The sequence below is a fragment of the Haliotis rubra genome, unplaced genomic scaffold, assembly GCF_003918875.1.
Source record: "Haliotis rubra isolate DU_JTF1 unplaced genomic scaffold, ASM391887v1 Scf41, whole genome shotgun sequence".
Lineage (NCBI taxonomy): Eukaryota > Metazoa > Mollusca > Gastropoda > Lepetellida > Haliotidae > Haliotis > Haliotis rubra.
The window spans coordinates 3,151,065-3,223,153 of NW_025767091.1; the positions used below are offsets into that span (position 1 = coordinate 3,151,065).

Genomic DNA, 72,089 nt, shown 5'->3' on the forward strand with positions numbered 1-72,089 from the left:
ATCGTGATATTGCTGGAATATTGCTAAAAGCGGCGTAAAACCATCCTCACTCATTCACTCGCTCACTATACATTATTTAATGAGACGGTAGTGATATAATTAAATAAGTCTGAGATGAGTAGACAGAACCCAGCGCCTCCACTAACTGGTAGGGCAGCTGCATGTCAATATTTCAACTTTATATTCTGTTTTACACCACACACGTCAGTATTCCGGTTACATCAACGACATTACGAAAATGAGTCTTGACGAGATAAACTAGTGACTGATATTATGAAGGTCGGGGTACAATAATACCCAAACCCGCAAATATCTCCAGTAGACCATTCTTATTGTAAGAGGCGACTAAAGGGACCCTGCGTGATCAGGCTCGTTGACGGAGTTGCTGCATGTCATGGTATCCAAATCGCGTAGATCGATACTTAGGATGTTAATCACTGCTTTGTCAATCACCAGATTCAGTTAGGTTTAGACCACAGTCATATGGCTGGAACACTGCGTCGGCGGCGTTACGCAAGGACCAAGGAATCCTGCACAGTAAAGCAAGTTAAGGGAGTCTCACCAGCGGATGTATTTAGGCACCTCTGACTAACCACAAATCTTCACAGGTTTCAAGTTTAGCCGCCTTTGGGATGAGTGAGTGAGTTTAGTTTTACGCCGCACTCTGCAATATTCCAGCTACATAGCGGCGGTCTGTAAATAATCGAGTCAGCATTTTGCATTTTGAAATTTAAGGTATATTTGCACCGACCTGCGTTTTTTTTCTAAAACCATTTCTTTTTAATGGGTTTCTGCGGACTAGATCTGTTACAATACTTACAGTAAATAGTTATACTTAGATCCTATTGTATTATCATCAGCTGTTCATTAGTAAATCTAGATTGTCCATCGGTGGTGTGAAATCAATCTATTTAGCATTTACACCGTGTCCCAATTGCAAGCACATTGTGATTATAAGAGTGGGTGAGTAGATTCGATGCTACTTTTAGCAATACATTGTATTCCAGCAATATCACGGCAGGGGACACCAGAAATGGGCTTCACACATTGTACCCAGGTGGGGAATCGAACCCGTGACAAGCGATATTAATAATATTAATATTTTAAAACGGATAACTTTCCTTATTTCAGTTATTCCATACTGACGTGCATCGTTTTGAAGTCTACCAATTGCCTGTTATAAATAATTTCTCTGAAAATATTGTCTGTGTTCACCCTTCACATGGGCTTATTATTGTTCTGTACACATTTTGTCCGTCCGTTGAGATTAAATGACAAACTTTCGTAGCTTCCGTAGCTTTTATAATCTGTTTAGCGACCACGTGTCGTGTCAAAAGTAGCCCCCGCCATAACATTTCCAAACAAAGGTGTTTTCTTTTTCCAAAATTTCAAAATTCAGACAAACATGCAAAGAACACCGATTAATACAGCACAGGAATTTCAGTCCTTCTGACAGTCATTGATGATTTTAAGGCCTCTTTATCTATCTTCCTGAAACATCGTTGCTGAAAACTATATCAAACCTTGTAACAAGTTCAGATAATGATTAGGTATATAATTCATCATAATAAATGTGTAGTTTGTACGATATTAAGATTACCAGTTGTCCCAATTTAGATATACAGATCTATAATTTGTCATGAATCAGACCTCAGATTGCAGTGTGGCGTCTTCATTACCTTCACGGACTATTGCTTTGCTTGAAGCAGACGGATTCTGGCGACGTGTTGTTCACGGGGTCGACCACTACGTGGACTGTCACCAGTGCTGTTGGTGGCGTTGTTTCGCTGTCTAAAACGTTCTATCGTTCGTACGCTAACATTAAAGTCAGCAGCAATGGCTCGAGCACGTTGACCAGCGTCTAGACGTCCAATGGATTGTTGTAGTTGATCTCTCGTTAACCTAGCCATAGCTGCTGTGTTCAGAAAACAAATGAACGATTGCCATTCAAGCCGGCAATTTATGCCTGAATGCATGCATGATGTACATGCATCTCGATTTTACTGTTATGTTTGTGCGAACTCTTCCCTTTCCACAAACAAAAACATTTCAAACCTCAGTCTCAAACAATACTTTATTGGGTAAAACACGCTGTACGATCATGATTAATATTTTCCACAAAATGGACCTCCGGTGTATAATTAAAAAGAAGTTCAAATACTCCATTAATACTTAAATGTCATTTCCAATATTACGACGTTTCCTTTGCTTTCAGTATAGGTTAATAGCGTGAACATATCCATCGAGGCCGCAGCTACACAGTTAAAAATCCCTTAATGATTCATTACTGACTGAATGCTATAATTTGCAATTTCGACAGAGGGTGAAGATGGGAGGGATCATACCACAGGGACACATTATACTGACTCCAAGCACAACCGCCAGGCACGGTAACAACAAGTAACATGTGATGATGTGTACTGGTATGACACGGCCACGGAATCGAACCACTGACCTTTCGCCCTCCGTGCTAACGTTTTATCCACTATACTACTAAATTTGATTGGATTAAGATGTACAGGTTTACCTTATCGCGATCTGTATACGTCAAAACTTCTTGCAAGGATATACTTTATAATTTGCAGACTCCTTGCTGCATAACCCTCACTACCTAATTGATTAACGTTTACCATTTAAATAGTTTGTATGCTTTTATATTGAACATAATGCCCTGAGCTTGTGTTTCATATAGACTTTAATCTTGATTTACAAAAATCATTTTCTATACTCATGCCAATAATGGTTGTCACCTCCCAACCCCAACCCCAACACACCTCACATCCCCACCCCACCCACCCTCTGAATTAAAAATTATTGAAGGGGTGACAACCATTATTGGCATGAGTATATTTAAGGTCTTTTTAAATATTTCTTTCTCTAGTCTTGGTTGTTCAATAGACTCTGACTTTAACTGAGAATTCTGACGATTATGCAAAAGGGTTTTGGCTTTACATTTAAATTTGCTGTTAGCTCTGATAATACATGTTTAACGTGGCAAGTAACGACCAACTTGGTGCATATTCAATGGCCCACCAACCCCAGCGACAAGGTCCGACTTTCTTTCTATCCGAAACAAATATTTGTTTCTATTGCATGTACAATGTATGACCTGAATAACAGCGCAATAAGTACAATCGTATATACTAATTACATCTCGTCGATGAGGGCGCGATCAATTATGCACTTAATAGTGTTCTGACTGACGCTTGTGTTGGCACTCACCTTGTTAATGTAATCATGATGATTAAAACATCCTCTAACGGCTGCATACACGGACCAGGCACAATGAATAATTAACTTAAATAGCAATAAACTGCTCAATGTCAACCAAGGACATAAATGTGAATTTTAAAAAAAGACTCACACCCCTTTTACGTTCGTGCAGTTGACAGCAAAGTGGCAGGCATCTACCTCATAAACCCGTGAAGATCCAGGTTAGAATTGATCTTCAGCAACCCATGCTTGTAGTAAGAAGTGACTGACGGAGCCTGGTGGTCAAGCTCGCTGACTGGGTTGACACATGTCGTCGTATCCCAATTGCGTAGATCGATGTTCGTGCTGTTGATCCCTGGATTGTCTCGTCCAGACCCGAATATTTACAGACCGCCGCCATATAGCTGGACTATTGCTGAGTGCGGCGTAAAACCAAACTTACTCATTCACTCATCTACCTCATAAACATGTAAATCTACCACCAGTTGTGAAATCCCGCGTTCAAAACGATGTGTCCACAAATATTTACGATTACCCAATTACACTGAGTTAAATAGTACTAAAAAATTATGTTTATGTTTAAAAAATCAAAATGAAATTGCGTTGATGTTCTCCTTCTTGATGTTTCTTAAATGCTGTGTTATGTTATTCTCAACAAACTCCAAGTCAGACCTCCATTCAGTAACGCAGTCAAAGCCAGACCGTCATCTCGATCCGCAAGTTCTACTAACACAGTCAATGTATATTGAATTGACATCGTTATGCACTGAGCAGGATAAACTGCCAAACCTAATGCGTTGAATGAGTTTTATAACAGGCTATAATGTATATGGCCTTTTCCAGTCTTTAAAGAATTAGTCATGATACAGGCTATAAATTACGGCAAAATCATTTACAGGTCAGACTGTGACATAATAACAGCGAGCAGTATATGATAGTTTAGCTGGTACTGTGTCCATGAGTTCACAAGTGTCCATGACTTCACACATTAAACTGCCCCTCTATTTCAAGGCACACAAACAAACCATAATTACGTTTCCCCAATGCATAGATATCCGTGTTTCAATGCAACTTGGCTCTAAGCAGCCCCGATGCTGAATATCTGAGCAAGCGAACAAAGCAGACATTCTTGTTAAACATGAAGCTGATCAAATCAGTGTTTAATTGAGTTTCCAAAACTTTTCATTTGCTGAAGAACCCCTACAAACGTAATTAAAAGTGTATCATTTATCACCGTTCCGTAAATATCGCTCTTGCACAGAAAACATTAGGCTATCAATTTGGAAACGTAATTACATTCTCCATGGACGTTTTACATTTGGTGACCCTCTGTTGTTGGCGGGATTCTCGCGGGTATGATGGTGGTCCTTGTACATTCAACACAGATTACTTCCGCTCACCCCTGACACCCGCATTCCCGTCAGCCTCGAACAGTTTCTATCAGCATATCAAATGTTAAACGACCTCTAAACTCTAGATCCGTAGCAAGGGATAGCAGGAGCAACAACAAAAAATCTCAATCGTTGATCCCTCAACAAATACAGATCACAAGAAATATCATTAAAACATCAAGAGACAATTACTAAATTATTCCCCGTTAAAGCAACATCAGTCGACACATTGCCACACCTAAATGTGTATATTATACATTGATATCTCCTCGCAATATTTCCCTCTCTGAGAAGGAAACAAATGATTATTCGGCGTTAATTTGACTGACACAAAGGCATGCCCACGTCGAATGGTAAGAAGCCAGTGTGCGCACAGCGAGGTTCTAAACAAATTTGATTGGATAAATTTCAGAAACTAACGCCTTGAAGCCGCAAAAGTTTTCGTAATGGGGAATATTAAATCAAGTTCTCGCGATCCGATCAACACAATGAGGCGAGCGTTGTAAATTACATTTGGAGCGTTCTTAAAACCACCAAGAAACACAGATGGATAGCTATTTCCAGTCTCGACTCGTAGACGATGAGGACCCCACCCTCGGACCAGACCGACGCTATTACCACCCGGGGACGCCCATGACTGACTTCGGCGTGCGCCCGACCCCTGGGCCCTACTCAGTCAATGGTCTCCTTGCCCCGTCCCAGCCTGCCAACAATCACCACCCCAACACTCCACCCAGGGAAAACACCATCCACCCAAGCCATCCGACTAATGGTTTCGACGACAGATACTTAGGTAAGTTGGTGGCCTGTGTATGACTGCTTCCATTTAATCATCTCTGTCTGTACATAACAGTAAAGGATACCATTACCTTTATGCATCAGCTTTAAATGTACGTTGTAATGTGGCTAAAATGATCATATCTGAATAAGGACAAATTATATGTTGTTACTGTGGTAAGATTTTCACCAAATCCTAAATTTTGGATCCAGTATATAATACGAACCAATAAGGGTTGCGGCTTTGCATGTTATGTAAAGCGTTGAAGGCCGGGGTTCAGTTCACCACGTGGGGACAATGTGAGGAGTTCTGGTGCCCCTGCCATAATAAAGGTCGAATAATGATCATATGCGTTAGATAAGACACTTCTCTTAGATAAGGCGGATGTAACAATTATCATATCCAGTTGGTATGATCATATAACATTGGAAAGTATTTTCTTTTACGCACAACAAGATTTAAAGGTGCAATAAGTTCACTACATGTGGATGTCGAGATTTCCTTTCAGCCTGTTTTTTTCTGTTAAATTGTCGTATTCAAAGTAGGAGATTTGTACTGTATCTGTAATCATATACATGTTTTTATAATCACTATACAATAATCATAACAGATTCGGTCAGAATGGTGTCACAAACACATGCAAGGGCATGTCAGTTATTCGTTGTGCTTCATTTGTTTCACGGATTCTTTGCATGTCAAAATGTCTATCAAATGTAAACATTGAGACCTTGATGTTTTAACACCGATCACTACACCTCTCCTAGCCGTACTAGTCACGTCGCTTAAAAAAGAGTGAGTGATTGAGTTGGGATTTACGCCGGTTTTAGCAATATTCCAGCACTATCACGGCGGGGGACACCAGAATTTGGGCTTCACACATTTTACCCATGTGGGGAATCGAACCGGGGAATTCGGCGTGACGAGCGAACGCTTTAACCACTGGGCTACCCCGTAAAGCGTTTGACGCCGCCGTTAAATAATGTGTGAAGACATTCTGATGCTCGTGAAGCAACATCCGTAGTCCACTCTCACACTCCTTCATCATTTTGTAACTGTTAGCTCATTTTATTTGTCTATGGCTTCAATGTTATCGTCCTGTTGACATAACTGTGTTAAGATTTTAGGGTTTACTCTCATTCTGCTTACGTCTCATTCTGCCTACAGACATGATAAAAGTGTAGGCAGAATGAGATAAATAGCTTCCCAATGGTTAGAGGAAAGTAAGGTAAAATATATGGATAGGCGGATCCAGAGGGTCGGGGTGGGGTGCAGGGGTGTGCACCCCTCCTTTTGACCTGAAAGTTTGTTCAATGACCATTGAAACTCGGGTGAAAATTAAGTGTGCACCCCGCCTTTTCTCAATAGTGTGCAACACCACCCAACCCCCACCACCACCCTAACCCCCTTTTTCAAAAAGCTGCATCCGCCCCTGATATGATTACATCGACAGTATTTCTGCCACATATTTTACCTAAAAATGTTATGCATTAAAGATTATATACTAACATATGATAGCATTACAATGTATATTATATTATATTATATTATATTATATTATATTATATTATATTATATTATATTATATTATATTATATTATATTATATTATATTATATTATATATTATATTATAAACACAAGATAAAAATAGGTTGTAGATCGCAAGCATCGAAAATCTGTCCACATAGCAGGCACGTGTAGTATAACAAATATATTTGGCAGATCGTTGTACCTTCACGTAATATATGTCTCTTCTCATATATCGCCAAATATACGTCTATGTTGCACAAAGCGATCTTAGCAAATGACATACAACTCTCATATATATTTCTTGTGCCCTATGATATAGTGTTATGTGCTGACACCAAGTCATATTTGATAGTAGTGTTAATAGTTAATGACGAAAGGGACAGGTTTCATATCGTTTGGATTACAAGCATTGCAATTTGATAATAAACTGAACATACTATTAAAAGAATAATCTACAATTAATTGCTTGTGATCTCTTGCCTGAATCTGTATTGTATTGTCAAATCACAGTTATGGCATTTTAATGTCAATGAAATCCGTGATAATGTAGTCATTGTACAGTCTATTGTTACAATGTTATAATTAATAATTTCTAACATTTTCCAGAGACGATAACTGTACCATATTGTCCATATGACAACTACATTCAACTCATTTACCATTATACTATGATGGCGCACAAGTATCTTATACTGTAGAAATGATCTGTAATTATCAGCACTAGTAACAATAATCATTACTGTAAATGTCGTCTCCCATACGTATGCAAACATGACTAAATTGTTTTCTAATATAATTTCATTTTTGTAATATCGATGTAAAGATCACCCCATGGTGTTAACTTAGATTGAGATTCGAGGGATTATGCAGAAGCCATAATCATAACAGGCGTGCTAATGAAATTCGGAGACTAGACCAAAATACAATCTTCCGGGAGACATGTACAAAAGTTGGTATCTCGCCGAACACACCGCCACTCTGTCTCAAGAAGATGGCAATGGCTTCTTTGTCAGCAGGCTTGACGTATAATCAGCGATCAGCCAAATATCCTCCCAACTTAATACTGTGAAGCCAAAATGGTTTCGACAGCTGAAATACACCATAAGGGTGAGCAGGGATGTCTTGATTGTAATCATACGATATATCGAGACTCGGTGTCGTCCAGGAAATTGACTACGGTGATAGAATTGTAACAGAGGGTAGCTGCAAACTTTCGAGTTCAAGATAGTTTTCTTTCAGTAGTTTTGCTGGGTTTCACTGACATTTGAAATCATTTTGAATGGGCTATGAATTCGGCAGAGCGACGTCAGAGAGCAATGGATTCGTCCCGGTGGCATGCTGAACTTGGGACGCCTCCGTTCACGTGTATAGATGAAGAGGTGTTGTTAATATCGCTTCCTCTTTCCCCGCAAATCACCACCATGACCACATTATTCCTATTCCTTTGAAGCAATTATTGTCTGATATTATGTAAGATTTACCAATAATTTGATTTAATCACTGGGCACGTATGGTCGCTGTGTTATACATCTATGACTGTGTACATGTCATTATAACTCAACATTTTTAAAAGGTTTCAGTATGCATATGATTCAGAATGTCTGCTCGGATTGTCAATACAAGGTAATTTAGCAAAGAAGTTGAAATTGAGCCCAAGATATATGGATGATCTTCAGCAGTTCCACAACCACCAACAAGCCATTTCTTGCCACTGATAAATCCTAACTAGGAAACTGGTGATACCTCGTGTTTACATCTGTGCATTATACCTTCTCCACAATATTGTATGACAAGGGAGAGGATTTAAACTTTTCAAAGGTCAAATCTAATTCCTCCATTTCCTTTTGAGATACGATCGAGTTTTTTCTTCCTACCAAGATTCTATAGAGCGCCATATGGCTTAGAGGTTGTGAGAACATACAAGATCTCAGTAAAGCTTGCACAACGTTTACAGCAGACCCGTTTGGCAAATCAGTGACAACAGAATGTGAAAAGAACCATTGCGATTGTGACCATATGGTCCCGTGTATTGCTCCAGATGAACATTTGACCTGCCATTGCAGGTGTTTGTGACGTGTGACACCCTCCAGGATGCCATCACGTTTCGTAAAAACTTGGTATTCAACGCTACTTGGTAGTAATATATTAACCCATGCTCATATTATAGTCGGACCCATTCAATCAACTCTTTGAATATGGAATGGGTCTGTCGCTTTTATTTAAAAGAATCCCCACGTGTATGAGACGTCACTAGTTGCAAAAACAACATGCTGCTTGGACCAACTTTACAGGATTCTTCCGTCGACAGTCGCGCACTGCTGAAGCTAAACTTGTGGTCAGTGGACAAATGAAACCGTATATATTAATTTGTAGGAGTATGCAGTCCGTGATATACATGTCCTGTAGACTCACGCTAATACTCACGGACATGTGGAGGTTGGAGGGTTTCAGTTCATGACTTTGGTGAACTCAATGCGTATTCAGAAGAAAACAATCCAATTATAAGAACTGGAAATAAGTGTTGCTTATTTTTCTGGAAGAAAAAAACAGATGAAGAGGTCGCCTCGTGCAATATTCTTTTTTCTAAATAAAGTGGAAAAACGTCGATGTTGCACACGATTTTGTTTTGTGCTTTAATAGGACCTCGACATAAGACAAAACTGAAACAATTTACAGAGAGCGTGGATGTTATGAAACAGATGGTTCTGGTTTTCTTGTAGGAAGAATGATTTAGAGTAAAATACTTACAACAGACCGCCATACATTGTTAGACGGTGTCCAACACGCTGGACAGTGAACCGTGACGTAATCAGGTACTCTCCTCTCTGATAATGTTACAGTAAGCTATTTATCCGCACGCTGCCATTGCCATGGAAACCTTAAGGGTCCATTCATTGTTGCGTGGTAATAACAATTACTTGTCGGCTATGTATGTCGGCTCACCCACAGCAATGATATGGAATGGCACGATCATCATGGCCTTAATGTAACCGACATTAGAAATGCAATAAAATACAAACACCATCATGCAACATTTATCTTGTATACTTGTGGCCACTCATCGTATTTTCAGGACATGTTTTTTTATCCAACTCCATTCTGACGATAATAACAAGATTACAACGCCAATTGTATTAGGGTACTACTAATGTCTAACATGGATGTGCTATGGTATCCCGCGTAGCGTTTACGGAAGATTTTACGTTATGTATAGTTGACATTGTGTAGAGCAAAACATGGTCTTTTCTTTAAAAAGGCACGGGAAAAAAATCTTCCTGGAATATGAATCTCAATTTTATTTGGATAGATAAAACGCAACAATTTATATCATTTCAGTTTTCTTTAAAGGTTTTTTTTTAATAAACACATATTTTCATTATTTCCCGTGTCACATGACGTATACAACCATAGTTACATTTACTCAGTATTTTTCCAGGTATGTTCGTTAACAGTAAACATTTATATGATGTCTTTTTACTAAGGAAAATGACAATGACATTTCTGGGCAGAAAGAAAAGTCCAACCTTGACCTTACAAATTTAAATATAGGACTACAAAAACCCTTTAATAATACAAAGCATATGTCTGTGTGGTTTCCGCAAGCGCAGACACACTCCATTGTGTAGTGGACAGAGCGTCTCCAGAGAGCGGAGTCTCCTTGGTTCGATCCCGAGGTACTTTTTTGTTACCCTTGCTAGCGTTTGGCATCAATGATATAAAACAAGAATTACAATTGGTCAGCTCGGAAGCGATATAATTTGCCTGAGCTGTGTATCCATTTTCATCTACGGCCTTTTGCACCGACATATGTTTACATAAATACAAAAAATTCAGTACGTCAGCTGAGGATATGATGTGTTGTGTCACAAGTGTCACTTATAACAATTTGAAATCTTATAGTCAGTAAGTTGACTCCAAGATTGTTATTTGAAATAAGCTGTAGTTACAGTGGATGGTAAAACCGTCACATGTCGTTATAACCTTCGACCATTATCAAGACTTGTATGTAAAACATATCATACCCATTCTCACAGAAGAACATTGGCACATTGTAGATAGGATATAGCCCCTTTAGGAAACTGGAATCATCATTGTCTTTTATCTGCTTTTGTTACGAACATTTTTAGGATTGATGTCACAAATTGCGACGCTGCCCTGGTCACACGCATCCAAGTTCTACATAGATTCATGTCGGTCAATCATGTCGGGAAAGTGTATTTTGATTTTTATCAGCTAAAAATTTGTTTTAATCTTCTAAATAATGTACTGGCATTTATATGTGCCTGAGGTATGTTTAGTATTTTAATTGGGTTTTAATTTTATTGTATTTCAAGTAAAATAGCCCCCTGTATTTCCACATGGATCTGCTCAATGTTTCAACTAAAGCATTATATCTTGTGTATTTGTACGTTGAGGTGAAACTCTATCTTTCTGTTGTGAGGCCCAAGGGTTGCTAAGTTCCATACGTGTTCAAGTGCCCGTCAGTTCAAACTGCAATCATGCGTTACTATAACATAACTGGCATAAATAATACATATATATATTTATATATATTTGACATAAATATAGAATGTCTTTCGATAACTAACAACTTGCTTGAGAGGCATTTAGAAGTTGGAGCACAAAGGATGGGCAACAATATATGGATGAACAACTTCTTCATTTGAGTGAGAGGGACGTGTAGGTTCTTGCTTGATAACGGTGTTACAACCTACATAGAAACGTCGATCACACTGTAATAGAGACGCTGTTCATCCATATAAGGTTAACCTTCCTCACGATAAATGATATGGATTCGAAATGTGTAACGACAGGGGCGGTGGGGTAGCCTAGTGGTTAAAGCGTTCGGTCGTCACGCCGAAGACCCGGGTTCCATTCCCCCATTTATATTGAAAAGGCGCCCCACATGGGTACAATGTGTGAAGCCCATTTCTGGTGTTCTCCGCCGTGATATTGCTGGAATATTGCTAAAAGCGGCGTGAAACCATACACACTCATTGTAACGACAACTAATCGTTTTACCCCCTGATTTGAAATACTGGCACAGTAATAGGCTGGTGTGAAAGAAAAACAAGAATACACAATTCCCGAGATTGTTCTGTTCAATTGTAATAAACACATACAATCAGATTTCTATTCTGTATAACATGGGAGTGTTTTCATGCTTAATCACATTTATTTAAGTGAGGCTTTAAGAACGTCCATTCTTGTTTCCAGGTTTCACGCCAAACTCAAGTTCCTCCTCCTCGGCTAAAGAAGACAACGAACCAAGGCTTACTAATTACGACATATTCAACCCGGAATCTAAAGTCAATTTTGATGCGAGCACTGTTCGTAAGTATTCTCTATATTACCTCACTGATCCGATGCTGTTTCAAACCGTACTTCAGGTATATCTCGGCGTAACAGCGTGATGTGGGAAGGATATGCATGCCAACGCACGCGTCCGTTCATCTCAAGTATCTGAAATCATTCTTCCTGGATCAAAATGCTGTGGTTACCATTTTACGAATGGATTATGGTAAATACACTGGGCTCATGTTCTAGCTTGGCTTCGTTTGAGACATTGGGTCTTTTATAGCTGAAAGAGTGTACGTAATGACAACAGGGCTCGCGAAAAGGAAACCTGGAGGGTACATGTGCTGCCCTGCATAGAAGAACCGGAATTTTGACCCGATGGTTTTATCGCCTTGAAGCACACGACCAGATATACTGTGACGACAGAACAACGATCGTATTCGGGGGATATTAATCACCGGATCCTGTCATTGCTAAGGGACGTAATATTACATGTAGTCTGGTGGGACTATAGCCCTCATCTGTCTTTTAAGTATCTACAATCTTTAGAATCTTCTATAGCTTCACACTCATTACATGCTGGCCCGTCTTCGTGACTTCGTTGCTATCTTGGCCTCGTATCCTGATTGCGTTGATCGCTGCTCATAGCGTCAATCACAGGATACGCTGTTTATGACTTGCTTTAATTACATTTCCTCGTTTTACATGTAGCTAAAACAACAATGCTACAATACAACAAACATAGAATGTCAAATGTGTCAAGACATATATATTTAGTGTTAAAGTCAAAGTTTGGTGTTGCGATTTCTATCTAAAAATACTAGTAACCAATTTTTTAAAGCATTATCAAGAAAACATCAACCTTTTCAAGTGGAATGTATTCAGAATAATACATTTACTATCAAAAATAATTTCAAAATTGTAAATATACAGATACCTAACACCCACTTATTATATACATTGTAGGAGGATTCAATTGTCGAGATTTGGTATAATAATCTTCCAACACTCGAACTCCATATATAATCTTTGATTCTGACATCAAACATATAATAATAAAAATTTGGTAGTGAAAAATGTCGATTTCAACTGCTGATCTTAAATTTTCAAAACATATTGACCGCATTGCACTTGAGAGATCTACATTTTACTTGGAATGTGAAGTAGTATGTAAATAGGACAAGGACTGTAATACTATTATTTTACACAACATTTGATTGTACTTTTTGAGAGTTCTTACAGCTTCATCTGCATCAGGATTTAATATTTGATAAGGATGGTATGATAATACTCCACAGTACATTGTTGCTTTGTTACAGTTAGCAGACAGTGAAGCGATTACTTTGTGTTTTCCTCAACACGTGATGCATGTCCAAGTCTGTTTAATGTTTTCATTGATATTACTATTGGCCAATATATATATAAAAGATACCATTACGTCAAACTGAGTACTTCCTATTGTTCCAATTCCCGTGATACCCGTGAAGGTCCAGGCGGGAAATGGTCTTCAGTAACCCATGCTTGTTGTAAGAGGCGACTAACGGGATCGGGTGGTCAGGCTCGCTGACTTGACTCATGCCAGCGTATCCAAAATGCGTAGATCGATGCTTGTGATGTTGATATAGGTGGAATGTTGCTGACTGTGGCATTAAGCAACAACACAAATACTTTAATAACCGTCAAAACGTCAATTCTCTTCCGCTGATTTACTCATCTGAAGTAGCATGGGCAGCGATATATGCACCTTATATTGAGCTCCATACACAAAAACACACTCAAACGAGCCAAGCAATACACCTGCACCTTCAGCCTTTAGCCTTTTTGTTTACATTTCACAGTTTTAGATACAATATTTACCAATATTTCAAAGAACGCCTTACGACTCCTGATCACATGTTGTTTAAGGTCACAGTATTGCTGTCATAAATGTTTTACAGTCGACAAACCAGTTCCCCTGTTGTATATTTTGTTTAATTAAACCGAGTTCAGCATTCGTGTTAGTTTTCTTCATTGAATGTTACAGTTTATTTCACATTTCTGTTTTCTATCACACTTCACATGATATCATTTTATACCTTTACATCCCTGAGAGTCATGACCACAAAAACAAATCCTTACGCTGGTTATATAGCGAACTATGTGTTTTCAAATCCCAAAGAGATGACTAGTTGTATAAAATACACACTCAAGATAACTATCAAAGCTTCACAAAGATCCCAAGCGTCACTAAAGAACAAAGACAGCCTGGTCTTTTTCTTCAAAGAAATATCGATTGTTCCGGAGCGAGCCGCTCGGCATGACAAAGCTTGGTTGCAGCAGCTTAGTGTCCTGCTGTGCGATACTGTTAGGTTTCACTGCTGGAGGGACTAGGATCAGATGTCCCCTTGAGATAAAGACATGTTTGGTCACAATTATCCTACACGCGCTGCGTACGTTTAGTGCGACATTTGAGAGTAGTCAAATAAAGGGATGGGATTTGGAGAGCTCTCAACCGCCGTTGTGTTGTCATTTCCTAATCATCGTACAATTACAATGCATGTAAGTGGGGTTGAATGTTATTGATGCTCTGTGTCGGCATCTATGCTGACTAAAATATTAACGGGCTGTAACTTCGAGACATGTGGACATTCGAGGTATAGTCTACATATAGACCAGTACATCTCGACTGATAAAGAGGATTATAGATCCATAGAAGTACGACTGCATTGATTAGAAATCATAAGCTCAAAGGTTTAATGACAAACTAAAAGGTAATTCGCAGGCTGAGATCAAGAAGAAGTGTTTAATTGTATACAGTGTACAGTCTTATATTTCATGCACGATTGACAAGATGCGTACACGTACCTTAAAAAGCTTATTGGGCGTAGCAGCGACCAGACGTCAGCACCTCACTGAGTGGGACGTTTTGTCGTGTCCGTTCACTTAACAAAGACGACAGAGTGTAATATAAAACGATTGATTCAGCTGGCGTGTCATGCAATATACCTACATTAAGTAGATTTAAATCCTGCATTATTGACTTTATGCAATGATATAATTACACAATTGAATAATAGCATGCGTGAACAGAAAACCTTGAAAAGTTTTCTAAAACTCCAGCAAAGAGAAATAGGGAAGCAAAACGTTGGCATCATGAAAAAGCTTGGCCATGTTTTATTTGCGTGAAAGGCGGCCATGTTCTGATCAAAAGTTTTAATTATTTGCTCAAAATAGCGAAGGCGATGTGGAATACCTTCTTCCGTAGGTAGCTTTATAATTGAACATACAAAGGCCGACAACTTCTGTCTGAGGAGAGAACTTGTTTGGCTTCTTTCTTGCGCCATCGTGCCTCACAGCGAGTTCCACAATCACGTGACCCCCGGCCGCGAGAGTTCCGGTGCTGCGAGACAATTTCGCTGACTGAAGGCTTACAAGAGGCAGCGCGAATAACAAATGGAGGGGAACCCGTACTTGTGTAAACTCTGATTATATCGAATGAACGCTGCCGTGGTAATTTGACAAATTTTGTTAGTTTAATTAAGTTTGCGAAATGAGAAGAAATACAATACCTCCAGTCAATTTGTTTTGTTATAAACAACATAACTGAAATTACAGCAGAGGCTGAACAGCCCATCACGAAACATGATAAACAAATCAGTTTCAGTCTTGATGTAAATGGAAATTATAACTTGATTGTGATTATGGTGTTTTGATACGGCAATCAGATGTCCGATCGCGACTGTCTGTTTTCTGTTTCTTCTTCACGGCGTCTACTATAATCCCATTTTCGAAGTCTCGAACCTTGTGTTTCATCTTGACTGTTGCGAAATCTATTAACCCATGGGTGATTTACCCAGGTCTCATTTGTTCCAGTTCACGGGGGTCTCTATGTGATTTTAACAATTCGCTGGACGTTTACATGCTTTACATCATTTTGAGGGGTTTGATATGATGTTCGTAATTCTGTAGTTGTCTGTATTCTTTCCCTCCTTCTGCGGATGTGTATACTATTCCATCATTCTGACGTATATCTCTAGTGTATTCTCTATTTAAAAGTTCAAAAATAATTCACTAACAACCATAAACAAGCACAATCGTGTAATGGGTTCTCTGTTTAGCAGGGACTTCTTATGATAAAAAAACTCTTTTCGGTCGCTTTTAATTATACGTTTCACAGGGTGGTATACATAGTTCACAATATCTACAGTCATGATTGTATAACCATTCCCTGAGAAGATTCAGGGTCTGAAAGAGGGAAAGACGTTTAAGTACATTATACATCATAAATTATTCAAATGTAAGTTAATGCACTCATATTTTAACATGTTTAAATTCTACACTTTTGTTTTGAGTTTGAAGGTAATACATTATGCATTTATTAGTAAAACTGTCTAATTATAAATTGTAAACATGTTCAAGAACTAAAACATATTTAATTGTAAAAATGTACATCATTTACACATGTTTAAAGTTTTTGGTATGTAGTGTTTAGATTGTGTTATTTGATATGTTTAGACCCACAACGTAAATGTGTAAACGATGTTTGAGGTTCGTAATATTTCACGGATCTTTATCAAATTTGTTTGTAAAAACATTCACTTTTTCAGTCGAATTGAAATACAATCAACAATATATGTGCGATCAATCTACATTAAAAGAAACTCAACTAATCGGAGTTCATAAATGTCACATCAAGATACACATTCAATGCATTTACCTACGTTTTAATTCAATATAATTAAGAAATACTGTGTTAAATTTTAATCGTTCTTACATTTGCTGAGCTAATGGGGGCTATTAATGTGCTTATCCAAGTCGATATTTCTCTACAGTACACACCAAGTTGTATCCGAAGCTTTGGATGGTGGATGGTGTTTTCTACGAAGGGACATAACTCGTGAATCCCTATGGCTAAAGCTCACTGTTATATATATATATAACAAGACATATATATATGTATATATATATGTATACTTTCACTTAACAACCCATCCTTCCGTAAAACGAATAACTACTGTTCAAATATTATGTATGGTCACATACATTTCTACGCAAAGTCTACTTCTAACTAGGGATAGCTAAAAGTTTGGAAATAGGCAATATCGTCGATAAGAAGAATGAATTAATGATTATCGATATAAAAAATGTCTCATCGATAATTTCGTACATAAACTATTGTGATGGAAAATAATTTACTTATACGAAACACAAAGCTAAGTCTTTATTTATGAGTTGCTTCTAAATTATGTTCAGAACGCTGTTCTGTTCGTAATCCGAGCATAAATGTGTCACCATTCACCAGTGAAGCGAAATATGATGAACTATTCGACATTTTCCCTCAAAGTTTACTTCTCCGATATTCATCGATAATTGGTAATAATACTCTTCATTTGAAACGTGGCACGGTAGTTAATGGCGGATAGGTAAAGTTACAGGGGAGAGGAGATATTGAGCATCTTGTGGAAGATCAGGCCTACACCTATCTTGGAATGCAAGTTCGAGACAAGCTCCAGAGTGCCTAAATTCAAAATAAACTTCGGGTCGCTTAATGAAAATCTGGAGTTCATAGTTAAATGCTCGAAACAAGGTCAAAGCCACCAATACTTTTGCTGTGCCAGTCCTTTCCTATTCCTTTGGAGTAGTTGATTGGACAAAACAAGACATCCAGAGTCTTCACCGCCTGACCAGAGGGATCATGTCTAATAACAGAGCTCACCACCCTCGTTCCACTCTTAATAGTTTACATATGCCAATCAATTCTGGAGGTCGGGGTTTGATCAATGTGGAGGCTCTTCATGATAGAATTTTATTGTGTACGTTTGCACATATTTATTTATCGGATGATCCTCTGGTGATGCATGTCAAGACTCATGATGAAAGCAAGGAATTCTACAGCTATTTTAAGCGTGCCAAGGTTGTTGGACAGAATCTGAAATTTGAGGTTGATTTTGTTGATGGCGATGTACTGCTGGACGGTACATCGATGGGAGTAAACCAGGTAAAAGTTATTCACCAAGTCTGCTCAGAGTCGGTCATTTCTGGAGAAGCTTTCTTAGAAACCATTGCACCGTGTGTACATGCAGTGCGTGGAACAGAATAGCAGTCTCGCCGACTCCTCTGCCTGGATGAAGTCGGCTGGTCTTAAATGTGAAATTGAGGGCTTTCTTTTTTGCTGCTCAGGACCAGTCACTTCCCACTCGTAATCGCCAAATGTGATTCTTAAAGAAACTATTAACATGAAATGCCGACTGTGTAATGAATTTACAGAGACTGTCCAACACCTTGTCATTGGATGCCCTTCCTTGGCACAAACAGCACATCTTAAACGACATGATGGCATGGCTCGTTGCTTTTACTACCGTCTCCGACATGCCTGTGGCTTTGACTTTGAAGTTTCCTAGGAGAAGTCCCATTCGCTGTCTGGGCTGCGTTTAGAGGGGGGCAAGGGCCCTGAGCTGATGATGAGCCTTACCAGCCTGACTGTGCCAGGATCACCCGAACCCTCTCTGCTTCATTTTTATCTCTAATCTGTAAAACATAATAATAGTAAGAGTATTTATATAGCGCTGACTTCCACCACACAAAGGCAATGCTCAAAGCGCTGACAAGTCACAGTTAGGTAAGGTAACACGATGAGGTGGTGTCATAGACGGTAAGGTGGTGTCAAAGATGGTGTGTCGGTGTCACGTAAGGAAAGGTAGTCTGTCACGAAATTTCTTCGATTATTATTGCATGTAATTTTCAGTTGCATTCTAACTTAAACAACATACACATATCGAACAACGCTGTATAATATGATGTCGCTGTAAATTTGAAAACGGATATAAAGTTATTTGATATTTGATCTCCACAATCAGTAATATTTTATGTTTTACGTCAGAAATGTTATCCCTGATCCATTGATCAATTCCTGCGATTTTCTCCGTGATTTACATGGAAGTCGCTAACATAATTATTTAATCAAATATTGTTTCAGCGCGTAAATTGTGAAAGTAGTAACAATATAAAGTATAGACTTGGAACAAAACCAGATGTGTTTCATGTTACAGTATCATTGGATGCATAATAATACAATTGTCTACATTAAAACGTTGGGAAAGACACGATAAATTGCCCATACAACACATATGGACATGAACGCATGCCGAGAATAGCACAAATGACCAGATATTTATGTAACACACATGAAACCAAAACAAACAGCATATAGGTATTAGCTGTTGGCAATTATCCTTAGACTCTTGTTGGGGTGGTCGAACTTGTATTCGGAATTTTCAACAAGACTAGGATAGGATTTTGAACAGTACGTGACACATATCACCATTGTAGTAAGTATACAGTCAATTGTTCCATGTATGAACCTTTGTCTGAGCTCTTCAACCCGACATTAGGGCTGAGACGAATACTCGGGTACTCGAATCCGGGTCGGGTACAGCTGGTTGAGTGTTTTGGCTCATTTTGAACTAGCTGCAGATGGCAAGAGAACCAATTGCCGACTGTGTGGTACCATGGCAATCTACTGTGGAGCAGTACAAGTTCAGTGCACAAACATCTTGCACTAAAACACAATCAAAATAAACGTGTTCATTACATTGTGTAAGTTTTCTCTAATAATCTCTGTCAAATCGTGATTGGATATTCAGAAAGTTGACACAAGTTATGTATTCCTAACATTTCCGGGTACTCGATTCCGATTCGGGTAAGTACATACATCCTACTCGTCCCAGCCCTACCCGACATGTAGTTTGTCAGTCCGAGAGTCTGGACTTCATCTGACATTTTAACACTGTATGGGCTTATATCTTTCCAGATGGACAACCGAGACGTAAACAACGACGTTACCGCACTACCTTCACCAGTTTCCAACTGGAGGAGCTTGAGAAGGCTTTCCAAAGGACTCATTACCCCGATGTATTCTTCCGCGAGGAGCTAGCATTGAAAATAGACCTGACAGAAGCACGCGTTCAGGTGCAATGTATACATTTAATGTCATGTAACACGTTGTATTCCACCAGTCGAACACCAACCTGTATATAATCCAGAATGGCTTAGGAAAACCAGTGGTTAAGATAATGAGCAATGATTGGGCACGATGGCAATATCAGCTTAGTGGTAGCTCACAATCATTAATGTCTTACAAATAATACCATGGTTACCTGGTTACCTAACTACCTTTGTAGTTGTTTTATTCTTGGAAAATATTGCAAATTAAGCATAAACTGAAGAAGATACATTTTTTTATTATTCATAGTCTATAATGACATATATATATAAGGGTTATACTAAATACCTATGTCAAAATTCTTTTTTTCTCCGTGAGATCTAATGGCTTGCATTTATTTCAACTTAATTACATTGTGTTAGCATGTATGTAGCATATTGCCTTGACGTGCAATCTTGACCGGGATGTATTTTATTTTTTTGGGTACAACCAACTGCCCCCATTAGGTGTGGTTCCAGAACAGACGAGCTAAATGGCGGAAACAGCAGAAACAACAGGGCAAGGAGCCAGAGACATCACAAGGTGGGAAACTTGCTCCGCAGTCTCAGTTAGCTGATGACGAAATCCGCACAATCACACGACACGAATTGCATGTTACAGCTTGATCTTGCGGAATAAGACAGCACGTTAGGGAACATTCATACCATGTGATTGTGTTTTGAATTTCCTCATATCCGTGGTCTGCGGCAACATATCAGTGTTCCTGCGACCACTCATTTACGATACGCCTGAGACATGAAACTGGGGGATTATCATAATTTATTTCTAAGTTTAAAACGACTTCATGAATTCATGAACCTATAAGTATGATGTATGTACACACTACCGCAATGGCAAAAAGAATCTAGATGGTACTGGTTTTTCACTGTGTGTAGATACGTCTTATTAGGGCGATATGTCTATCACTTTGTTGTTTTTACAGTGCTTCCACCAAATTCCAAGATCCACAGGAACTGTCCGTCCAATGGCCTCCAAAACACCAGCCTCACAAGCGTCCCCCCAATCACTGGAGTTCCCCTTCCCAGCATGTATTTTCATGGCAACTTGAGCGTTGACTGGACTCCCCCCTTCAGTACATCAGTCAGCCAAACATCATTGTCATCCTTCTTCGCCAACGCCGGAAAGTGCCCCAGTAGGCCCGTGCAATCTGATGGTAAGTGCCCCAGTAGACTCGTGCTATCTGATGGTAAGTGCCCCAGTAGGCCCGTGCAATCTGATGGTAAGTGCCCCAGTAGACCCGTGCTATCTGATGGTAAGTGCCCCAGTAGACCCATGGTATCTGATAGCAAGTACCCCAGTAGACCCGTGCAATCTGATGGAAAGTGCCCCAGTAGACCCATGGTATCTGATGGCAAGTACCCCAGTAGACCCGTGCAATCTGATGGTAAGTGCCCCAGTAGACCCGTGCTATCTGATGGTAAGTGCCCCAGTAGACAAGTGCTATCTGATGGTAAGTGCCCCAGTAGACCCGTGCTATCTGATGGTAAGTGCCCCAATAGACCCGTGCTATCTGATGGTAAGTGCCCCAGTAGACCCGTGTTATCTGATGGTAAGTGCCCCAATAGACCCGTTTAATATGAGGGTTAGTGCGCCAGTGGACCCGTGAAAACTGATGGCTGCATATGTCCAAGTTGACCATGCCATCCAAAGTAAATGACTCCACATGGGCCCAAGGAAAACGGTGCAGTTTGATGGTAAGGTTCCTTCCAAGTCCAAGACCCGGTACACTTGTATTTTCTGACGTTAAATCATCTTGCAAATGTTGTAACAATCTGGCTGCAAGTGTCCATGAAAGGTGTCCTTAAAAGTGCCCTAGTAGTGGCGTGTAATCTAATGGCGAGTGTCCCAACACGTTCCCCACAAGACCATTCACCTTTTGGCCTGTTTTGGTAGTTATTTTCTCTGGCGTTTGAAGTATTAGTATGTCTGGAAGTGATCAGTTTTTCTATACATGACTTTGTGCATCTACCCTTTTTTGTTGAAGGACGGGAGTTTACTGGCCATGATACACTAAACCACAACGGGGTGCATCTGGACAGTGGCAAGTGTATGGCAGAAGCCAATCCCAGGTCCTCAAGCATTGAACAGCTTCGCCTCAAGGCCAAGGAACATTCACAGGCTCTCGCTATTGCCCAGTGAAGATCCGACAAAGCACCTTTTACCGTTCTCTATCTACAGGGGTAGTCTACGAATCTATATAGGCTATTTTGATGTTTGTCCATACAGCTGACGTTTGTGTTTTAATCATACCACTTCATATTAACACAGGCAGTTCTATCTTCTGTCACCAGTTGTAAGCGTATACTCCTACTCTATTTGCTATTGATTTATACACTTTTGTTTATGATGTAGAATGGACTGCTTTTAGCAGACGTCTCATGATATTATTTGTCGGGTATATTTACGTAACGTCTTTCGGCCGGATACCTCACATGTTTAGTTTTGCTTAATCTGAAACGTGCATTGCATATGCATGGATTATAGAGTGATGTTACATCCGCTACAAGCGGGACAAGGTAAGATTAAAGTTACAGTTCATCAATTGACAGGCAGGTTCAATGGCCTTTCCTTAACATATCGAACTAATAAAAATCTACATAATTTCACAGACAATGGACACATTGCTCAGTACAGTTAATCTTTAAATTCATTTAATCCATATTCCCTTCTAAGTGGCGTACATAATGGTCGAGTAATCGCACATACCCCTGGAGATAGAGAATGTACACAATCACGTAAAAGGCAGTTATTTGCGGACCAAGTGCTCACCAAGATGAATGTTACATTTTATCGTTTTATGTTTTCATTCCTTATTGCGATTCGGCATATGATATATCATAAAATCTACAGAAAGAACACCTACATGAAGTTATTTTAGCTCTCAGAAAAGTATCTCTTATGCTTATTTATTTCAAGTGTTAAAATATATGTATTACGTCAATGGTCCAATTGCTAAACGCACTTTTTGCAAGTAGGCCATGAAAACTTAGAAAGCTGTTTACTCGGTCTAAACTCATGTTAAAATATACTGATAATTGATAATTGACGCATATGTATGCGTTGTTTTAGCAATCTCCCATCATTGTAGGGGTGAAGATATATTATTGTTCTATTTTTCTTTCACCTTGTTACTCCTGGGTGACACAAAGACACTTCAATTAATATTGGAAATTAATGTGTTAGGAGTGGTGCACTGAATACCATGACAACCTGTACGCATGTAATGAAACATTACGTGTAATCGATGGCTAAGTAATGGCTGATGGAACCCAGCATGGAAATGATTGACTTATATCTTACCTCCTGTCACCCTGCCGTTGTTTATTCGATCTTCGAGCTTTTTTATACGGCAAATCATCGCAAAGACATTCCGGGACTACCAACGTGTATGAATGCAAGAATTAAATCCATTAACATCATCTAAAAACAACACCTTTCAACCGTCCACTAAATGTACACATACTGATCAAAGCACATTGACCACATTTTCAAAATTTCAAATTTTCAATATTTCGATGTGTTTTAATGTGAATACAAAGAAAAAGATACAAATATATAGTTGCAATGTTTAGACCGTTTTAAAACCAACAGTTGATAAAAAAAATCATACAATACAATCACAACAAAAGAATCACATGTTCTCCACCCCTTCATTGCATATCATCGTAACCCAATCCCCTGATTTTGTGATGTTGTGCTTCTAGTTAAACAGCAGATGTAGTACCGGTTTTATTGTGTATACAAGTTGAACTGTGCAAGTGATGATCCGGTGATATATGTGACCAACATGTACCATTCAAAGGTTTAAGAACACCCGATTAGTGTAGTTAATCTGTCCTTCCTTCTGAGTCGTATGTTTGTCCAATTCCAGCTAATTCCTACCGACATCCTGTTACTGGCAAGGGACACAAGTTTGTTTCCCTGTTGTGATCAGGTTACAAGTACCTATCTGCAGAAACATGGCAGATGTCTCCGTTAGTGTTTCCAATTAATAATCTCTTTCGAACAGTGTTACATTTCACTACGTACTAACAATATTTCCTGATTGAGGTGCCATGTTAAAAGGCGTATAAGAAAAGGGCAAAAACGAAAATTTTATGTGAACAAATGAATCTTATATGTGTAGATCAATTGAAAAAAATTCCAGAGAATATATATAGGGACACTGCCATGAAGTGGTATTCTCTTAATTGTTTCCCTCAGTATATCAACTTTGCGATGGTATTAAAAGCAAAAAATTATCAAAGTATTGTTTAATATCGTGTCCAAAACAGTTCTATAAAGGGATCGTATGAATCAAAACGTATATGTGTACCTGATATATTTGTGTGGTTATAGTTGAACCTTGTGAATGTGCTGTCATACTGCATAGATAACGCATTATTGTGAACTGACCGAATAAAGGCATATAAAGAATGTATGTTGATTGTTTTGTTTCAAATGTACACTGCTCATGAGTTTATTTCCATCTTTTCTAGTTGACTCCACATTACGTTTCGTAGTTGAAATATCGTCTACACTATGTTAACTTTCTGGGTGGTTGGAACTGACCCAAGGGACGGTGGGGTAGCCTTGTTCGCTCTTCGCGTCGAAGACCCGGGCTCGATTCCCCACATGGGTACAATGTGTGAAGCCCATATCTGGTTTAATATTGCTAAAAGCGGCGAAAAGACTCACTCACTCACTCACTCAATGGAACTGTTGAGTGGTTCTAATAGCTTGTAGGTGTGGAGTCACAGCGTTTATGCACGGTGGATATAGCTCAAAATCAGTTTTGGTGTCGGCAAGGCCAGTGGATGCGCTATCATGTCCGCCATTTTACTTGCTTGTTTGCCGGTTCCAGCCATATAGCAAGAGTATTGATGTACGTCGGCACGCAACAAATATACATTTACTTTCTATGCAGATTGTGTGAGGGGTGGATGTTCCATGTAGGAAAGGACGCACTGGCCCTATGAGTCAATAAGCAAGTCACCAGTGTCGTTCATTAATTCATAACATAATTTCATGGTTATTTGGCCCGTATTGACAACAACAATCTCTTTCGGTGGATCATCGAGACTGAATGATAATACCTGTTGTTGACGCATCATATTTACAAACTGCAGAAAATCTGCATTGACATGACGACTGATGGTACTGAGTGAGTGAGTGAGTGAGTTAAAATTTAAAGTCACATCGGGAGTATTTCAGCCATATCGTGACTAGGAAAATTGCACATTTATAAATGAATAAAAGCAAACTTATATAATATACTTACCTGTCTTCAAAGGACAGTAACACAACTAGATTATCACAGAAATAAATTTATAACTAGTAATTAAATCTAAAATACTGTAACTATAAATGACAATACAGTATAAAAAAACAGGCTATATATTGCCAACAACTGAAGGTTCCTGCATGGACTCTAGATGGATTTACACCCTCCCTTCTGCCATAAGCAATTTTAGATAATCTAGCCATCAAGAACATATATACTACGATTAAAAATAATAGTTGGTTTAAATTTACCTTGAATGCTTTGGGACTTACGCACTCTCTCAGGAGGACAATAATTTGACAATACTTCAACCCCCTTTGAGTGAGTGAGTGAGTTAAAATTTAACGTCACATCGGCAATATTTCAGCCATATCGTGACGAGAACAATTTAACTGATATCAATATAGAAACAATAAATTGAGAATATAAAAACCTGTCAGCGAAGGACAGTAAAACTACTAGAATATCACAGTTCTTAATTTAAAACTAGCACACTATCATAAAAATATATCACTATACACTACAACACAATATAAAAACAGGCTATTGATCGCCAACAACTGAAGGTAGATCACCATACCAGGGACCATGGGACTTACATGCTTTTGCTACCTGCATGGACCCTAGTTGGATTTACACCATCCCTTCAGCCATTGGCGTTGATGCTGAGATTTAGCCATACACAAAAATACTACGATTAAAAACCTGGTACTCTTAGATTGACTTGAAATGTTTTGGAACTTACGTACCCTCTCAGGAGGACAATAATTTTACACTACTTCAACCCCCTTTGAGGTACAGCCACTAACAATCTCAGTTACTAATTCAAACTACCAATAATAAAATATATATCTATTTACAAATCACTTAACAAATTTAATTCTTTTAAAAATGCAATAACCAAATGAGAACTGACATTATTAAAAAGATCCCTCACAGTTCGTGACCTGAGATCGAACATTCAACACAGTCAAGCAGGACACGCCCGACCGCGACTCCCCCATCACAAGGGACACAAAACGGAGGATCCCCACCCTTAAGCAAACATTCATGTGTATATCTTGTGTGGCCAATACGACATCGTCGCACGACGACCTCTTCAAATCTGGACTGACAACCCAAGTAGGTGTAACCAACATAGGGTCCTACTTCATGTAGCCTACTAATACCCACCTGAGCGTCCCACCTCCTCCGCATCAGACCACGGATGCAGGCTCCAACGCCAGCACTGCAATCAGAGTATGGAACAAGAAATGGTGTCACAGATCCGCTGAGCGCCGCCCCCGGCAGCAAGATCGGCCATTGTATTCCCAGAAATACCAACACGGCTGGGCAACCAACAAAAGACGATGTCGCATTGGCCAGCAGCAAGATCACTACAAAGTTCAACAATCTCAATCAAAGTGGATGTTTACAAGAAATATTCTTAATAGCCTGAAGGCAAGAAAGAGAATCTGAAAAAAATGACACACTGCTTACACCTAGGGTGTCTATATACATTTAAGAGCCGCCAGCACTGCATTAGCTTCAGCTGAAAATATTGAGCTGTCATTAGGCAATCCGGAGGATACCGTTCTGGATCCAACGACAGTGGCACAAGCAACCGCGCCACCATCATCGGACCCATCTGTAAATAAGGATTTGTATGCACTACATTTACCTTTCAATTGATCACATTCTTGTTCATATTGCAATTCATCAGCCTCCGACTTCTTATACTTTTTCAGTGTCAGGTCAACCTGTGGCCCCACCAATTGCCAAGGAGGAGAAGAAAGAAGACGGGAAGGAGATATACTCTCCAGCTCAATGCCAGCAGCAGAGAGAAAAGGCCCCACTCTTACTCCCAGAGGCGGAACAAGAGACGACGACCTGCCGCACAGATCCCCATAAAGAGGATGAAAAACACAGCTAAATGCAGGGTTAGACTCACTGGAATATAACCCTTTAATACACTGCAAGGCCAGTCCTATACGGCGTTGGTCAAGAGAAGGCTCATCGGCCTCGACATACAGACAGTCAACAGGAGAAGTTCGAAAGGATCCAAGGCAGTGTCTCAGTCCCCGGCGGCGGACGGAATCCAACAGGTCTAGGTTGCCCCCACAGGCTCCACCACAGACGACTGAGCCACAATCAAGTTTGGACGGTATAAGTGCTCGGTACAGTTGAGGGTTTTCTGATCCCTTCCCCACCCCGAATTAGAGACAACCCTCAACAAATCAAGCAACCCTCTTTGAGGGTACAGCCACTAACAATCTCAGTTACTAATCTTAACTACAAATAATAAAATATTTATCTATTTACAAAGCATCTATCAGCATTTATCTAGCAATCCTATCTCTTTTAAAAATTCAAAGATTAAATGATAATTAACATTAAAAAGATCCTTCACTGTTTTGACATTGCAATAGTTATCTCTTGTGATTGAAAAATCAATACAGTCAAGCAGAATATGCTTGACCGAGATTCTCTCATCACAAGGGATACAAAACGGAGGATCCTCACCTTTTAACAGGTATTCATGAGTATATCTAGTATGGCCAATACGACATCGTCGCATGATGTCCTCTTCAAATCTGGACTGGCAGCCCAATTGATGGCACTGGCTGCATGGGGCCGATTTCAAACAAGTGTACACGTAATTAGTAGTCGAGTAGTCTGATGAAACGATTCCCCGTGTGGAATTTTAAACATACAATGCATGAAATCAAGTAAACCGTAACTGTATTATAAGTTTAACAGCTGAGATTGACATATAAACTGGTCAACACTGTTGTATCGACCTTCCTTGAAGTGTCAAACAAGCATTGTCACTAAGGTGACATAATCTCCCGCCGCAAATTATGAAATCAAACTTAAAAAGTAGTGAAAGTGAAGGTCGTCACAAATATTTTCAAGACTGACTTTGACCTTGACATGAATGTCTTAGTGTATGAAATATGCAAAAATAATAAAAGTTGCTTACTGAAAAACATTCAAGGGATATCTTGAAAGTCTATGGAGAAAATTTAGTGAACTGTTCTTGAGACATCTCGCTGACAATCTTTACATGCAGGTTAGCATGCTGAAATCTTCAAATTGTCGCCGTGACCTTGAAAATTTAGTGAAGGTCACCAAATATCGACTGGGCCCTAGGTAAAGCTTGGTGTTGAATATGAAGAAAATCCAGAGAACGGTTCTTGAGATATCTCGCTGACAAGGGTAAAACGTTAAAGTCCCCTTGTGACCTTGACATGAAGGTTAAGGTCACCAAACCTAACTGGGATCTTACTTATACTGTCATAAACCTAGGTACCAAATATGGAAAGAATCTAGTCAACGGTTCTTAAGATATTCCAATTCGTACGTACGGACGTACGTACGGCGGAACGACGGAGCCTAATACTATATCCCCCGCCGTGCGTTTAGCGCGGCAAAACTGTTTCTACATCTCTAAGAAGTAGTCGATAGTACAATTCAATGTGTGACGATTCCAGTTGTTCGCGAAAAAGTGAGCGTATCCTGCCCCCCGGCGGCACCTGTCATATACATTTGCAAAGGTTTGTCCGCTGCTCACCTGAAAACAGTTATGGACCATATAGTACAAGTCAGAATTAGAAACATCATATTTTGGTGGATCAAATTTTCAAGATTCAATGAGTCTACCACAAAACTTTCTGAAACCCTGGCTGAGCCTGAATCAAAACCAGGCGTAAAACTCGTTGTGTTATATATGTCCCTCAGCTCTTACCTTTGTTCAAATACTTGGTATCAACATTTATATTGTATGTCCCTACGGTTGTATTAAGGGAGAACAATGGAAACATATGATACTATCACGTAATCTTAGGCGCCCGTAGAAGCATTACGGCTGGACCACTGACCTAGATGCTTTCAGTTCACATAAAGACACGTGATTATACGTATCCGAGACACAATGACAGTGGATTGCACTGTCCCAACATTTATTTAGCACCATAAGGTATTTACTCGTAGGTGTTTTATTATATATTACGTGCAGTTGCGTGCCTCTTGTTCGTCACCGCAATATTCAGCCTGTTTTACAGGATCAGTAGCTAATCAAATCAATCCCGGGACTGGCATTATGAACATCGATCGACGCAGTTTCGTGTTAGTTCCAATTGAAACAAAAAGCACACAACCCGGTGTGGGAAACAAATAACCAGAATGTCATATATATATCTCGTCAATCAGTGATATCATCAGACGACATGGCCAACGATTCCACGGGTATGCTGACGACAGTCAGCTATTCATCAGTGTCGTACCTACCGCTGTACCGCTTTGCCAACATAAGATTGAAGCATGCCTTGCAGATATTCGCAAGTTGTTGTCTCAGAAGCCTATCCCACCTAGTCTTTGCGATGCACCGTGAGAGAGCATGGAAGAGACAGAGACAGTGACGAACGTTCTTCTTTGGACAGTATCGGAAGAGGCGACTAACGGGAACGGGTGGTCAGGCTCGCTGACTTAATTGACACATGTCATCGTATGGCAGAAAGATGCTTATGCTGTTGATCACGGGATTGCTTGGTACAGATTCGAATATTTACAGACATATAGCTGGAATTAAGCTGAGTGCGGCGTAAAACGAAACTCATTCACTCACTCACTTTAGACTGTACACTTTCCACAGGAAGAGCTACCACACAAGACAAGAGTATGCTTCTTGAGACACTTAAAGTGGATGACTGACCACACCCCAACTGATCATGGTCAAAACGAACTATAAGACAGGCGTCGCCCGTCGCCTGAGTGATGGGATTCCCCTGTGTGAAGTAACTACGTCACTGGCAGACCACCATCTTTTTCTGCCTCCATTACTGGAGACCTCCGACCCTACTGTACGACAGTGATGGTTATACAATGAAGTTACAAGATTAAGAATGCTTCATTTATAAATATGTTACTTTGGATCGTAAACGTACATTGCGTGTAAGCTACGGAGGGCCCTGATCCTCCCAATGACTGGAGACTTGAGACACGTCTTTACCAATACTGGTTCACAGTTCACAAGGGGCGGTGGGGTAGTCTAGTGCATAAAACGTTTACTCGTCACGTCGAAGAACAGGGTTCGAGCCCCCACACGGGTAGAAGCTCCTTTCTGGTGTCACCGTGATATTGCTTGGATATTGCTAAAAGCTACGTAACGTAATAACTAGTCTCTCACTCACAGTTCACAATTTCGGAGTCAAGGAAGGTAAAGGAATATTCATTTAATGCCTAAAGAAATACAAAATCAACTTGCTTGATGTCTTTTATGTCAAGTGTAGGCCATCCGATCAAGCAATACATTGATAAAAGGTTTCCCTGTGTAATTGACCGTTTCAAAATATCAAAAGATATTCACAAATGCTAGTAATTATTCACAACATAATGGTGTTCATACCTCAGGGGTTTTTCACTTTAAAGTCCGCAAATATGTATGCAATAAGTTTTCATGCACATTAGTCATCACAAATCTTGTGGTTATTGATATTAACATCATAATGCCCTTTCTCAACACTGAGATACTGACATCGGAACTCTTCATACAAAGGACGGAACATGTTCATCTTCAAAACGTTTCCTACAACAAATACGTAAACAAGAAGAGCAGCCTTTCTTCAGATACAATATGCCCCCCATCGTCCAGACCCAGTACGGAAAGAATGCTTTCTCCAACGGAATTCTCTTCATAAAGAGTCAACTCTTAGTATCTAGCAGACACGGTTCCGGTTGTAACACTCATTTACACTTTAAATAAAATCCTTATTCAACATTCCATTGTAGATTACAAAGCCAATATTGACGTGATACATCTTTCAAACTCCAAATATAGGCGGGTGTCCATCCATTTGATTAAATAGAACAACCTCATGCTCGTGTTCAACATTTGAATGTGTAGTCAGTCATACGGGCGTATACACTTGAGACAGAAATCATAATTGAGTTGGTATCGGCCACATCCGTTTAGGACGATATCAAGCGGTAGGAGACAAGGTATTTATCACTGACATACCTAACACTTGTGACAGGACAGATCAGTTCATTGGTCATAGACGTAATGTAAACAGTTTTGTACAGGCACCGACCAAAGAAGGATTCCCACTGGTGAAGACATAGAGTGAATAATGTATGCAATTGAGTGACAACCAAGTGCTTGTTGTAAATGTTGGCAAATGGCCCTTACAATTCGTCATTGATTTTCTTTATCTGCTTTGCAAACAAATACAATGAAACTGTTCAACATAGCAGCGAGGATAATCCATTATAAATTATAAATGAAATGGCTCTGGTTTATTGGGTTGGGCTTGTAGTTTATCTGGAATTGAGATCGCCGGTGTTGTCACAGAGGCATCAGTCGAAACGGTAGTCACCAACAACACGTGAGTGTTCGTGAACATTTCAAATTTCCTGGAGAACGAAAATGATCTCGATTTTGACAGTCGTGTCACTGTTCTTTGGAACAAATATGCAGTGTTATGCCAGTGCATTTAACACCTCATACGATGAGCATTTCCATCTGACAGATGTGTTGTTGAAAAGCAAGCAATATAAGCCGATACTGCGTCCTGTTTTGAATTCCAGTAGCATTGTTGATGTGGATATTGTCGTCAATCTTCTCAGCATTTTCCAAATTGAAGAAGCCAAACAGATCCTTATCTTGAATATGTATCTTGATGTTTCCTGGACGGATGAGATTCTGCAATGGGAGCCAACTGATTATGGAGGAGTGGACTTTCTCTTCATACCTCAGAATATGGTCTGGCGTCCCGACATCATATTTGCGACTTCCGTTAACCCATACAAGAAATTGGGAAACAGTGAAATACAGCTGAGATTGTCAAGCGGGGGACGTATGGGATGGTCTGTAGGTGATGTAGTCAATTTGTACTGCAAAATTGACATCACTGCTTACCCATTTGACAAACAGAAATGTTTCGTGGACATAACGACCTGGTCTTATACCAAAGACTTCGTAAATCTACGAGGGAAGTATAAAACCGCGGTGCTGGAACACTATCAGCCGAATGGAGAATGGCTGCTGCAAAGTTCGAGGATCACCACTGATGAGGAGTTGATTGCAGGTAAACGTCACAGTGTCGTTACCATGGAGATAAATCTTATTCGCCTGCAAACATTCTATGTCCTGAATTTGATCCTGCCGATACTCCTTCTGTCCTTTCTCAACCCGTTTGTGTTTGTGATCCCAATCCCCTCTGGAGAGCAGCTGTCTGTCTCCGTCACCGTGCTTCTGTCCTTCACAGTGTTCCTCTCGTTCCTTGGAGACAGTCTTCCGAGGAACTCCGACCGTGTGTCACTCCTGTCCCTCTACCTTGGTATCATGATGACATTAAGTGTCCTTCAAGTCATCCTGACAATTCATGTTCTCAGGATCTACAACCGCGACAAGGGTCCTGTTGGTGAGAAGATGTCTTCACTCTCTAGGTGGATGCTGAATGCGAAAAATAACATCACGGATAAGGTTGACTGTTCAGATGATGAGGTTGGATGGCAAACAGTATCAGCCGCAATTGAGAAATTGTATTTCATCATCTTCTTTACCCTGACAAGCACTGTCACAATTGTGTTCTTTGTGGTGGGAAACGCTCTGAACAAATGAGTCTGAACAGTCGCCATAAGATCTGTACAAAGTACACGTTAGCCATTACTCGACCTCGATACAATTGCACATACATGACTGATGGTGATTTTTGTTACACAGCAAGTAAATTATTTCATCTTAAACGGGTAAGTGTAACCGCAGCTATGGCTAATTTGAACTGCCATCTATAACACTCTCCTTAATCTGCTCGTTGTTACCATTGCAGGCTGAAAACATTTTTTCTGCTTCATAGCTTAAGATCTATTCAAGTCAGTTTGCGTTTTATAATTGAGTGAGTGAGTGAGTATGGTTTTACGCCACTTTTAGCAATATTCCAGCAATATCACGGCGGGGGACACCGCTTCACACATTGTACCCATGTAGGGAATCGAACCCGGACCTTCGGCGTAACGACCGGACGCTTTAACCACTAGTCTACCCCACCGCCCCTTAATAATGTAGGTTGCATTGCGTAATACAGGCCGCATTTAGACTGCTGCGATATATACTACTCAAAAGAAATTAAGGAACGGTCGGTGATATTTCACTCTCTCATTCTATGACAGATGTGTTCCTATACTTTTTATGAATAGTATATACGGTAAGGATTCCGTAAGGGGAACAACGGTTACATGTAGCAGTATAGAAATATTCATTGATCGTATCAAAAGGGGCGGTGGCGTAGCCTAGTGGTGAAAGGTTTCGCTCGTCACGCCGAAAATCCGGGTTCCATTCCCCACATGGGTACAATGTGTGAAAGCCATTTCATGTGTCCCTCGCCGTGATATTACTGGGATATTGCTGAAAGCAGCGTAAAACTAAACCTCACTCACTCACTGTTTTCAAAGGAACTGTTTGATGAACTTTGTTTAGGTACCAAGTTGACACACTGTCAGATGTTACTGTCCTTCTTCTAAATAGTATATATGGCAGGGATTCCTTAAGGAGAACAATAGTCATAACAAATAGCCGTTGGTTGTGTCAAAAGAACAATTTGATGAAGTACCAAGTTTACACCATGTTACATCAAGACTTTGTCATTTACGTGCACGTATTTTAATGTTGGGCTTATTAACTAATTAACAGTCCAACTTACTACTAGTGCGGCGGAACGTACGTATAATGTGACGGAATGTGATGTTTAGCCTGAGAGTTCAATTTCCAGGATAATAATTGACATTTTTTGCAAGTTGGTGTGTGGATGTAGAATCCATGTAATACTTATATCTGATCAAAAGTAGGATACTTTACTGCTGTCTTGCTAGTTTCTCAAGACGTTATGTTTCAGCCACTTTTGTCCCTACTACACTGTATTTGAACTTTGTTTAATGCCAGATATGATCATCTTAATGTCCATTGTGTCCTGTGTGTAGAACTGTAAATATAAGGTTTTGATATTGGGCTTCAGGTACCGTTTCCCAGTGTTAACCTTCTATGTTATATCTTCGAGTTTCCTCTGTCTACCATGTTGTGATTACCTGATGTAGTGTATTCGTCACTATGTGACTGTATTCTATGTGAAGTGACTTATTAAAATTCTGCCATGCAGTATGTAGCTGGTTCTAGTATTGTTGTGCCAGTGTCGTTTTTAACGAGATACTTACTCAAGTATGCTTCTCTTTCCCAGTATTTCAAAGAACGCCTTACGACTCTTGATAAGATGTTGTTTGATTCAAGGTCACAACATTCAAGGTCACAGTATTGCTGGCAAAAAGGTTTTGTAAAAGGCATTACAAAATCTGACGCATCAGAACAAACGTCCTATGAATCGGCGACAGGACCGTGATCCGCCAGAGGCGCATTGACATAACTGCCGCCTATTTCAAGTTGTGACAGTTACATTCTTCACAGGACACAGTGCATTCAGGCGGGCTGCATAGATGCGGGAGGCGTCGAAATCCGCCTTTTAAATATTCGGAGCTCTCTATTCATTTACGAAGCGTATTGGATTAAATTCCGAAGTGCATTCATGAAACAATCTTCTTTAGATTTAGTTTTCTGTCTTGGTGTGCGACACTTTGTGTCATTTCAACCCTGTGTGAAGGTGCTTGTCTCAAATTACACTGTTTGGTGTGCCAAACATTCGGTAAACTTAGGATATTGACCTTCTCACATCTCCATTCTGTAATACTAACACTTGGCCATTTTCTCTGTCCCATGAGATACTGTCCAGGAAGCGTGTTTTGGCATGTGAGTTCCTCATGGGCACATGCCCCTTGGCACGTGGATAACGGAAATGTTTATGCATGATTTGACATGTCATGTTGCGTGTAGACGCCACGGTGTTGTAATGGTGATACGGAGAAAACGGACACCAGCGAAAACGGACCCCCAAAGTGTCGAGAAAACGGCATTTGTGCCTAGAGAAAACGGCAAACATAGTTGCACCAAGATCAATGGTTATTTATCCTAAATATTAGAGATTTACTTCATTGCGGATAAGCTTTAAAAAATTGATTGATGTGTTAGTTTCGATATCCATGGCGGTTGAACCTTTTAATCCAATCACCCTCACGAGTGATAAAGCAGGTTAATAAAACTAAGAATTAATAGATCATCTTATCTAATACTTTCACCGCCAACCACAGTAAATTATCCAATTAAGGACCGTTTTCTCGTGAGTGGTGTCTGTTTTCTCGAATTTTGTTGTTTAAGCCGTTTTCGCTTTGGTCCGTTTTCACTATAACCCTTGTAATGTACACCTTCGCGCTTGCGTCATTGATATCATAACTCCTTGAATGGCATTTAGAAGCTGGTATAATGAACAGGAACGATTTTTTATGGATAGACGCATCTACATCGACACGTCGCATCCACTGCAATAACAAAGTTGTCTATCCATTAAAAAATAGTTCCCGTTCATTGATATCATGTGTTCCTTTATTTTGTGTCGGTAATATAAAGTAAATTTAGGTATCAGCTTTAACAACATTGGGAGCGGTGGGGTAGCCAAGGGCTTAAAGCGTTCGCTCCTCACACGGGCACTATGTGCGAAGCCCATTTCTGGTGATATTGCTGGAACGTTGCTAAAAGCGGTGTAAAACCATATTCACTCACTCTCTCATTTCACAACATTGCTGTCATCTCTACACATTTCCCGAGCTTTGTCACCTCTACTAAGTGGACAGGAAATAGAGCGTTTGGTTTGAGGATTGATTTTTTTCATGTCAGTACAGTAGGTGTTGCAACTTCTGGTGTCCCCTGGCGTCCTGTTGTAGGTTTGTCCAGGGTTTCATCATGAATTTTGGATTGGTAGATTTATAAGTGTCAATAATAACTGTGTCAATGAACCAGAATAGGACTGTCCCTGGGTGCGCTTCAATGAATGTTTCATAGAAATGAGCTTCTTGGGATATCAACAGAGCTGACACATTTTAATTTATGCATAATGCTGCTGTGTTGTAAAAATACATTTGTTCAAATTGTTGATCATGATCGATGAGGCGTTACTATGCATTATGTATACTAGCGTAAGAAAAAAGGCAATGTTTGAGTAATTTTTTGTAAATGTTACAATCGAAGTTGGTGTCCATAAACTTACGTCATCTCAAACACTAATGACATAAAGAAGGTATTACGCAAGTGTGTTTGGGGGTGGACGGGTGGGGGATCATTCTCCAAATCAGTATTTCTGGTGTCTCCCGTCGTGATATTGCTGGAATATTAGTATTGCTACAGGGGGTGTGAATATCCGGTTTAGAATCAATGACGTCATTCGATACTTCTGATGTTCATCAATGACTTGTCAACCCGCACATGTCAACCCGCTCATGACCTTAAAGGAATAGCTATGGGTATCCATATACATCATAAAGTTATCACACAAAATACAACTCATCAAATGTCTGCATATTGACTCGAGGTGTGTTCACTCAATGAACACGGGCGGTGGCGTAGCCTAGTGGTTAAAGCGTTCGCTCGTCACGCCAAAGGGCCGGGTTCGAGTCCCCAAATGGGTACAATGTGTGAAGCCCAATTCTGGTGTCCACTGCCTTCATATTGCTGTAATATTGCTAAAAGCGGCGTAAGACTAATCTCACTCACTCATTCGGTGAACGTCAGGCGAACACAACGTGGGGCCGTGTGAACTGCGTCATCGAACTCCGACTGCCCACATACAGGTTATTGTGTATGTCATCTATCGCAGCTGTTCCTGCCCAGGCTAGATTAATCACAGGACACCGTGACAACATAGGCTCTATTATCCTCTCGCGAAGCAGTGTTACATGCTTCTGTCAAGCTCACGCACAGTAGTTCATGGATCCAAATTTAATTCGGCTATAACAGGTGTTGTGAATTGGGAATTACCATTGCATCTTAGAATATTGATATATAGCAAGGTGTGAGGACACCTATGGACACGTTTTATGAATAATAACTTATTTTTGTATTCTTTACACGACGTTTTTCTAAAGAATACAAAAGAAGTTGTTATCCATAAAACGTCTCATGTATTCATGTTCGTCCAACTTCACCATGCACTTTTGTGTCTATGTGTGTGAGTGTGTTGTCTTTTAAAAAATCTATGTAGGCCTCAACAGTCTAGACATGATTTTCATGTCCGGAACACTGCAGAGGTATTTGAACAACGCCTTCGAAAGTGATAAATTTATTGAAAGATTGAAAACTGGCATAGTGGGAAATGTAAATTAATAACCATAAGACATCCCCAGTATAATTTTCATAGCGCATCGCTGACAAATCTGTTTCTAAAAATTCAAGGTACATAAGTTACTGTTCATTAATTAATACACACTCTCCCTATGTCATCGATATCCATTTCCTCTTGAAACATTAGCACATAATGTTGATATTTACTGATGTCAGTCTGACCAATGTATCAGTTGGTCAGATATACAGGAATTACATCCTATCGCATCTTGTCCATTTGATATAATTTTGGGTTCACATGATGGCGAAGAGCAGTCCTTGCAGTCATGGCACTGTTTTGTTAAAGATCCATGTATATCGTGTAGGGGTCTGTTTCCAATTAATACTGCCGTGCCTATAAGGAAAAAACCCGTATTTTCCCATTTGCCTGTGCAACGTAGATTTTGTCAGCAGCGTCCAGCGATAGAGCTATCGGGTTCTGAAGACCCGTATCTCGTGTGACAACATCACCAATAACAGCACCATCATCACCAGAAATTTTCACAATGCAGTTTTTGTCCTTATCGACAACGAACACATCTCCTCTGGAATCACAGGCAACTCCAACCGGCCAGATGAGTTCCTGGTCACGCGGCTCAACTCTCCACAGAAGACTACCTTCCAATGAGATGCAGGTGACATCGTGGTTGGCACAGTCGCTGACGATGATGTTGTTATTTGGCGTGGAACACAGATGGGATATTTCAGTGAACATTCCCTCCAGCGGTGCCGTGTTGATGAACTTGTTTGATGGTTTTCCCTTCAGCGTTAAGTGATCAAGCACGGTTAGCCTTCCACCTATTATCGTTGTGGTCGTTGTGTTGACGAAGCCCAGGAGCTTCTCCTGTGTTGTCACTGTCGTCATACACGTGTACCACTTCTCGCTCTCAATGCTATTCACTTGCCTAAGGTCTGACGTAAACACGAAAAACTTATAGTTCATAAGACTCACAATGACTCTTTCTTCTGCCAATTTTGCAATAGATTGCGGATAACCGCTGAATCGATGGGAACTACTTTTGGGCTGGCCATCAACTTCGTAGAAAGATTTCAAACTTGCATTGTCATAGTCAAGGATTAATATCACAGGTGAAGTTTTCCCTTGGAGGATAACGATGTTCCTAAGTTCAGGATCATAGTTGTCTTCATCATAAGCTTTGTGTTTATTGTTCTTTGAAGAACGTAGGATGGATTCTGTGGTTGTTCAGTCGGAATCTGAACTGTGATTGCAGGCTCAGGTGGACGAGGTGGTGGATCTGCACCGTTGTCTGATGAAGCTTCGCCGTCTGAAGTCCCCTGTACTCTGGGTACGTTATATCTCTGGCCTGGTGTTTCCGGGACTGTGGGTACGTTATACCTCTGATCTGATGTTTCCGGGACGGCGGGTACGTTATACCTCTGCATTGCTGGAGCTGAAACCTTCTTCTCCGGTTGTGGGGTGTTCTTCCAAGGCTCAAGGCCACCAACCGCATTCATGGCATCGCTTTCTGAGTTTGACCATATCGATCCTAATTCCAGGCTACTCATTAAGGACTGAACGTTCTTGATATTTCCCTGAAATGAAAACAGAACGGGACAACTATCGACTGGTGGATCAGTAACAAACTTCATGACATCTTCCTGTTGCTTCTGAATTCGTGGGAGACATTCCATGGTAGCATACTCCGATCCAGGGGACAAAAGGCGGTCAATCAGACCAATGGTATCTTGTGTTTCCTCTACCAGCTTCTGAAAACGTTTCACGTTTTCTTCACTTTCAGTTTTCTTTATGTCATAAGAATTGTTAAGGTCTTTGATTAGGACGTTTTCCTTTCCCTTGATGTCTCCTATCAAGTTTTCGACATATGCTTTAATGTCACTCTCGGTTTCGAGACGTGTGTCCTCCATCGTCTTGATGGCCTCTTTCTCTGTGTCAATTTTAACCTGAATGAAGTTTACAGCAGGTCTGAGGACTTGCAGCATAGTGTTCAGTTGCGATTTACGATCGCTAAAGTGACTTGGTGATCCCGTCACTACAATAGCGTCAGAGTGAGCCCTCTTATCTGAAAAAGAAATGCCCAGTATAATGTATATGTCAGGTGTGTGAATGGTAGTTCAGGTGTCATGTTGTTTCTTTTCCTGTTTCTCTTTTAAGGGGGTCATTTTTATGTTTTCTAAAATGTATCTTACAGCATAATTTACTACAATCGGCATTATCAACATAACTGGTAGATTTATGGCAATAACAAACTGCTTTCACCTTTCTCCATTTGACCCAACGCTTCCAATATCCCAGCTAGTTTGAAATCTGTTTTGATGAGCCCCGCCCACTTCTGACGTGGTTGAAACGCGTCCTGTGGGACTGTCACGTGTCTACATACAGGGCATGGGATTCCCCGGATGTGGTTGCCATGGTTGATATGATGCTGCAGACATTCATGGCAGAAAGTATGAAGACACTGCAGCGTCTTCGGCTCTGTGAAGGGTCGGTAACAGATGCTGCATGTCAGATGGTCGTCCTTCAGGCTTTCAGCTGTAGCCATCTTGACAATCTGTCTGATAATGAAACAGTAGTAAAAGCAATTACTAGCAGGAAAACAACACCTGCAATTGGTTATACAGGTACGCCGTGAAGATATAAACGAAATACTGCTGAAGCGGCGGTAAAATCGAACCAAGCAAGATGTGTAAGCGTGTACTAAGATGCAGTGACTTTTTGGACAGTTTCTTGGAGACGTCAAACAGCTATCAGGGGAATGTGTGAGTGAATATGATTTTACGCCACTTTTAGCAATATTCCACCAATAGCATGGCGGGGAACACCAGAAATGGGCTTTACACATTGTACTCAGGTACAGTGGAATCGAACCCGGGTCTTCGGCGTGACGAGCATGTGCTTAACCTTTAGGCTGCCCCACCGCCCACTTTTCAGAGGAGCAGAGGCTCAGTAAACTTGTGATGACTTCAGCTTGTGCAGGTCATGAGAAGGCAATTCTCTGTATCAATCGACATTCCATAAAATCCTACTTTGCTCCTGCATTATCTGTTTGAATGGAACTGATTTTCCAGGTGTAACCTCACGGTTCTCGTCCTAAAACAACTGGACTTTCTTGCTAGACGCTCTCCAGAAATCTGTTAAGTACTCATGTAATTAGAACCGGCTAAACACTTTCCATGTGTAATACCGACTCAGTGATTTGCATGTTTAGAAATTGTGTAGATATCATATTCCATGTAAGCTTTGCACTTCATATGGATGAACATACGACCATTGTTAGGCGTAATATGTCTAAAGGTTCCCAGGATCAAGTTTTCACATTTCACTTTGATGCAGCGTCCTTATTTTATTTAAAAAATATATCCATGATATTATCAATTAAAACATAGATCAAGTCTATTCTAAGTCAAATGAGTTCAGGAATTTAATCCATTCTAACTAATCCTATTTTGGTTTTACTAAAGCGAATCACTCATTTGCGCTTATTCACTATTGACATAAAAGCAATGGAAGGTTACTGGCCATATTTTAAATATATATGTTTGTCTGGTTAGGTCGATTACCCTATGTGGGTGCATTATTTGGAGCAATAAATAATGGTTGCATAAAAACCATACATTTCCCCATTCCTTTCATCACGATTAAATGATTTCTTTTATTTTGACACCATCCCCAGGGTTGATCAATAAGTCGGACACGCGGTATGTTTCTAGGTGGCAGATGGTAGAGCAGAGTCTTATGCGGAGTCTCGGTGAATATGCAAACATATTTCTGTGGCAAATATGCATGAGTGGGCGAGGGATTTGTGGGGTCTGGTAAATAACACCAAATTCACAGTGTATGTACATGTGTATGCTTATATATTGCAATATTATTATGACTTCACGTTGCAACAGTTGCCCGTTCAAATTGGATAACATCATATCATATCATATTATATCACATGTCCTACATATACATGTCCTTTACGTGCAGTTCATGGTGACACACATGGTGACGTGGATCCTGATTTAAGAGCAAATGAGTTATTGTTTTGGCGTTAATCCGGACACATAAAGGGGAGAAACTTTAGTGTAGGATGATTGCCAACGACCCATTCTAGATTGCCTCAACAACAGGAATTCAGATTTGTCTTTGCTTTTTTTTGATTATATTAATTTGTTTTTCGATTAATATATTTCAGAAAAGACAGCTCTATATCCGGGAATATATGTCAGCCCAGTGTCTGTACTGGACGAATGGGTGTCTATCACCCACTCACAAACAAACACATGATAGTTTTCAGTACTACGGTCTATTGTTTTACACAATATATGATATCTACTGATGTGTCAATATCTGTATCTATTTCACACAATATATCATATCTACTGATGTGTCAATATCTGTAGCTATCACAGAGTAAGAATCACAGTAAAGACAAATAAAGGTTTATATAAATAGGGCTTAAGGATTACATCTTCCATACTGATAGTATCAAAGAAGCTAAACTGAAATAATATTTCTGGTCTCCAACCTGTATCATAGCATCAATCGGACGCTGTTAAAGTAACATACACTTAGCCTTCATATATAATTGTTAGGCCAACGAATTCACAAACTGTCCGCTTTTGTTGAGCAGTTCATATCACAGTATCGGAACTAAATATTCATCAATGTTAATAAATCCGTAGTTGTGGATTCAGCTAGTAACAAAAGACAAGATCCATTACTCAAACCTATAAGCAATGTTTCAATTACTCACCGAACTATCTTGCTGTTATCTGCCGTTATCTGGTGATGAAGGGGCCAGGACTATATGCAGGTACTCCTACACATTATGGGCGTTAAGCTTCTGACAAAGTGGACTGAGTTATTCCGAGGCGTATGTCTGTTCTTTTCATGCCCCTACATAAATTGGCTGTGTGCAGCTGTACAGCGCCATAACTAGCGACTAGATAGTCGATCCCGTTACAAATTCAACAATAACGGCAACAGGTTGCGGGCATTGAGCGCCGTGCTGTCATGTTCTCGTGTAACATTACTGCATAGGAACTTAACAACAGCTCCAATAACAACTGTAGGATTGTTTGTGTGAGGTATGATATTCTTCGATTATATCAATACGTTCTCTGTGACTGCCAGTGTTCAAACCGTGTTTGTAATCGATTAATAAATTGATTTGTAATATTTAAATTGCGAATTCAATCGGAGCGGACACAATCATAACTTTTTTTATTACGTTCAAACGACATTGACAACGATTGACAGAAGGTAACAAAGACATTTTAATACCTATGAACAAAACACGTGTTGGTCACATATGATAAAAACATTATGCTTTTGTATATTTTCGTGTCAATAGAAGACGATTACGTGTAAAGAGATGAGACAAATCGCTAAAACATTGAAGAACGATGCATGATTTCACGATAAAACATTGTTCGGTCATGACGTCATTTTTGGACAATATTTTTGAGAGGGTGTTGAGTTTTGCTCCACCATGGTTGTTGGCAACGCAGATGTCTCATCGGAAAGTGGCGACATATGGCAGTCGTTATACACACTGTCAGACAATCGGAGAATAATACCAAACTTAACATGTGTTCATTTAATGGTGTTTTCCGACCTCGCCGATATCGGAATGTATCCTGGGAGTCACTATTGTATAGGATAAGACACATTTCTTAACAGAATGTGAATATTACTCCGATCTACGATATGATTTCTCCACATATCTTCTCCAGCATATTCCTAAGGAAACCTAACCCCGACAGAACAATTTACAAAAATTATGCAACATGATAGCTTAGCCGTTCCCCTAGCCGCAGTTGTTAATGTCAAGAGGAGAAAGTTTCAACTTGCATTATAAATAGTCCGCTTCTGACCTGGGAACTGACGCACTATTCTCACTCAAGATGTATATACATTTCCCATAGTAAATAATCTGTATAATACAGAGGAATCTGCCACAAGGTATTTAATTTATCTATTATTACATCCATGATTTTATAGCTTCATACACACTGTTGTTTTTTATATAGGTTGCATTTAGGCTAACTGATTAGTTTATACTTTTATTCTACTGTTACGATTTCCTACATCTCAGACCTCATGTCTTATTGGCGGGTGGTGTATATTATATATTGTCTTGTCTTTGTGATATGTTTGTATGTATACCGCGTGACAAGTAAATAAAATATCTTCTTATGTTATCTTATCTTGTATAAATGCGGATAATAGTTTTCAAAGCTTCTACATTTTGTTAATTAAAATCCTGAGTGAGTGTGTGATTTAAAATTTAACGTCACCTCGGCAATATTTCAGCCATGTAGTGACGAGAAAGGTTGTGCAAAAACAATAAATAAGAGTTGCAAACAACCCGTAAATGAAGGACTGTAAAACAACTAGAGTATCACAGGTGGTGTTATAACTAGCATGTAACTCTAAATTTACGAAGACAATACAATATAAAAACAGGCTATAGGACCCAACAACTGCAGGCAGATCACCATACTAGGGACCTTGGGGACTTACTGTGCCATTGCTACCTGCATGGACCTTAGTTGGATTTACACCATCCCTTCAGCCGCTAGCGAGGGGTAGGAAATTTAACCATAATTTAGAATTACAGATATTATACGATTAGAAAGCATGGTTGAGCTAAATTAACTCTGAAAGTTTTGGGACTTACTTTCCCTCTCAGGATGACAATAATTTTACGATACTTTAACCCCCTTTGAGGATACAGCCATAAACAATTTATACTACCATGTGTAATAAAATAATATTTATATATTTACAAAACATATTGTTCAAAATTTATCTAATAATTCTTTTACGTTTAAAAATTCAATAACTGAATCATAATTAAAATCCGAAAATAGGCTACACACAATACTGACATAACAAATAGACTGCTGTGTTTATAAACTGCGGGTGAATAATTAATCCCCCCACGAGGTGTATTTTCCAGACTGACAACTCTCTGTGTTGTAAAAGAAAGCTATTTTCGAAACGTTTTTCTTTCTAAAAATCATAGGAATCCCTGATGGTCCACGGGATGGTTTGGGTAGCCTAGTGGTTATAGCGTTCGCTGGTCACTCCAAAGACGCGGTTTCGATTGCCCATATGGGTACAATGTGTGAAACCCATTTCTGGTGCCCTGCACCGTGATATAACTGGAATATTGCTAAAAGCGGTGTAAAACCATACTCGCGCACTCACCTGATGGTCCACACTGTAATTCTAATTCAAACTGCATTTGCCCATTGAGGGATCACTTTGTTTACTTGTCGCCGCCGAGTACCTCTGTTTGGCGTGGAGCTGAACAGGGACACATGTGACAGGACCTTTCATACTAACATACATGTATATATGTCTGGGCTATTTGAAGCCTAGGCAGTGGTAACAATTACAAACCTTTATTAAGGGCAGCCAGGCATGGAATGACAGCTGCCTGGGCAGAACGGATTCATTTCAATTTTGTTTCCTCTTTTTCAGTTTTCGCGGTTGTTCAGTGTCAATTCCAATAGCATAACCAGAAATCTATCCGTAAAAAAGGATATGAATTCAACAAACGCTAAAGCAATTAACATCGGTATTATTAAATAAATCAATACAGATTACTGCAAAGGAAGCAAAATGTTCTGTATGTTCTGGAAGAAGCCAATTACTCTTGACTCCCAATGAACATGAAATCCGAATCTGAACGGAAACAATGAGATACCAGTATTCTTCTGATTAACAATGAATTACACTGTCAAATAACATAGAATTAGCATGAGAAATAACTGATGAAAGAACAGCTCATGGTATGAGCACCTGTTCATGACAGTTTAAACAGTGGTGACATCAGATATTCAGAAAAGTGAGTCCTGCGCAACAGGCAGTAACGTCACAAATACATGCAAAGGCATGGCAATTGTTTAACTGGGCAAGCAACTTCCAATAACTACAACGTTTACTGGAATCCTTAACCTTCTTACCTCCACAAGCTTGTTGTAACGATGACTTGGTTCATAGCATGTCGTAACCTGCTGACGGCGTTGACAGTTGCTCACTATATCAATCATTCGTCTAGACGCCATTATACGCTTGTGATAGAGTGGTGTGGTTTAAAATAACAAACGAATAAACTTGTAGTATTCTCTGTGAATACAGACATGGAGAAAATTTTAAACAAGGTTTATTACATGGATACATGGTCGGATATTATCTTCAACTGGTTGCAGACGTTGCTGGAACAAAATAGCATTTGGCCTCTAGTTTTACACAGAAACAATATTGTTCACTGGCCGTACCGTTGTCCTGAAAAACACGGTTTTAAAATATACAGTAACACGTGTTTACATTGAAAATAGATATCACCCTCATGCCATGCGTCATGAGTCATGCTGTATTAAAATTGATATCATTTCCTGACGACGACACGATACTGACTAAGTAACAAGCAGTTGTCAATATCGCACGCTCCATCCTGTTATATATTGGTACGTTCAACCGCCGACAAGCGTGATGGGAGACGCCATGCCTCACACCGTCTCAATCAATAACCAGCTGTTGAATATATTGAACAGACGCTGTGCACAGAGAGAAGGAAATCAATCATATCTGTAGGTGTACAGCACCTGTATTCTTGAACGTTGTAATGCAGGTCACATGGATGTTTAACACATGCTGCTTTAGTAACAATGCGGTTTCATCTGCACCGACCCATCGTCATCAGGGTCCTGTTTCTCAAAGCTATCGTAGCGCTACGACTGTCGTACCTCATATACTGTAACATAGACTTACGATAGTCGTAGCACTACGCGCAGATGGATGCTCGTGCTGTTGATCACTGGATTGTCTGGTCCAGACTCGATTATTTACAGGCCGCCGCAATATAGCTGGAATATTGCTGAGTGCGGCGTAAAACTAAACTCACTCACTCACACGCAGCTCTACGATAGCCTTGTGAAACGCAGCACAGGAATCCTGACTGTTTCGTGGCTTCCTAAATTGACAGTGTGAAGGCAATTTCTGGTGTCCCCCGCCGTGATATTGCTAAAATAATGCCAAACACGGTGTGCAACTAAACTCTCACACACACAAATTGACAAGAACGTCTTCACATGAAAATGAAGAAGTGACACTGAAATCCTGAAACATGTAATGTACGTGTTATTATAACTGCCTAAATCCATATCACATGCTTTATATTCGTTGGAGTCACATTGTAGTGTTATGATAAGTCACTGTGATCGTGGAAATATCTGTACACGATGTACACTGTGATGTGGATACAGTCCCATCTGCGATCAACACATAGTCATGCATAATCCGTACCAGCAGCTGAGGCAGCAAGGTCCACGGAGTAGCCTTCGGCACTACATTATGCTGCGCAGAGTTAAGTCCCTTAGGTGTGTGGCACCCGTGAAGAGCCACCTCCTCGTGGTGGGTGCTGGGTAACGCTAAGAGCTCTTCAACCCTCCGTTGGTGGACCCGGGGGTATATTTGGTCCACCAACCCGTTTGCCTTGGGTTGCGCCCCTGTGTCGGTAGAGGACGGGAGTATTGTGATTGAGGGCACTGGGAGCCTGGAACCGTGTTCCTTTTGCCCAACACACCACTTCGCCCCTTACTTCACCTAGACGGGTAGTAGAACGGGCCCGGTTCTACCAATCGGCTGGTCACGCCGAGCCCTGTGCATGGTTAATCTTTTTGCACAAACTTTGTTATTTTGGTCTTGGCTATTTTGAATTATAATGTATGATACTTTTTGATCGCCCCTCGTACAGATATTGTGTGAGCCTCTCACATACGGAGAGGTTCCTTGCATGAAGGAAAGGGGGCATAACTCCGCTAGGTGCTAGTTCCCTGTGACACAGGTCACCTGGGGAGAATTTTCTGGGAATAAGGTCAAAATATATATGTGACCTTTCCATGAGTAATCAAACACAAATAGCAATGTCGAAACTGTATGCATAAAGGTGTAAGATATATCATAGGAACAGATGACATCGCACAACATTAATAAAAACAAGTAACAGTGAAATGGGTTTGAATGAATTCTTAGATTCCCACATTCACCTGACCGTGTAAGAGTAATTTGACTACTGTTTTACCATTTTAAAAAGGGTACTAGCGTTATCATGAACCATTAGATACTACAATTTTAACACTGTTTTATATGACGTCATGGCATGTGCCATGTCGTTGATTACGTCGGAGAACGACGACATTGGTATTTTGAGTTAATATGTATCTCACAAAGCATAAGTTCAATATTCTAATGTACAGTGGAAAATCTCATTAACGAGACTCCTTAAAGTGGAATTAGATCACAACATAAATTTTAAATGCATAGGAGTAAAAATCGTGGTGAGTCAGTATTTTGTGGATATATTAAATTAATGTATCTAACAATTAAAAAGGGCTTTTCAACTGAGAAGGTCATGTCCAAATAAACATATGTAATCCGTTATCATTGCATCTATCATTGAGTAGAAGGTGTTCATCTGTTATATATGACCTGGAGCAACACATGTTTCACATCCTAAAACTGACAGTAGGAAATATCTTATACGTCCCTAAATATATAAATGTCATGTGTAAATCATGTTCAAACGTATAGGACCGAGCAATTGCATGTACCGAAAAGAAGAATACTCAAACTAGACAAATGTAACACAGTGTACAATCTGAATGTTACTTTATTTACATTTCAAACAAAACAGTTGTCCTGTCTGTGATATAGTTTGCTTGTTATGATATTTACAAGGATCTTTAAATGGTGTTCTGCTGGAGAGAAGATCGCATTTCTAAGTTGAAACATATCAGTGACACATATGCTGTCCGATACAATTTCCAAGTTTGACTGTGTTTGTGAAAGTGAACTTTACTTCTGTTACAACAGCGGCCAGTTGACCAAAATAAGCTATCCTCGCGTACAACAAGTGTGTTACAGCTACTACCAGCTGGGCAAAATAAGCTCCTATCCCCCGTACAACACTACCTCATAGTGAGTCATAAACAAAAGCGGACAAAAAGAACCTGAGCTTACTTCGGGGTCGGAGCAGAGTTGTGACTCTGAACTCTGGAGGAAAGTCAGTGATTTTACTGCTCGTCGAACATCAAACGGTTTCCTGTATTGCGTGACTTGGTATTACAGCAACATAGCAGTATGTCATCACAGTGGAAACACATAGAATGGACATATATTATTCCCATAACATGGCTTATTGACCAGCAGACGCTTAACACTGAACTTTATTTCTCCGTATACCCTTTTCATGTGAATACAGTTATACAGTGTAATACTAAAAAAACTTTGTCTCTGCGGATATGAATGATTATGAAAGGTGTTGTTATCAGTTATTAATTTGGTGCTTACAACACCCGTTTGGAAGAATGTCATGCTCTGCCATGTCTATAAATAGCAACCGAGAAACCGTGTCAAACCTCAGCAAATGCTGACTGGTAAGCCTTGTATACTGGGCCATTATAAGACAGGTGTTTGTTTTAACTTCCTAACAGTTAGTCAAGTAGCTTATTGGATTCCGTGAAAGTTTTTGTGATGAAAGCAAATTATATGTTCTTTTGTGTCCATTAGTTAAAGGAGTTTAAAAAAATAGTTTGGTTTCAATCTGAATATTAATGTGAAAGCTAATTTTAGCTCAAAATCCAAGATGGACGCTAAAATTTAATGGGAAACTGAAAAAGTTGCAAAAACGTGGAACAAAACAATGGTTTTAATATCAAATACCGTGCATAGTTGGTTAAGGAATACATTTCTCATATGCGGTAAGTCACCAAATCTTTTTTAGTTTGCTTGTAGTCTTAAATTTACATCAAATAGTTATTTTAGCTCTAAAAGTTAACGATTTAGTAATCGCGTTTTGTACATGGCGGACATCAACTTGTGACAACATAATAATCAATTCATACCCCTAGCTGCAAACCATGATACAGTTTCTGGAGGAAACTTGGCGAACATGATAGACGAGTTCTGTCAAGGTAGTAGGAATTCACAGAAATATCTCTGATCCTGTGTCCTGCAGCCGGTGTCGGCCAAGTCCAGATCTGGCTCGATCTCTAAAACAATCTTGCATTCCTCTCTTGTGAAATCCTTCCACCAGCGAGTTGTCCGACACCCACCTCCACTCCCCGTCTTTGCCCGAGTCCGTGGCGCCCAGAAAGTATTCTCTGGATCCATCTGTGAACAAATGCATACCCTAATTACATTCCCAGATAGCAACAGCAACAGTAGTAATAATGCATGTTTAATGGGGCATGGTGGGCGAGCTGTGTTAGGCGCCAGTCTTGTGATCCAGCGAGCTCCAGGTGTAGGGTCGAGCCCACCTGTGGCCGGTTGTAAAAACCTTAGAGTCAATTTTGTGTGCAGACTCTTTCAGCGTTGTCACAACCCCTAGTGTACAGTACATAACCCTCGAACCCAAGAATAGTTGCGGGTACAGCAACGTACAGTAAATTTGGACAAAGTACGGTAACTATGTGTCCCAGTTCACCCATCTGTGAATGAGTACACAGTAAGAAAGAGAAACCTGCAATAACTCGCACCATCATTACAACAGATTAGTGTCCACTCGCACTTTCTGGAGTATGCGATCTGAGCTGCCATCTCAGACATTCACTGCCAGGGAAACAGACCGTGGCTTCTTGATCATACACTTTGATCACACATTGTGGTGATGCTTTTATTCATTGTGGTGATGTAATACACATCATAACAGTCATGCACACATGCATGGGAACCCGACTGGTAGTGAGTGAGTTTAGTTTTACGCCGCTTTTAGAAATATTCCAGCAATTTGGACTAGGTTATTCCCGCCACTGACATGTCACGCCCACGTTGCTTCTGTAAATCTTGGTCCGTTATTTGTCAATCCCTAACGGTGCCTTCTCTACCCGCACCCACGTTGGTTTGCTTGTTACACGTGCAGTACCAGTATGTAATAGTTATTGCCATAGTTTCCGAGTTGTATCGGCAGATATCAGGACAGTTTTGTCCGTGGGGCCCATCCGAGGCCCATCCGAGTACTCGGGTACTTCAAGCAATGTCTGTTTGCTTGATGTACAGAGACATATGCGCCAGTGACGGTGCATTGTATGTATACCACAATTCTCAGTTCATTAGTTCAAGTGGTCAAGAACAATATAGACACTTAAACTCCAATGCATAATTCTATATGCATTTCTAAAATTGTTCGCAATATCAACGTCAGCTACGGCACTCTCTGTTTCCATGGACACATAGTTTTAATATATAAAACCTAATATAAAGACTTAACATTCATAATATCTCTTGCATTACATATAGAAAATCTCACCAGAGTGTCTTTTGATATCAAACATATCACCACGAGTAGATAAAGCTACAAATATCCGAGGCTTGCCTGGGATATTTTTACTTTTATCAACAAGTGTTGATATACGTGATATCATAAGACACGAAGGTGAGATTCTATTTATCATAAAAAATCACTCTTCACTAGTTTTCAGTGAAAGATGTACATATCTGAACATGACACTGCCATTAGACTTGCAGTCATAGCATTGTGACGTCATCACGTTTTTGACGTCATAGCATTGTGGGTCATGTAGTTGATGATGTACAAACTCCCCAGTCTAAACGATATCTCCTAGGAGATATTGTTTGATCTCACTCAAGCAATATCTCCTGTGAAGCACAGTTTTGGAAGCTTAATAATGATATTTGGCGTCAAATTAGCGTATATTATTTCAATGGGATAATTCAGTAAATGTTGGTTGGTTGGTGTTTAATGCCGCACTCAGCAGTATTCCAGCTATTAGCGGGTGTGTGTGAATAATTGAGTGTGGACTTTTAATAAGAGATTTATGGATGCAACCTAATCCATCACATTATCAATTGTGTGATTATATACACCACTTGTTAATGTCATCACCTTTACTGTACAAGACATAATCACTTCGTTGCTGTGTATCTCCAGGGTTCTTTCTGGAAAATGTGTCATAATCTTTAATGAACAATATATGTCAGATGTATTTACGAAGACGATGGATGAGAGGAAGAGATGCCAAGTCAATAGGCGGGTAAATCAGTGTCCGCACAAGGGTGGCAGTGGCTTCTTTTGTTAGGACTTTGCGGATATTTGAGTCGATGATAAGGTTTCGTTGTCTTGAGAATGACCATTGTTTCTGTTTTATAGTCGTCAGACATCCAGGATCTTGTGCTCGAGAGGCATGCTTCAAGGTTGGACCTGACTTTGTTCTGAACTTAAAACTGTCAAACAATTGTGTGATGAGGCAATTTAACTCCACAGTGATGTAAGTCATATAAGATTGGTAACAATCAGCAAGTTATGCCCAATGCGACATCATTGAGGGTCAAGCGTGGTTTTCTTGATGAGTGGTTTGACTACAGCTCGCTTAAAGCATGATGGTACACAACCTCAGTCGGTAATGATAAACAACGGTGCACTCTTCCTCTTTGCCTCACGGACTAAATCAAGGACCTGATAATAGTTGTCAAACCTGTCCATTATAGATGCCAATGACAGAATATGCTCGGTATTCGGAGGTGCTTTGGAAAGTAGTGATCGGATGATTCAACCAGATCATCAAATCCTGACCAGTCGTTACAAGCTGCTAACATGTTGTTTGAGGCGACATACACAAAAGACCAAATTGACATTAAAGTACAGATCGGAGATGGTCTTTCAATTTGAGTTAGTGACGTTTTCAATCCACTCTATTGTAATTGATTTTGAATATACTGTGCTTTAATGACTTTCAATCAGTAACAGTGCACATGACACTTTATCTAAGCTTTGGTCTGAAATGGTACAAATGAAGATATTTCAATGCAGTTGCGATTTCAGTTTTATTATTTTTGTTGTTCGTGTTGATATTTTGTGTTTATTATAAACCGTAAGCTACGTTATCACCAGAATACTGAACTGATACACTGCTTTATGTTTTGTTTATCTATGTACATAGACTTTTAACTGAACACTGACATTCACGATGTTTTTGAATCCCTTCTGTCCTGTGTGTGTTTCTCTGTGGAACGTCAAAAAATATACTTACAAATATTTTATTACACTTAGAACCCAAGTGTAGTTAAAACTATTTTTCCAACGGACGTGCAAGTTGGCGGACATGATATTGATGTTGCAGTAAATGACTGATAACTTTTTGTTTTAGGAATCGACCAGCACAACAGAAAACGTTAAAGGTCATAACTGTGACAGAAAGGGGGCATTTGCAATTAAAAAACAAAATAATGTACAATGCAGTGTATTGAAAAGCAGAAACAACAAAAAGCAATGAAAACCAATCATTTCAGAAAATATTCTAATCATGATTGATGATTCAGTGTGCTGTGTTTGTATCTTCTAATAACGTCATTATCGTATGTTCTTTCCGTGGTGGACGTTTGCAGATAGGAAATGGTTCCTGTTACGCTAATATTCATATCTCTTTGTGTTTTCTCTTCACGATTTTTACCAACCAAAGAAATAGCAATTATTAGACAATGGCGCTATATCTTGGAGTTTTATTCCTTGTGGTTATAAGCATAAGAGGACTGGTATATGCTTGTATGTACATGTGCTGGTAATACTGGCATGTTCAGTATCTATGTAGCTCAATAGCGTGACATGCCATTGGTGATAAGGCCGTAAAACTGTTGTCTCTGATGAAATGGTAGAATAAATTGGGACAGCTATATATTCATACTTCTTTTTGAGGGACGGAACAACTACACAGTAAGTATGTCGTGTCTTACCTTCTTCCACAGTGCGGTTGACAATAGTCCGTTTAGCAATTGTGTCCACCTTGGCTAGCTCTCCCCCCTCGTTGTGGCATACATCCTGTGCCTCCTCCCACATCACCATGTCAGTGTGGACCTTGTAACAGAAATACGTCTCGTTGTCGTAGATGTAGCCTGGTGACGCCACGCATGCTGGAACAAAGGTCACACAAAGATACACGAACCTAAATATGGTTTCAACATGTGTTGTATTTGGGGTTACATTTTCTCCGTAAAGTATAGGTCCCAGGACTTGTTTGAGTTGAGTCCTATCTAGGATTCGAACCTACGCTCACAGATTGAGGCACCTTATCGTCAGCACATAAAGTCAATTAACCAGCTGAGCTACCAGGGATTCCGCTAAAATGGAAGTGGCAGTCTAGATCACATACTTTGCGTACCCCTCTGACAAGTTGAAATTAGATCTTACCATTTAAAGAGCCTGGCAATGAAAATGGCATTCTGCAAGCTAGCACGTCTTATTAAGTTGCATTCGCTCTTGCTACCAGTATCAGTTACGTCTTGTGTGCACTGTTGGCAAGTGTTGTGAGGTGCTTGTTTAGAGGGGTTAAATGGTGTAAAAGGGACGATGCGCTCCTCTTTGTCCTTGCAAGTGTCCCTATATATCCCTGTAGAATAGCCCTCTATCGCTCTTGAGGCACAGGCAAACACCCGAGACAAACAAACTCGTAATTTCAAAGTCTATTAAGTTCAAGCAACACTGCTCTATACAATGGACCACCACATAATTGGAATATCATTGTATTTCACGCGGCCTTTTTATAGTCCCACAGTGCCTCAACCATGTTATTTCCCCTTCCGCTCAGCCTTTGCTCTAAACACTTCAATTTGTCTGCATTTGTTTCAACAACGCAAAGTTATACGACAACAGACAATGTCATATCAAATGATGTATTCTGTGAGGCATTAAATGAAAAATAGTTTTTTATGCCGTGTAGCGATTATGACCAGATGGCACACATGTATACGTAAATACAGAGTTGAGTGTTCGTTCATTAAGATGATACATAGATTTCAAACGTTGTTTATATGGCTTCCGGATGAAACGTTCATTTGCTGAGGTAACCGAATTTGGGAAATACTGTTCCTTCGTAATTTCCATAACAAAAGAAATAATACATACTGATCAGAATGGTTTATTGGTATCCTGCCACCAAACACACACACAACTCAATTTATTAATTTCAAATATAGAGTCAACATATAGCATATTTTACTGGTATGGGAAAGTGCCGAAGTGTAGTCACAACAAAACCTAAGACAAAGGAGACAAAGAACCGCCGAAACACTCGGATACAAAGTACCAATAACATCCAACTTACAATTAAGTTTATTACTGATCGTCATGCATTTACACAGCATACTAAGTTCTTTTGGACAATAGAAGCGACAAAACCCTTTCCACATACGTAAGAAATCTCTGCCAAAGACAGACTCGATTATATAATTGTGATCATATCACGAGCAGATATTTGTTTCAGCAGTATTACAGCTGTATGATGTTGTTTGTAAACAAATCGGGTCTGAACCAGACAATCCAGTGATTGTCACCATGCGATACGATGGCAGAGCATGTGTTTATGAATCAAACTGAAGTAGTGATGATACCAGGTGTTCGCGAAAAGGTGAGCGTATCCTACCCCACCAGTGGCATCCGTCATAAACATATGCTAAGTCTAGTCATTTGTTCACCTGAAATAATTCCCGAGCGTATGGTATAAGTCAACATAGGGATTTCATCGGACATCTTCTTCCCTCCACATGTCTACCATAAAATTTCTTGAAAGCTTAACTGAGGCCTTGAATGTTGTAACCTTGATCAAACAACTTCTGAGCAAGAGTGGCATGACGCTCTTTGGAATACTGATAAAAAGAGAGGATTATGGTTAATCTCTGGGACAGGGATTTGTTGGTACATTTGTTGGAACCAGTAATACATCTCTCTTTGTACGGATTTTTATGCTGTTTTGGAATCCAGTACAAAAGAGGAATAGACATGTCTTCAGGTTTTAGAGTCAAGCCAAACGTTGATAACACCGTTGAATGGTTAAGGCAGATTTCTTCCTCAGTTAACATACTGGTCTTTATGTGACATTTTTGATATGCCACATATACCAAAATCTTTGATCAAACAATTTATGTTACAATGTTTACATGTAATGGTTATGTTATTTTTTGGACATATGCTTCGACAGCACCCATATTGATTTTAAAATTGTAATCCCAATTGGTAGGAATTTGTTCAAGTACCGTGTGTGACTTAAGGGAATATCGTTAATTCCGAAAACAGGAAACTATAACACAGCTATAAATAAAATATTATGAATCCATGAAAATAACATTAATAGTGGGTGCATGTTGCCCCTGTAGAGACGATTTACAAATATGATTACACACTGGATTTACGCTTAGATGGATACAGTCTCAATGCATCTTTGAGTTCCCACAAGGCCTATCACACTTTTTCATTCCTCCAATTATCATGGATGTATGCCCAAATCGTGAATATGTTACCAATATCATGGAACCGATACTTACTATTTGTCACGTTATGTTAATAACTGCACCAGATGAACATATTTTGTCAAATGTTCAAACTTCAAACATTAAAGAAATTGAAAAATCAACAGCTCGTTGTCAGCTCTCTCCAATATATTACTGGCACCACAAAATCTATATATTAACCCACACTGTTGAGACAAAGCGTCCCTAACGAATCCGATGCTGCAGCTATATTACCGAACCATTGAAATACATGTTATATTAGTGTCAATATTGCAACACTCCTTTTACCCATTACCAGTTATTTACGCGTGTATTAAATATATGACAAACCTACCCCTGGTCATTTGACATTTCAGGGGTATTGAGATCCATGTCCTACATTCACAACATTTACGTTTGTTGTACATGCCAGCAAACACATGAAAACAATGGCCAGATTCACACACCTTTGAAATACATGTAAATACAGGGTTGAGTGTTTATTTATCTTAACGTCCCTTCAAACGTGTGTAAATCTGACAGTCAAATGATTTGATTTCAAAGGTTGTGCACGTGGCCTATTTTCACAAACGCTATTCTTTAACGTAAGCAACTTTGGGAAATATTGTTCTTTCGTGACGTGAAAGTAGTCAAATGCAACATGTGACGGATGGAATACATCAGGAAAATAGTGACGCACACCCCAAGTCACATTATCGTAAAAGAATATGACAAATGAAATCCGGTTTAAGTACCATGATTTCAGGTAATATGGTCTTGTTTACAATTATTAAAGGTAACAAGCAAGCGAGACATTAGTTCCGCACTGTGTATCAGAAATATTAAAACGCACGAAATGTTCGCCTGTTAAATTTATATAAAGTATTCGCCGTTTGTTGTTTAGCACCAGCTATATGACGACTCTTTGTAAATAATCGAGTCTCGTCCAGACACTCCAGTGACTGACATCATGAAGAATGATAAGAAAACATGAATCAAGTACATCAGCAGGCCTGAACACCCGATCACACGTTAGTCGCCTCTTACAACAAGCATCCGCAAGCATGGTTAAAATTCGGTGCTACCTTATGTAATTAAACGCTTCCACTATAGTAACCTGTTCTGTACAAACTTGTTCCTGTGGAATCTATCAACGCCATGTCCTGTGGCAGAGCGGAATGACACGTGCATCTTCCTGTTGAAGGTGAAAACGCGGTGGTTAAGGAGCCTTTCTGGGCTGCACATAAACCAATACAAATAATTTTCTCGGCGATATTTCCGATCTTAGAATGAAGTTATTCGCATTTTTTCCAGAAATAAACCTACGGTAGGAACGGGTTTGCAAGGTAATTCCCACGGAGGTAGTATAGTGCACAGATATTAGTACCCCAACTATTTGGAGGTACATATTGAGACGCAAGCGTAACGCCACTTGTGATTCTTGGATCTTCTTGAGACTCAATATTATATTCATGTATTCTGTTTCCGCATGCCTATTGTGCAGTGACAGTCAAGAAGGCTTTCAGTGAACATATCGATTCTTTTGATTTGGATATTGTTCAGGGTCAGGGTTGATCCCATATTGATTCTAAATCAATTCAGCTCCTGCACAAAACACATTAACATTATCTACTGATCAATTGCTTATCCTTGGTGTGTCCGGAAACCAGCAGTAATGACCACAGCTGGGTGTTCCACTGGATTCTTCTAACAGATTCCACAATATACAAGAATCTTAATTACAAGGGAAATGCAACACGATTCGCGTTCTACAGCAACTTTCTGTGTATGGATAGAAATTATAAGAAATGTACGGATTTCGATTTTCGGCTACCAACGCTCAATACATGTGAACTTTACTTGTGTTAGGGCTGCTACCAGTTGGGCAAAATATGCTACTATCCCGCATACAACAAGTGAACTTTTCTTTGGGGTTAGAGCAGAGAGTTGTGACTCTGAACACTGGAGGAAAGTCTGTGATTTTACTGCCGCCGAACATCAAACGGTTTGCTGCATTGAGTGACTTGGTATTATAGCAACATAGTAGTATGTCAGCACAGTTGTTTTTTTTTGTTTTTTTCATGAAACCAAAGTCTTCCGTCATAAACGGCGGTCATTACATGATGACATATACAAATACATGAACATAATCAGATATCCAACATACCAGGATATAACATACATAGATCACTAAAATATCAGCGTGTATAGGGTGTTGTATGTGGTGCCATACCCAACATATCCTGTTTTATATAGCGCAACATGCAGCATACAGTGTTGCATATAGCGTCACACCAGACATAGCATATTGTATATAGGGTCACATCCAACATATGTTGTATATTGTGCAACATCCAACATAAGTTGTATAAAGTGTCGTATCCGAAATATCGTATTGTATATAACATATCAAACGACCTATCATGTTGTATATAGCACCATATCCGACATATCATATTGTATATAGGGCCACATCTGATCTTTCCATATCATAAAGTATATAGGCTTTATAGCATTACATCCGACATGCCATGTTGTACATAGCATCATATACGACATGTCATATTGTTTAAAGCACCACATCTGACATATCATGCTGTATATTGCATCACATCCCTTGTATCTCATTGTCTATTGCATCACATCTGATCTATCATATTGTATAATGCACCACAACCAACGGAATTTCATGTTGTATATTGCATACACGTCAGACATACTATGTTGTATATAGCGCCACATCTACCATAACATGTTGTATATAGAGTCACGTCCGTCACTTGTTGTAGCACAGTGGAAACTTAATGAACTCAAATTGTCAATGAACTATTTTAAATCTTGGGAAATATATATATGGGGACAAGTGTTTATATGATGATTTTGTAAAACATATGTTTGTTTATTTTACAACTACATTGTCCTATTGGCCTGTGGCCTCTGTGACAGAAATTAACTATATAGACACAGTGGAGCACATAGAATGGACACATGTCATACCCATAACAGGGCGGGATGACTAGCAGGCGCTTTAACACTGAACTTACTTCTCCGCATACCGAGGTCATATGAATAGAGTTATACAGTGTAATACTCAAAGAACTTTGTGTCAGTGGATATGAATGATGATTAAAGGTTTTCAGTGTTATCAGTTATTAATTTAGGGCTTGCAACACCCTATCTGAAACCTTGTCGTGTCAATAAATAGCAACCGAGAAACCGTTTTAAACCTTAGCAAACTGGTAAGCCTTAGATACTTGGCCAGTATAAGACAAACGCTTGTGTAAACTTCCTGACAGTATTTATTCCGTACTAAAGAGGCCACAGGCCTATAGTACATAAAACGTGCACACATTCGCCCGAGTAGTAACATTTACATTTTTTGCAAATATTATTATCTTTTCTTTGTAGCATGGCATGGAATATAAACATTGATAAATTTTTAACTATGAGCCTTACCAGCTTGACTGTGCCAGGATCATGCGAACCCTCTCTGCTGCATTTTACATCTTAATATGTAAAACATAATAATAGGCCACGTCATGGGGGTATGCTCAAAGCGCTTCCTGAGCTCAAGTTAAAACTATATACACGTGGCAGAGAGTTCTTACAATCTGAGAAATACTGATAGTTTTTTTGTGCAATTCGTTGCCATACAAAGTCGTATGCACGCTCCGTTTTACCAGACACCATAGGTTTATGGAACAATTTACCAACTGAAATTATTACCTCACAATCAGTAAATTCGTTCAAAACACGATTACAGACCAAACAAGGAAATATTCTCTTTGAAAAAACTTTGGATCTAGATTTTGTCAAATAATCCATACTCGCCTCAGGTTGGGTTGTAGTGACTTGACATATTTTGAATAATCCGAATTGTGCATGTGGGTATCCATGGGAAGATTCTCTCCATTACTTCTTTTCTTGCCCTTGTTATGACTTAATAAGATCAGATAAATATTTCTATACTAATGGTTTTGACTTAATTTCAATTTTTCAAGGTAATCAAACTTTCAGCAACAAAATTAATCAGCTTATTCCTGACTCTGTTCATAAATACATACTACTTTCAAATAGATTCAAATTATTCTAAACTCATATGTATGCAATTACTGTAAACCATTGAATGCAATTTTGTAGACATTTTCCTATTATTATGCATTTCATGCCTTTGTGGAAATAATTCCTACTGTACTTTGTTTGAAATTGATTATTGATTGTATTGTGTTATATTTGATGGAGAGGCACTTGCATAAGCCGTTGGCTTGTTGTGCCAATCCATATTCATGTTATGTTTATATTTCATGAATAACATATGTTTATTAAAAAATAAAAAATGGTGTGTATAATGCTGCTATCATCCAGGAAATAGCACAGATGATGAGAAGTGACTTGCGGCATCATGGTAGTGGAGTGATACTGCATGACGTTCAATCACACACTCGTCTTGCCTTTCACCACACTGATAACACTTTGGGCACAAACAGTCAACAGCATGTGTAACCTACCACGGCGAGCAGGAAAAGAGACAGAAAAACCTGTCGGACCAGTCTTACCGGAAGCCGTATTCAGTGGTGCTTGACCAAGTTGTTGAAAGGTCTTGGATCCATTCATATGCTATCGCACTTGTCTTCCAGGCCATCCCAAATGTGTTCGATCGGTTTCAAACCTGGGGAGTCCAGAAAATGGATTTGCTCTTTAGAACTACAGTATGTCAGTATTTCGGTCCAGCGCCACTTAAAGAAGTTACAGGACCATGTAGCTGCATGAATGGTAGGAGGACTGTGATCTAAACTTGGTAGATTTCCCTGAACGACAATCAGTTGAGATCGATCGATGGCACAAATGCTCACCAAACCATTACGCTGCCCAGATCGGCGTGAGTACTTTAAGGATTTAGCTACCGAGGCCAATTCTAATAGGTCAATGCACATAGATATAAACAAACTGACAGAAGAAAGTAATAACCATAGCGGGGGGCGGGACCGGTGGGGTAGCCTTGTAGCTAAGGCGTCCGCTCGTCATGCCGAACACCCGGGTTCGATTCGTACAAAGTGTGAGGCCCATTGTTGGTGTCCCGCGCCGTGATATTGCTGGAATATTGCTAAACGCCGCGTAAAGCCATACTCACTCAATTATAGCTTCGTTTCATGAACATTTGTTGTAAAAGAAATGTCTGATAACCTATTATTGACCATGAACAAATACTTAACCTTCTTTGTTCTAAGAAACAATTTGAAACGACTAGGTCCCCTGGGCAGTATTTCATGTGTGGCTGGTAAGTAACCGTTCAGGCGGTGGTAACTGAGCAGTCTTAAGCGATATAACAAATAGAGACTCAAATAAGTATGACACGTTTGACATTCATAATACAGGTTGACCAAACATGTTTTATCACTTTACAGGTAGCAGAACCTAGAAATAACTTTGCAGTGTAAATAAATCACAACAATGAAATTAGTTAGTGAGTTTAGTTTTACGCCGCACTCAGCAATATTATAGCTTTATGGCGGCGCGCTGTAAATAATCGAGCCTGGACCAGACAATTTAGTGATCACCAGCATAAGCATTGATCTACGTATGGGATGACATGTGTCAACCAAGTCAGCGAGCCTGACCACCCTATCCCGTTAATCGCCTTTTACGACAAGCATGGGTTAGTCATAGGTAACCGTGTCAGATCTACAATCCGGCACGCTGTCTAAACCTGGTTATTTCTTCAGTCCCGAAAAGTGCCGGTTTAGACAGCTTCCACTGTACATGTAATCTGTGTTATGAGCCTGAGCCTAGATTTTCGAAGCTCTCTGAGCGCTAAGATAGTCGTAAGTTAATGTTAATGTATGGCACTTACGACTATCTTAGCGCTAAGAAAGCTTCGAAAATCTAGGCCCTGGACTTTAATGATGCATTAACGTGGCATAAAGGTTCGTTAACTAAGTTGGGGTTGCGTCCCTTCATAGAAAACTCACGCTCACGGATAGGCAGAAAGTCAACACGAAATAACAAACAAAATTGACTTTTCGTGAAACACCAACAAAGACCATAAGCATGGGAGGCAGTCTGGATCAGTGGAGAGCACGAATAGGGCGCTTTAAACATCCACGAGGTCTCAAACAAATCGTAACAGTTGAACCGTATGACCGGACATCACAATGACCATGACCCAACTGCTATTTCGCTTAACGGCGTGTGCTTGTGTGCTACTGTTCATTTGGTTGACAGGTAAGACTATTGCCGACGTTCTACCAACGGTTTTTGCCGTTTCAAGTCAGCATTTATCGACAATAACACGGTTTACCACACCAAGCGATTGTTTACATAACGAAAAAAGGAGTTACATGTTCTCTGAGCTACTTCCCTACACTTCCGGCTCCCCTGTTTCTCCTTTGGAAAGCGCACGTAAAATGACAACGGCACTGTGCTCATGAACATTGGCATTGCTTATTCAGATAAAGCTATTTTTGTTATGTTCTAGTATTGAACAAAATCCAGGCCCCGATACCTGCACACAGAAGCAACTAAAGCTGTCTGGAGGAAGTTCGACTGAAGAATTTTCGTAGTTTGATTTGATCATGGAGCAGTTTAGGAAACCCAATGATGAGGTCGATGGTGTTGAAAAGGACTTATCAGATAAATTCCAACATCAAGGTAAAGTCCAGTGTCGACGATCTTTCACACAAATGCCAATGTCTTGAAGAGGAGCATTCAGTGCTGAAACAGAATCTGTCCGATCTACATGATAAGCTTGACTTCATCTAAAACCAAAGCAGGCGTAATAACATGTTATTTTATGGAATACCGAAGGCAAACCCAAACGAAAGTTGGCAAGAATGTGAACAATCTGTTCGTGATGTAATGACATCAAAGATGGACATTGATCATTCAGGTATTACCATCGAGAGAGCTCACCGTGTCAAGCGCGGGAGTGAGTGAGTGAGTTAATATTTAACGTCACATCGGCAATATTTCAGCCATATTGTGACGAGAACATTTGATATTGAAATGAAATATATGTATATTATAAAAAAAACCTGCCGACGAAGGACAGTAAAACAACTAGAATATCACAATTTGAAGTAAAACTAGCGTAGAAAGTTAAAACAAATAGCACTATTTGGACAACACAATATAAAAAGTGGCTAGAGATCGCCAACAACTGAAGGGAGATCACCATACTAGGGACCATGGGGACTTACATTACTTTTGCTACCTGCATGGACCCTAGTTGAATTTACACCATCCCTTCAGCTGCTGGCGATTGTAAGAAATGTTAGCCAAAATTAAAATGACAAGAATGCTACGTTTAAAAATCCTGGCAAGTTTAAATGGACTTTGAACATTTTGGGACATACGTACCCTCTCAGGTGGACGTCAAGCGCGGGAAATCCATCATAATCAAGTTTCTTAGTTACAGTGATCGTAATCTTGTTATGAACAAAGCAAGTTCTTTGAAGGATCCTGGAATAGGATTATTTAGGATATTTGTGGTAGATTGTTTAGCTCTGTACTTAAAAAGTGTTTGAAAGATTTTGTTGAATTTATGGATAAAAATCCTGAGAGTCAAGAGGATTTCCGTAAAGGGTATTCAACGGTAGATAACATATTCACGTTGCAAAGCATTGTTCAAAAGTATTTATCAAAATCTAGAGGGCGCGTTTACTGTTTATATGTAGATTTTTGTAAAGCTTTCGATCAGATTTGTTATACATATATTGTTTAAGCAATTCACATCCATTGAACAAACAGCAAGTGTGTCTCAGTTGTAAACATTTCAAAGTCCTATACACCATACATCAGACACTTGCTCTCATAGGTCACATCTGTCGTCAGCATGGTGTTGTGGAACGTCTCTGGGCCTGGTGGGCCTCTCAGATAATCCATTGAGAATCTAGTTGAGTGCGCATACATGCTGGTGAATTTATTCCAGTTCTTTCTGTCATACTAGTTAATGAGTTTAAAATTTATCGTCACTTTTGCAATATTTCAGTCATATCGTGACCAGAACAGTTCATACCTTAATACTTTTTAATGTTATATTATAATTATAGAATCGAAGGACGTCGAAGGACAGTAAAACAACTAGTATATCACAGTTAGAGATTTAAAACTAGCATGTAACTTCAGTTATATACTATTTAGGACATTACAATATAAAAACGGGATAGAGATCACCAGCAATTGAAGGATGATTACCGTACCATGGGGACCTACACTTTTGCTGCCTGCATGGACTCAGCTGGATTTACACCAACCCTTCAGCCACTGGCGATTCTACTGATATTTAGCCATTATTTAGAAACAACAAATGTTCTACGATTGAAACTAACTCGGTTGCTAATTTATTCTACCTATTATAAAATATCATTTGTCTATTCACAAAACATATTAATAATCAACATTTACCAATCAAATCTATTTCTTTTAACAAATCAATGATTAAATGATAATTAACACAAGTAAAAAGATCATTAACGGTTTTGACACTGAAATATTTATCCTTTAAATTTGTGATGGAAAAATCAACACAGTCACGCAGCACATGCTTGACAGTGATTCTGTCATCAGACGGGATACAAAACAGAGGATTCTCACCTTTTAACAGGTATTCATGAGTATATCTTGCATGGCCAATGCATAATGACCTCTTCAAATCTGGACTGACAGCCTAAGTTGGTGTGACCGATAGTTGGTTTTATGTGATGTACTTTATTGATACCTACTTGGGTGTCCCACTTCTTTTGCATTAGATCATGGATGTAAGATCTAATAACTGCAGCTGTTTTGTAATCTGGGTATTGGATGAGAAGTGTTGCAACAGATTTGCTGCATGCTGCCTTAGCAGCAGAATCGGCCATTCCGTTACCAGGAATTCCATCATGGCTGGGTAACCAACAGAAGACGATGTTGAATTGGCCAGCAGTAAGATCAGTGTTTAATTCAAAAATCTCAATTAAAAGTGGATGTTTATTTGAAATGTTTTAATGGCAAGAAAGAGAATCTGAAAATGTTACGTGTTATTTATATTTAGATTGTATATTTATATATTGAAGAGCAGATTAAATGGCGTTTGCCTTGACTGTAAGGGCGTCCGTATTTAATTCTGTGTTTCACATCTCCCGCCACCCGTACAAATCCTACCCGCCCATAAAATAAAAAGATCCTACCTAAAACCATACTGGAAAAGTGAAAACCTTCATGCTGATCACCATCGTATGAGACATTGTCGTCGCCAGTGGAAATTAGAAGGGATCCAAACTTTCATAGCTATACTGAATACAAGGCGTCAAAACGAACCTTTCGACGGAGAAAGCGACAATCGGAAACAAACTACAAAGAACACATTCTAAAAGATATAGAGATGAGCTCCGACTGTGTCTCTCATCTCCCGCCGCCCGTAAAATCACACCCGCCCATACAATAGAAAAATATTGTTTTTATTTCTAAACTTTGCGCCGACCATTCTCAATTGTACACCGCCCATTGAAAAAAAAAAGTTTCACAAGACAAAAATAAAAACAGAGTTTAAAATGTATTAAATTTCATTAAAAAACGAAAACGAAAAACGAATCTTCAGCAGATATTTAAATAGAAGCAACTCTTGCATCTTCCTCCCTGTCACGATTTAGGATTCGCATCCACTACTATTTACGATCCGACAATGTTAGGAGTTCGCTATTTTCACGTGCAAATATGGTGGTCAACTCCACAAAATCGAGTATGTTCACTGGTACGGAACTTGGTTACAGCGAGAGTGGAGTCAGCTATTTTTGCGACAGAAACTTTATGATTTGTGATAGAGTCTTTATGATTTGTCACAGAGTCTTTGTGATTTGTCACAGAGTCTTAGCAATGATACGTGTTATAATAAGATAACATGGTTATTCCTTATCAACACAGGATATCATCTTGCAACTTTATAATTTACCTTATTAAATCTGGCAATAGCATAGATATCATTGTTATCATAATTTGCAATGAAAGTCATTTTGATAATAAATATGAGTGAAACATCGAGATTAGCACCGCTAATCAAGTTTTTAACATGAAATTGTGTCACATACATATTAATATTTCAACATGAATTTCACTAAAATAAGGCAATAAGCTGGTCTGTTGTGTGTGCGCATCATGCAATTTCAAGTCGCTCAAATGAAGAAGTCCTAAGGTGAAATGATTTCTATGTTATCCCAAGGGAAATTTGGTGTGCATCATGTACAGTTTCTCCAGGTTTTACATTATTAAAACATGTCCACATACCATTTTTAATGAGTGCCTGCAAGTTATTGCAAGTCACAATATCATTACCGCTCGAAATGGAGCGCATACAAATAGATAGTACAAAGCCTCATTCACAATGCTTAACTCACATAGTCTGTACAAAAAACAATTAATTTCAGAAAAAGACAATTTAGTCAATGTTCATGATTATTATGATGATAATTGTGATATACACAATGTTGTAGAAAATGTAGATACGTCAATAATAAATAGACTTAAAAATGTAAAGTTGTGTAAATTTTAGGGATACAGAGTAACAGCCTAAAAACAGTTTTTTCCTATTTCCGACAGTACTTTAGTCATGAACAAAAGCGGGCAAAAAAGAAAAGAACTTCGGGGTCGGAGCCGAGTTGTCACTCTGAACGCTGGAGGAAACTCAGTGATTTTACTGCTCGCCTACAGCAAGCGGTTTCCCGCGTTGCGTGACTTGGTATTACAGCAACACAGCAGTATGTCATCACAGTGGAAACACATAGCAGGGACACATATTATACACAAAACGGGGCTAGGACAAGCTTGAAATAGGGCATGATGACTTTGTTTTCCAGGTGCATATATCAATGCTCATGACGTCAGTCACTGAATATTCTGATCCAGACACAGTGAACTACAGACCACCGCCATATATTTGAAATAGTGCTACGGCATACAAACCCAAGGTCCACAAATAATGATCGTTTTATTGACAGTTTCTACATTAAAGATGGATTTGTATTTGGCAGAAAGTATAAAGAAAAGCCGTGTCTAGAACGTTAGAAATTTAGGAGACCGATCACAGATAATCGCCAAGAAAATAATGTAAATGTATTAGCATCTGCATGCAAGCTCTTAGATATACACTGTTGTTACCTTAACTGCTTCGAGTGTGTTTTTAGCATATACTCGAGAAGATCCGTGTTAGAATTGATCATCAGTAACCCATGCTTGTCGTACTAACGGGATCGGGTGGTCAGGCTCGCTCACTTGGTTGACACATGTCATGGTATCCCAATTGCGTAGATTGATGTCAAACCATCTAAATTCAACACTACTTGAATAGGCTTCCTTTTTGCTGCTCAGGACCAGTCACTTCCCACTCGTAATCGCCTAAATGTGATTCCTAAAGAAAATATTAACATGAAATGCCGACTGTGTAATGAATTTACAGAGACTGTCCAACACCTTGTCAGTGGATGCCCTTCCTTGGCACAAACAGCATAATATTATCTTAAACGACATGATGGCATGGCTCGTTGCTTTTACTATCATCTCCGCCATGCCTGTGGCTTTGACTCCGAGGCCCATCCATGGTACGACCCTGAAGATGTCCAGGGCGTCATGGAAAATGATGCTTTTAAACTTTTGTGGAATAGGCCTATATACAGCCTCAGAAGAACCCCTGCCAACAAACCTGATCTTGTCCTTTTTGATAAAGCCAATGAATTAATTTATATCATTGAATTTTCTGTCCCTTTTGACAGCAACGTGATTGGCAAGATTCAGGAAAAGCATGATAAATATGCGGACCTCGCCTTTGAAATGTCTCGCTTGCATCCCAAGTACAATGTCGTCAGACTCGGTGCCCTTTGTTTGGTACCTCCTGATCTCTTGGCGCAGATCAGAAGAGTGCCCGGGTTCTCCACCGGGAGTACAGACCTTCTGACACTCTGGGTAATGCAGAAGGCTGCAGTGTTCGGGGGCCTTCCTATTCTCCGGAAAGTTCTTGGTGGGTTCGACTAGGCAGTGTTTCCTGGGAGAAGTCCCATTCGCCGTCTGGGCTGCGTGTAGAGGGGGCGAGGGCCCTGAGCTGACGATGAGCCTTACCAGCCTGACTGTGCCAAGACCACCCGAACCCTCTCTGCTGCATGCTATCTTTAATCTGTAAAACATAATAAAAGTGCATTTATATAGCACTAATACTCCATGCTCAATGCATGCTCGAAGCGCACAGTTAAAGTCTAGTTAAGGAAAGCTCATTTAAACAGATGGGTCTTCAAACATGTTTTAAACGATTTGAATGTTAGAGCAAGTCTTATTTCGATAGGAAGTTGATTCCATTATGTGGCTGCCGAATAAGAGAAAGAGCGATGCCAATAGCTTGCAGTCTTTGTTTTCAGGACACAGAGGAGATGTTGTGCTTGGGATCTGAGAGTTCTAAGTTGTCTGTCGGGCTGCAGTAGCTCACACAGGTAATCAGGTGCGTCACTAGCAATGCATTTATACGCAAGGCACAGGACTTTGTAGGAAATACGTTCTTTCACAGGAAACCAATGGATACTTTGGAGAATGGGAGTTATATGGTCATATTTTCGCGTGAGAGTCACAATTCTTGCGGCAGTATTTTGTATTTTCTGGAGTTTATTTATTGTTGTCTGAGGAGCCCCCAGCGTAGGCTATTGCAGTAGTCTACCTTGGAAATGACTGATGACAGAACAAGGATGATTGCCGATTGTTTGTTGAGATACTTCCTTATATTTCCAATGTTTCTAAGCTGGAGGAAGCAGTTCCTGTTTAAGTTGTTGACGTGGTTCTCCAATAATAACTCAGAATCAAGATGGACACCTAGATCTTTAACTACCTCTGCTACCTTAATGAGACAACTCCCAAAAGGTACCTAAGTGATATCAATTTTGGACCGCCTCAGCTTTGGTCCAACTATGAGGCACTCCGTTTTGTCATCGTTGAGTTTGAGACTGTTTCTAAACTGGATTGTCTGGTCCAGACACGATTATTTACAGACCGCCGCCATAGAGCTGTAATACTACTGAGTGCGGCATAAAAATAAACTCACTCACTCACTCAAGGTAGCATATATATGCACTATTTATTGCCATTACTTCAGGATATGTCCTAGTGACTGTTTCACGATATACACTATTTGTTATGCCACTACTTCGAGACATGTACTTTGTTGAAAGTGGAGTAATCGCGTTTTGTACACGTCGGACATCAACTTTTAACAACATAATGACCAATCAACACCCCTACAAACCATGATACAGTTTCTGGAGGAAACTTGGCGAACATGATGGACGAGTTCTGTCAAGGTAGTATGAGTTCACAGATATATCTCTGATCCTGGTTACGGCAGCCGGTATCGTCAAAGGTCAGATCTGGCTCTATCTCTAAACACTCAGTGCTTCCTTTCTTGTCAAATCCTTCCACCAGCGAGTTGTCAGACACCCACCTCCACTCCCCGTCTTTGTCCGAGTCTGTGCCGCCTAGAAAGTACTCTCTGGATCCATCTGTGAACACGTTTACTCTAATTACATTCCCAGATCACAACAACAACAGCAGCAGCAGTAATAATGTATGTTTATCGCCTATGGATTTCATATCCTATAACGTTCCGTCATTATAACAGATTCGTGTCCACTCGCATTTCCTTAGTAACTCCCTTTGGAGTATACAACCCGAGCTGCCATTTAAGACAACCACTGCCAGGAAAGCAGAACGTGGCTTCTTGATGATGCGCTTTGATCACACACTGTGGTGATGTTTTTATCGCACATATATGCGATGTAATATCATAACGGTCATGCACACATGCATGAGAACTCAAGTGGTAATGAGTGAGTGAGTTTAGTTTAACGCCGCTTTTAGCAATATTCCAGCAATATCACGGCGAGGGACACCAGAAATAGGCTTCACGCATTGTACCCATATGGGAAATCGAACCAGGGTCTTCGGCGTGACGAGCGAACGCTTTAACCCATCGCCGCCCAAGTGGTAACTTTCATCCACATTCGCCATGTGTTCGCTGTGTTCATTAAGTCCGGTACGACCAACACGCACTCACAGTTCACAAACATTGATCACGACTATATGTCTGGACATCTATATTGATCTCACGTATATAAACTGGTCACACACTTGACTTTCATTGTAAGCCACATCCATAAATATATTTCATGCGTATTCTGACTCACCATACCCTGTGGTGACATATAAATAATACAAACGATGTATAGATCGTAACCTTGCATTTTAATCATACCAACAGACTCGTACACATAAACAGCTCTCAGACACCAGAATCTATTTATGATGGCTGCGTACAGAACGTGACGTGTGACGCCCGCGTTGTTCTGTAAATCTTGGCCCGTTATTTGTAAATGGCCAACAGCGCATTCTCTACCCGCACCTAAGTTGATTTGCTCGTTACACATACAGTACCAGTATCTTCAGTTCCAGCCTTGTTTCCTCTGGTGTGGATTTTGTAACCCGTGACTGTGTAGCGTTGTGTTGTCGGCGATATTTTTCTAAACTATTCGCTAACACTTTTAGCATCGCGCCCGAAGTTCGGTATGGTGATATTTCTTTCAGTGTACATCAAACGTTAAGCTATGTGATGTTAATTATCCACAGTCTCAAAGTGCATTACGATGTACACTTGTGGATACAAACATGGCAAGTTGACAACCCATGTATCAGTCATTAGGAGACACAACTTTGTATTTAGTTGTTTTGTATAGCATCTAAAGACTTTACCACGCTACTATTTTCATTACTCTGCCCTAAAGGTACCAAAATATGTTATTCTCTTTTTTGGCTAAAGTCATATGGTTTAAATAGTGTTGAGTGAGGCAGGTTCAACGACAAACTCATGGAATAAAAACATCTTCGTGCTGTTTAAGTGGCTTGTATGTCATACTTTGTGATTGTACTTTGGCGACATTGTATCGAATAACATGTTATATACAGCCAAGGGACAGCCACAGCCATTACTCGGGTACTTCAAGCCAGTATTCATTGTCTTGTCAATGAACATCTTATTTATGTTTACCAATTCTGAAACTAATTTAAATGTTTATATATATAAAACTTACGATAAAGACTTAACATTCATCACATCTCTTGCATTATACATAGAGAAACTCACCCGAGTGTCTTGTGATATGAAATATATCACCACGAGTTGATAAACATATGTTATATTTGGGATTACACTTTCTTAGTAAAGTACAGATTCAAGTACTTTTGTTGGGTTGAGTCCCATATGGGATTCGAACCCACAGCCTCAGAGTCAGGCACCTTATCGCCAGCACACAAAGTCAGCCACATAACCCGCTTAGCCACCGCGACTTCCACAAAAATGGAAGTCGGACAACTGGTAGTCCCACGACCGAAAACTAGGCGGCTGACTTTGTGTGTTGATATTCTGTGTTTACTATAATCCGTAATCTACGTTATCACTAGAACACTGCATTGGTTCATTGGTACTGCATCTTGTGTTTATTTATGTACATAGACTTTTAACTAAACACTGGAATGCACGTTGTTTCTGAATCCCTTTGTCCTGTGTATGTTTCTCTGTGGAACGTCAAACAAAAATATGTACATACAAAAATTTATTAGCACTTAGAACCCAACTGTTGGAAATATGTTTCTAACGGAAGTGCAAGTTCACAGACATGATATTGATGTTGCTGTAAATGAATGATCAAAGATCATTAAGAACACTATGGATGTTCCACAAATAAAGTAATTTAGACATAAATATTAAATGTATATATTTGATATTCATTTGATAAGTTATTCTGTTCTCTGTATATATAATGGCAACGTAAAAAAGAAGAATCTAACTTTTTGGACGTTGCATTTTGCGTTTCATATATAATATTGTTTGTTTGAGGAATCAATAATATGTATTGTTTTTTCGAAGCCGTGTGGCTTCCTGAGAACTGGTGATGTATGTTACTATTAGTACGACAATAAAGTGCCCTTCATTTATCTCTCCACATATACATGTAGGTCAGATCTTAGCAGCAACGGTTACATTGTCCTTAAGATGAGTTCTAAAATGGATTCTAACACAGCTTTAATCATTTCCATGGAGTCGAATCTGTCAGCACAACAGTAAAAGTTACAGGTCGTTACTATGAC

General features: G+C 39.6%; 3 protein-coding genes across 4 annotated transcripts; 2 read left to right on the top strand and 1 right to left on the bottom strand.

Annotated features, from left to right (window-relative positions):
* Window positions 1–5,150: 5,150 nt before the first annotated feature.
* LOC124287978 (retinal homeobox protein Rx3-like) lies at window positions 5,151–22,328 on the top strand. The gene is made up of 6 exons (XM_046724482.1): window positions 5,151–5,397; window positions 12,128–12,244; window positions 19,998–20,155; window positions 20,636–20,711; window positions 21,112–21,342; window positions 22,174–22,328. The coding sequence occupies exons 1-6, from the start codon at window positions 5,151–5,153 to the stop codon at window positions 22,326–22,328; spliced, it is 984 nt and encodes a 327-aa protein (XP_046580438.1).
* Window positions 22,329–31,883: 9,555 nt separating this feature from the next.
* On the top strand, window positions 31,884–33,328 carry LOC124288046 (acetylcholine receptor subunit alpha-like). Its single transcript, XM_046724615.1, has one exon. The coding sequence runs from the start codon at window positions 31,904–31,906 to the stop codon at window positions 33,053–33,055; it is 1,152 nt and encodes a 383-aa protein (XP_046580571.1). The 5' UTR covers window positions 31,884–31,903; the 3' UTR covers window positions 33,056–33,328.
* Window positions 33,329–37,633: 4,305 nt separating this feature from the next.
* LOC124287989 (tripartite motif-containing protein 2-like) lies at window positions 37,634–44,958 on the bottom strand. 2 transcript variants are annotated; one of them, XM_046724498.1, is made up of 3 exons: window positions 44,871–44,958; window positions 39,927–40,222; window positions 37,634–39,729 (listed from the first exon to the last, which is right to left on the bottom strand). In XM_046724498.1, exons 2-3 carry the CDS (start codon window positions 40,207–40,209, stop codon window positions 38,771–38,773), a joined length of 1,242 nt encoding a protein of 413 aa, XP_046580454.1. In that variant the 5' UTR covers window positions 40,210–40,222; window positions 44,871–44,958; the 3' UTR covers window positions 37,634–38,770. The 2 variants fall into 2 exon arrangements, with proteins under 2 accessions (XP_046580454.1, XP_046580451.1); XM_046724495.1 differs by lacking the exon at window positions 44,871–44,958 and adding an exon at window positions 42,409–42,602.
* Window positions 44,959–72,089: the final 27,131 nt, after the last annotated feature.

What these genes read in the sequence shown, in the direction of transcription:
- LOC124287978 (XM_046724482.1), top strand. Translation starts at nt 5,151, where the DNA reads ATGGATAGCTATTTCCAGTCTCGACTCGTAGACGATGAGGACCCCACC. An exon ending in TTTCGACGACAGATACTTAG is followed by an intron (nt 5,398 to 12,127) that starts GTAAGTTGGTGG and finishes TCTTGTTTCCAG; the next exon opens with GTTTCACGCCAAACTCAAGT. An exon ending in TGACAGAAGCACGCGTTCAG is followed by an intron (nt 20,156 to 20,635) that starts GTGCAATGTATA and finishes TGCCCCCATTAG; the next exon opens with GTGTGGTTCCAGAACAGACG.
- LOC124288046 (XM_046724615.1), top strand. Translation starts at nt 31,904, where the DNA reads ATGCAGTGTTATGCCAGTGCATTTAACACCTCATACGATGAGCATTTC.
- LOC124287989 (XM_046724498.1), bottom strand. Translation starts at nt 40,209, where the DNA reads ATGGCTACAGCTGAAAGCCTGAAGGACGACCATCTGACATGCAGCATC. An exon ending in GTTGGGTCAAATGGAGAAAG is followed by an intron (nt 39,730 to 39,926) that starts GTGAAAGCAGTT and finishes TTTCTTTTTCAG; the next exon opens with ATAAGAGGGCTCACTCTGAC.